The 72,089-nt window shown below is 36.7% G+C and overlaps 1 protein-coding gene across 1 annotated transcript; it reads left to right on the forward strand.

The window, feature by feature from the left end:
• The first annotated feature begins 14,209 nt into the window (after window positions 1–14,209).
• Window positions 14,210–16,116, forward strand: LOC142554841 (uncharacterized). The gene is made up of 4 exons (XM_075665509.1): window positions 14,210–14,361; window positions 14,576–15,300; window positions 15,378–15,548; window positions 15,636–16,116. Exons 2-4 carry the CDS (start codon window positions 15,112–15,114, stop codon window positions 16,071–16,073), a joined length of 798 nt encoding a protein of 265 aa, XP_075521624.1. The 5' UTR covers window positions 14,210–14,361; window positions 14,576–15,111; the 3' UTR covers window positions 16,074–16,116.
• The last annotated feature ends 55,973 nt before the right edge of the window (window positions 16,117–72,089 follow it).

Consider the following 72,089-nt stretch of genomic DNA (forward strand, 5'->3'; position numbering starts at 1 on the left):
CACTGGCAGACGCTCCGCCAGCTGCATCAGAACCACCTGTATAACCTGTTAGAGTAGATGCCCTGCAAGCTAACTGTTGGCTAGGGATTTTATTGACTCAGTTGTAATTAACAATCTTTATTTTAATATAATTCATTATTTCATGGTTTGTTATTTTCTTTATCTGTATACACATGTTATCAAATATAGATTAAGAGCCTTGATTATACTTTAATACAAATGAATCGTAATTCGATGTTGAAACTCGTTTTTAAACACTGTATAATCTAAATTCGTTCCTAGTCGATTCAGTCGCCTAAAACATGGATAAAGGTCGCTTGAGCTTGAGACTAGCATATGTGATGTTGTGTACTGCTTTCTTGGTAAGGGCATAGAGATGTCCAAACATGCAGATGGGTAGTCATATGATGATTATACCGAAAAAACCTCCCTCGAACTTTCCAAGTGGTTATCATTCCTCGAGAGGATAAGTCTGTGGTTATGATTGTACACCATTAGTCCTTACGACCCTGGACAACACTGAGGCTCTATGTGCTAGGGCTGTGCTTTGACTCGTTTACCGGCTCCAGGAGAGTCATCAGGTGGCGAGGTTGGGTACAATTGCGACACATATAGGAGCCAGTGCATTGTAGTCGGGGATTCACCGCTCACCTGCGGGTGTGGATATCCTATGTGATCTGATGAAATAATAGTACATGAAATCTCTGGCCAGAGTATGAGATGTACGTTAGAGAAGGAGTTCTCAAATAGTACACGCGATGCCACTATTATAGTTATCACATAGTTATCGAATTATTATGCAACCCTCGATGAACCAATGGTTGCAGATTCGATCGGGATATATGAGACGAAGGGACCGTACTGCACGTTAATCATAATCGACTGGTTCTTGCAGGCACTATCAGTGATACCTAGGGGATCATGGGGCGATGCTACTAGACGCTCTTACAATGATCCGATGGGTGCATTCAGAAATGAGTTCTGACATTCTTGATCAATGTGTTGATGAAAAGAATGGGGCTAACTAGGGTAAGCTCAAATAAAGGACTATGTCCTGAATCACAAAGAGTTGTGAACCCACGGCTAGCTGTATCCCTGAACCATTGAGGGTCACACAAGCACTGGATTGTTTGTTCCCGTTGATAGAATAAATTCAAGAAGTTGAATTTATCATATAGTAAATTCAAGGAGTTGAATTTATGATAATTAAATTTTGAGAGAATAAATTCAAGGACTTGAATTTATAAAATTTGAGAATTTAATTTATTAAAATCAAATGTTGGGTTTATTAAATATTAAATTTTGGAGGTGATGAAAATTCAAGTAGTTGAATTTATAATTTAAATAATAAATTCAAATGTTGAATTTATAATGTATTTAATTTATTAAGCTCAAAAGTTGAGTTGATTAATTAATAAAATAAATAAGGTGGGCAATATGTTTAATGGGCTTGTAGGAGTACAAGTCCAACATAATAATTAATTAAAGTTTTAATGGGCTTTGATTAAATTAATTAAATTAGTTGGACTAGCCCAATTAATTAAATCTAGCCCATTAATGTTAATTATGTAATTAGGCTATGACTTAATTATAAATAGGGGATGCAAGTCAAAACCCTAGCCTACCAAGACAACCAATTTCGAAAATCACTATCTCAAACCCTAAGAATTTTGGCCACCTCTTGTAGGGAAAGGGTTTGAGTCGTCACTCAATTATTTTCTCTACTACGCAAAATATCTTCCATATTTTCTAGTGCAAATTGGAAGAGTAATAAATCCATCCAGTCGTGGACCTAATTAGAAGGAAAGAAAGGAGTCTCTTGAAGAAAGTTCGTAGGGATTCATCAAAAGATAGATCCGTAATACCGGATCAGTTGGTGCCATGTGATTTATTCACAAAAAGTATAACTTTTAAACTCCCTATGTTTGTTTATGTTAAAATCATACGAGTGGCCAAAGCAAAACACATCTTGAATGTCAAGATCTAAAATTTTTTAAAACTTCCGCTGCGTTTGGGCGTGTAGAAAACCGAGATCCAACATAACCTACTATGGAATCACAAAACAAACCACAGCATCCCCGAGGGACATGGGTCAAACCCCAGTACGAAGATCAAATAAATTACAACATAAATAAATGACATGTAATGAAATCAATGCAATGCAATGCATGTAGGAATAATCTCGGGTATCAAACTGGATCCAAAGAAAGGATAGCAACAACTGTGGCCACATGTGCTAGGGGTTTGACGTGTCAAATACGCCCTTGGCCCTGCACATCTGCGTCAGGGGTGTCAGTCTGCAGAACTGCTCGGTCCTTCCTGAAACGTACCATACTTTTACTATTCAAAATTTGCGAAAAAATTAAAAATTTTCTTAAATAATTTGTGAACCTTCAAAATTTGATAAAACAACTGTTCGTCCTCAAAAATTGTTGCAACAGAAAAATCTCAACATGATGTCTACCAAAAGTATTTGCTCGAACCTCAAACAGTAACATAAAATTAGAGTATTTAAACATTTTCATAAAAGCTTAAACTTGGACGGTCCTCGGGTTTAGCCTCCTGCTCAGTCCAAGCCTGCTCCTTGGTCCCCACCCCTTGTCTCCTCGAAAGCATCCTCACCTACATCGATCAAGTCTAGTGAGTCTAAAGACTCAACACGTATAAAATGGGAGTAACAAGTACTACATAATAAAACCGCATGCAACTTTAAAATAGGTCATACATAACTTGAAACTTGAACTTACACTTAAACTTGAACTTACATACGTACATACGTAGACGTTCCATAAACATAAAACTTTCTTAAACATGCATGCATACTTGTACATACATAAACTTCATCATTTTGCGTAGAAGTATGTTTCAAAGCAAGTGACCCATAACATAAATCGCCTGATCAGACTAAACCACAGTACTGGGCTGACAGGGATGAATCCACTGCCACATACATGAGATCCCCGTTCATGCTTTAACGGGCGGATTGGTCCCCGTTCATGATTTAATGCTTTTAAATCCTGATCTAAACCCATTCATGCTTTAGCGGGGTGGGTTGGTCCCCGTTCGTGATTTAACGCTTTCCAACCCCATACATACATTGGTCACAAGACATTTAGCATACCTCAAAAACTTGAAAATATTTTCTTGCACGTCGACATACTTATTTGGCGTTGAGGGATTCGTTGTATTTCATTTGGGGACGATGCTGCACATACTAACATGAAATTTAAATACTTAACTTGCATAGCTTAGACGTAGGCATACGTGCTCACCCCCAAATTCAATAAATAACTTACGACATTCTAGAACACTCTGGACTTGACCTCATTTAAATCATCGTACTAACCCAAGACATGAAAATCCAAAACACAAATAAAATTTCCCAAAAATATGAAGTACACGGACCCCGTGCCTGGGTCCGTGTATGGGTCCGTGTAGGTGCGCAAAAGAAATACTCGGGAAGGAGAAGGGACACGGACCCCGTGCCCAGGTCCGGCTCTGGGTCCGTGTAGGTGCGGTGAAATTTGTCGTGAAGAAAGGGAAGGCATGGACCCCGTGCCTAGGTCTGTGTAGGCTCGCAAATTTGACACCGTGAAGGAAACAAAGGCACGGACCCCGTGCCCTAGTCCGTGTGGGGGTCCGTGTACCTGCGGGAAGTGCAAACTCACGAGAATTCATTACACGCAATGCTTATCATTCTAGACTTGATTGTACGGACCATGAACTGACACCTCGAGACCCATCCTAGTATACCCTAACATTTGACCAAACTTGGACAAACACCCCAAAGCAACGACGTCCACCCTACGACACATACAATTCAAAAACACGGCAATTGACATCAATTCGTTTCCTATGAATTCTCATGAATTCAAGTGCCTATCGACACTAACCTGCAATCCAAATACCAACCCAACATCATACTAAGCATACCTATACGCAGCAACGATCACCCGTCAATCCCCAACGAAGTATGCAACATTAAAACTTCAAGACGCATCAATATCATAATTTTTGGAAAAACGCAGTTTGAGCAGTCTCACGAAAAACGCCATAACTCACTCAATTTTTATCCAAATATTTCGAATTTGCTATCACATCGAGGGTATCAAAAAGTTCTACAATTTTCATGTTAAAAGTTTTCTCAGAATCACAATAAAAAAATCGCAGTATTTAAAAAGACAGTAAAAAGGTAAATTTTAGATCTAAAAATGGTTTCAAAAGTGATCTAAACATAATTGCTCAAACTTCTACACATCACGCATGGGTTTTTTATGCATAAAACAACCCAACACATACTATGACATGATCGATGCAGAAATAACAGAATATACGTGCCTTTGATGATTAAAATACCGATATGACGACACCGACGCGGGAAAAGATGCGAGGTTGATCCGGGACGATTTTCTTGCAATAAAATTCACCAAAAACTTGTTGGAAAAATCGGATGGAAGAGGGGCGGCTGCACTTTCTTTTGAAGCCCTAGGTTTTCTATTTTTCAAAAATAATAAAACTTGAAAGAATTGTGTGCGTGTGTGTTATGTCGTGTGGTGTGTGTGTGTAAAAGTATGTTTAGTAGTGAAAACGTGTGTGTGTGTTTAATTAGGAGAATAAATTTTGGCTTAATAAAATCATTACCACTAATTAAAATGCTAACGTTCCCCTAACTAAAAATAAAAATCCTTAATTGAAAAATAAAGTGTACAAGTGCTAATTCCTTAAAAACTAAAAATCAAAATCACCTAATAATCAAATTAGGCTTTTAAAATACTAAAACTTTATAATTTATTTAAAATGGCACATCCTCAACTTAAAATAAAATACCACATTTTAAAATTGCCAAACTCGTCCCGGTCTCTATTCCTCGATCCCGCCTCGAATAATCGCCTGAGACATGAAACACAAGAAAATATTTTTAACGTGCATCACATAATCGTAAATAATTTAAGATAATGCATTTACATAAATCAAGCACTACTAAAATTCATTTTAAAATAAAATAAATGCTTTAGTAATTTAATAAATGCATGGGTTATACGTGTACTGATTTGGGCACTACAGTTCCTTCCCCACTTATAAAAATTTCGTCCTCGAAATTAAATCTTACCAAACAACTCCGGGTAGCAAATTCTCATATCCGCCTCGGCTTCCGAAGTGGCTTCCTCCACTGATTGATTTAGCCACCGGACTTTGACCAACTTGGTTACTTTGTTCCGAAGTCTGCGCTCCTGTCGGTCTAGTATTTGGACAGGTCTTTCCTCATAAGATAGGTCTGGAGCCAACTACAACGGCTCGTAGCTCAAAACATACGATGGATTAGCTAGATACTTCCTCAGCATTGAGACATGGAACACATTGTGCACCCCGGCAAGATTTGGCGGAAGGAAAACACGATAAGCTAGTGTCTCAACTCTGTAAAGAATCTCGAACGGTCCAATAAGCCTCGGGCTCAGCTTGCCTCTTTTCCCAAATCTCATAACACCCTTCATAGGTGCTATCTTAACAAAAATGTGATCTCCCACGGCAAACTCTAGATCTTTTCTCCTCTTATCTGCATAGCTCTTTTGACGACTTTGGGCGGTCTTCATTCTGTCTCGAATCTTGACCACCACATCTGCAGTCTGCTGAATTATCTCTGGACCAAGTTCTGCTCTCTCACCAACCTCATCCCAAAGAATTGATGATCTGCACTTCCTTCCATACAAAGCCTCGTAGGGAGCCATACCTATGGATGCTTGAAAACTGTTGTTGTAGGTAAACTCCACTAGAGGTAGCTTAGATTCCCAAGTCTCCTGGAAATCGATCATACAGGCTCGCAATAGATCCCCCAAAATTTGAATCACTCACTCAGACTGGCCATCTGTATGCGGGTGAAAAGCTGTACTGAATAGCAACTTCGTCCCCATGGCTGCATGTAAGCTCTTCCAAAAGGACGATGTAAACCTCGGGTCCCTGTCGGACACAATAAAAACTGGATCCCGTGCAATCGGACTATCTCCCTGATATAGAGCTCCGCATACTGCGAGTCATGGAGAAGGTCGTCTTCACTGGCAAGAAATGCGCTGACTTAGTGAGTCGATCCAATATGAACCATATGGCATTGGATCCTCTAACTGATCTCGGCAAGCCAACAACGAAGTCCATACTGATATTCTCCCATTTCCACTCTGGGATGGGGGGTGGCTTAATCATTCCTGCTGGCCTCTGATGTTCCGCTTTCACTTGTTGACAAGTGAGACATTCAGACGCGTAATGGCGGACGTCTCTCTTCATACCTAGCCACCAATACAGGATTTGCAAATCCTTGTACATTTTGGTCCCTCCTAGGTGGATGGAATACGGAGATGTATGTGTCCTTTGACAAAATATCTTCTCTGATCGAGTCAACACTAGGCACCCATATTCTACCTCTGTACCTCACAATACCATCTGACACTGTGTAGAGTACACTGCCCTTGGTTTCATCTTTCAGTCTGCATTTCTGTAACTGCTCATCTGAAGACTGACCTGCTCTGATTCGGTCAAACAACGAAGACTGGACTGTCAGATTAGACAGCCTGGGAGCTCTGCCCTTGGAATAAACCTATAGCCCAAACCTCTGAATCTCAGACTGAAGAGGACTCTGCATGTCAACTGAGTTACAACTGCAACCTTTCTGCTCAAGGCGTCTGCCACGACGCTAGCTTTTCCTGGATGGTAGATAATCTCGTAATCATAGTCTTTCACCAATTCTAACCACCGTCTCTCTCATATTCAGCTCTTTCTGCGTGAAGAAGTACTTGAGACTCTTGTGATCAGTGAATATCTGGCATTTCTCGCCGTACAAATAGTGTCTCCAAATCTTCAAAGCAAAGACAACGGCGGCTAAATCAAGATCATGAGTCGGATAATTCTTCTCATGCACCTTCAACTGTCTGGAAGCATAAGCTATCACCCGACCATGCTTCATCAACACGGCGCCTAACCCGAGCTTAGATGCATCGGTGTATAGGCAAAAATCTCCTTGCCCTGTTGGCATGGCTAACACTAGCGCTGAAATAAGAGCTTGCTTCAAAGTATCGAAGCTCTTCTGATATTCCTCACTCCACACGAATTTAGCATTCTTCTTAGTCAGTGAAGTGAGCGGTACTGCTATCGACGAAAACCCCTGGATAAACTTACGGTAGTAACCGGATAAACCCAGAAAGCTGCGGATTTCTGATGCATTCTTTGGCTCAACCCATTCCTTAACGGCTGCCACTTTTGCTGGATCCACCTCAATCCCACTGCTTGACACTATGTGCCCCAAAAAGGCTACCTTCTCCAACCAAAATTCACACTTACTGAACTTCTCGAATAACTTACGACTCTGTAGGGTCTACAACACTATCCTCAAATGCTGGTTGTGCTCCTCATGGCTCTTCGAGTACATAAGAATATCGTCAATGAATACTATGACGAATTGATCTAAGTAGGGCTAGAATACTCGGTTCATGAGGTCCATGAAAATTGCTGGAGCATTCGTCAGTCCGAACGACATCACTAAGAACTCGTAATGCCCATATCTGGTTCTGAAGGCTGTCTTGTGCAAATCTGCATCTTTCACCTTCAGTTGGTGATAACCCGATCGAAGATCTACCTTAGAGAACATTGTAGCTCCCTGCAACTGATCAAACAAGTCTTCGATTCTAGGAAGTGGGTATTTATTCTTGATCGTTACCTTGTTCAACTCTCGGTAATCGATGCACAGTCTCATGCTACCATCTTTCTTTTTAACAAAGAGCACTGGTGCGCCCCATGGTGAGAAACTAGGGTGAATGCATTCCTTGTCCAGGAGCTCCTATATCTGCTGCTTGAGCTCTAAGATCTCAGCTGGAGCCAATCGGTACGGTGCCTTAGAGATTGGCACTGTGCCTGGCATGAGATCAATTGCAAACTCCACCTCTCTCTCTGGTGGAAGATCTGTGACGTCATCTGGAAAGACGTCAGGAAATTCTCTGACTATTGGCACATATGATACTGACGGAGTGGGTATGTCAGGTGTTGAAATGATGCTGGCCAAGAAAGCCTGACACCCCTTAGAAACAAGTTTCCGTGCCCGCATGCATGAGATCATACGAGGGAAACTCCTCCACCTAGCTGACTCGAAGAGAAACTGTTCCATAACCAAAGGTCTTACCAACACTGACCTTTTCTGGAAATCAATTAGAACTCTATTCTTCGTCAGTCAGTCCATACCCAAGATAATATCGAATTCCGGCATTGGCAACACTATCAAGTCTGCATACACTAGGTGGCCTTGCAGCTCGAGATCGATGTCTCTTACCACGCTAGTAGCTGATATTTCTTCCCCTGATGGGACTGTTACTGAATAATTCGCATCGAGTCCAATGGTCTTGATATCCAAGTGACTAGCGAACGTCTCCGAGATAAATGAATAAGTGGCTCCTGAATCTATCAAGGCCTGAGTAGCTATTCTCTTGATGAAAATATTTCCTGGGGGACGTTAGCACCACACAACTTATATCACAAAGTTCTAATAATAGTCTTAAGCAGCAAAAGACACCAAAATTTCCATCTAACATCCTAATAATCCCAATTCAAATAAACATGCAAGGCGAAAATTTAATACTGTACGGAATTAAATAAGTTACCCGTCAGCAGTGTAGTGTCTGTGTTCGCCTCCTGTGCATGCATGGCGAACACTCTTCTCTGTGTTGGCTGCCTCCACTGTGGGCACTCTCCCACCATAGTCTGGCGTCCACTGTCAGAAGGAACATGGCACACCTGACCCTATCTGCATCGGTCAGTTCCATAAAATCGAAGATTACCTCGATGGACATAATCCATCCTTCAGCTATCATCGGGTCAGTGGTACCCTAAAACTCCTTCGGATTCATCCTCCTAAATCTTTCATACACAGCCTCAGGTCGGGGCCTTGCCTCTGCATCTACTGGGGCTTGGTTCCCCAGTAAACTGCGAAGAACTGAGTCATCCTAGCAAGCATCTGAGCTTGCATGTCCGGCGGTGGAGGAGGAGGAGCGTCTCTCCTCTCCTCTCGAGCCTCTCTATCCTCATCCCTGGCTTCACGGTCAATCAAACATCTAGGAGGCATACTGTTCCAACAATTTACCCAACACGTATGCCCCACAAGCATGAACATGATATCAATAATGTAAGATGCACGTAAATTGAACTCAAAACATGGACATGCTGAAATCATGACTTAATGCTTAATAAATAACATAATTCAAAAGTTTAAAACTTACAGACTTGAGGTATGACTTTGTGAGCTTCTTGCGACTGGCAGTAGGCATAAGCCTTTACAAGAACACTGCTCTGATACCAACTGAAACGTACCGTACATTTACTACTCAAAATTTGCGGAAAAATTAAAAATTTTCTTAAATAATTCGTGAACCTTCAAAATTTGATAAAACAACTGTTCGTCCTCAAAAATTGTTGCAACAGAAAAATCTCAAAATGATGTCTACCAAAAGTGTTTGCTCGAACCTCATACAGTAACATGAAATCAAAGTATTTAAACATTTTCATAAAAGCTTAAACTTGGGCGGTCCTCGGGTTTAGCCTCCTGCTCAGTCCAAGCAAGCTCCTTGGTCCCCATCCATTGTCTCCTCGAAAACATCCTCACCTGCATCGATCAAGTCTAGTGAGTCTAAAGACTCAACACGTATAAACTGGGAGTAACAAGTACTACATAATAAAACCGCATGCAACTTTAAAATAGGTCATACATAACTTGAAACTTGAACTTACAATTAAACTTGAACTTACATACATACAACGTAGACGTGCCATAAACATAAAACTTTTCCTAAATATGCTTGCATACTTGGGCTGACAGAGACGAATCCACTGTCACATACATGAGATCCCCATTCATGCTTTAACGGGCGGATTGGTTCCCGTTCATGATTTAACGCTTTCCAATCCCAATCTAAACCCGTTCATGCTTTAACGGGGTGGGTTGGTCCCCGTTCATGATTTAACGCTTTCCAATCCCATACATACATTGGTCACAAGATATTTAGCATACCTCAAAAATTTGAAAATATTTTCTTGCACGTCGACATACTTACTTGGCGTTGAGGGATTCGTTGGATTTTATTTGGGGCCGCTGCTGCACATACTAACATGAAATTTAAATACTTAAGTTGCATAGCATAGACGTAGGCATACGTGCTCACCCCCAAATTCAATAAATAACTTAAGACATTCTAGAAGACTCGGGACTTGACCTCATTTAAATAATCGTACTAACCCAAGACATGAAACTCCAAAACACAAATAAAATTTCCCAAAAATATGAAGTAAATAGACCCCGTGCCTGGGTCCGTGTATGGGTCCGTGTAGGTGCGCAAAAGAAATACTTGGGAAGGAGAAGGGACACGACCTCTTGCCCAGGTCCGGCTCTGGGTCCGTGTAGGTGCGGTGAAATTTATCGTGAAGAAAGGGAAGGCACGGAGCCCGTGCCTATGTCCGTGTAGGGGTCCATGTAGGCTCGCAAATTTGACACCGTGAAGGAAACAAAGGCACGGACCCCGTGCCCTGGTCCTTGTGGGGGTCCGTGTACCTGCGGGAAGTGCAAACTCACGAGAATTCATTACACGCGATGCTTATCATTCTAGACTAGATTGTACGGACCATGAACCGACACCTCGAGACCCATCCTAGTATACCCTAACATTTGACCAAACTCGTACAAACACCCCAAAGCAACCTTGTCCTCCCTACGACATATACAATTCAAAAACACGGCAATTGACATCAATTCGTTTCCTATGACTTCTCATGAATTCAAGTGCCTATCGACACTAACCTACAATCCAAATACCAACCCAACATCATACTAACCATACCTATACGCAGAAACGATCACCCGTCGATCCCCATCGAAGCCTGCAACATTAAAACTTCAAGACGCATCAGTATCATAATTTTCGGAAAAACGCAGTTTGAGCAGTCTCACGAAAAATGCCATAACTCACTAAATTTTTATCTAAATATTTCGAATTTACTGTCAGATCGAAGGTATCAAAATTTCTACACTTTTAATGTTGAAAGCTTCTCAGAATCACAATCGAAAAATCGTAGTATTTAAAAAGACAGTAAAAACGAAAATTTTAGATCTAAAAATGGTTTCAAAAGTGATCTAAACATAATTGCTCAAACTTCTACACATCACGCATGTGTTTTTTACGCATAAAACAACGCAACACATACTGTGACATGATCGATGCAGAAATAACAGAATATACATGCCTTTGATGATTAAAATACCGATACGACGACACCGACGCGGGAAAAGATGCGAGGTTGATCCGGGACGCTTGTGGGGCGGTTTTCTTGCAATAAAATTCACCAAAAACTTGTTGGAAAAATCGGATAGAAGAGGGGCGGCTGCTCTTTCTTTTGAAGCCCTAGGTTTTCTCTTTTTCAAAAATAATAAAACCTGAAAGAATTGTGTGTGTGTGTTATGTCGTGTGATGTGTGTGTGTAAAAGTGTGTTTAGTAGTGAAAACTTGTGTGTATGTTTAATTAGGAGAATAAATTTTGGCTTAATAAAATCATTACCACTTATTAAAATGCTAACATTCCCCTAACTAAAAATAAAAATCCTTAATTGAAAAATAAAGTGTACAAGTGTTAATTCATTAAAAACTAAAAATCAAAATCAACTAATAATTAAATTAGGCTTTTAAAATACTAAAACTTTATAATTTATTTAAAATGCCCCATCCTCAACTTAAAATAAAATACCACATTCTAAAATTGCCAAACTCATCCCGGTCTCTATTCCTCCATCCCGCCTCGAATAATCGCCTGAGAAATGAAATTCAAGAAAATATTTTTAACGTGCATCACATAATCGTAAATAATTTAAAATAATGCATTTACATAAATCAAGCACCACTAAGAATCATTTAAAATAAAATAAATGCTTTAATAATTTAATAAATTCATGGGTTATACGTGTACTGATTTTGAACAATAAACTTCCGCTAGTCATTAGAGGTGTGACGCTTAAACGCCCTCAGCTCTGATGTCTAAATAACTCATCCAAGAGTAAACAGAAATCTTAGAAACAACGGAGTCATGGCTCGATATGAATGCGTGCTCAAAAATGCATATAAATCCACAGATTATTCCAATATATTTAAAAACTCACATTTATTTTAAAAAATGTGAAATAATCTTAAAATACACCCAAACAGCACAAAGAGAACATAAATACATAATTATCATAAAATCACATCAATTCAATTACACGTCGTTATAGACGCTGTAAGGAATCGATCAATTCGTACCTTAACCTTCAAATTAAATTACCACTAGTTTATGAAATCCTTGGAGCTTTCTGTCTATTAAAACTTATGGCAAATAATTTATTTCCATCAAATAAATATTCAACTCTTAGCCAAAAAAATAGTTATTAATTCCAGCTTGGACCTAAGCTCGGTTTTAAGGTCATAACTCAACCAAAACTTAACAAAAACACTTATCATACATGGATGGAATTCTAACTCAAAATCCCATATTTCATCAGCAGATATCAGAAAGAAATTCAATCATCTCGACACTGAAAAACACCCAAAGTCAGAAACCATGGGAAATGAGTTATGTGATAGATCCCGGTTTGACACTTATGAGTATAAAATTCATATCTAACTCATCATTGAATCAAATCAATATCCGTCAATTGAAAATGAAAGAAAACTTAGATATCTAATTTTCCTAGAAGAAACTAATTCCAGAATCCTAATAGATAAATCCTAGAATTATCAAGAAGACGCTACTACATGCGCACTTCGCCGACAGAAGTCTGTACCTGAGCAGTTTGGGAAAAATGAGTATAACGATTTCAATGCTTAATGGAATTTAACGATTCTTATATCAATACAAAGACAACACATAGCTCTACAACTCTTATTTGAATCATAAGTCCAGAATCTGAGCACATAAATGTCATAAACTAGAATTACAGTAGCTAATCTACGCAGCTCCAAAATAGAATTCCATTTTGACACATTTTGTAGAAAAATCATATCAAATCCGTTTTTAATTGAAATTCCATTTCGTCAGCGGCTAAAGAAAAAATACATACAGAGCTATAAGTTCTATTTGAACCATAAGTCAAGATTCTTAGTGCAGACCACACAAAAAACCCAAAATTAGAAACCAAAACCTGCAACTCGAAAACAGAAACCAACATCTTCTTCCATGGACAAAATTAAACCCTAGCTTAGAGATTACCTTCAAAAACTTCCCTTGAACTGAAATGGAGCTAGAATCGACCTCTTCACACTCTCATGAACCAAGAAAAATGACAAGCAAGAAGCTGGAAAAAAATGAAGCAACAGCTCGACAACTTGAGGAGATGAGAAAGAAAGAGAAGGAGATGGAGGGAAGTTTAGGCAGATAACACTCAACAACATCATATTTAAAAAACTAACACCCACTTCTGAAACGTCCATTCTACCCTCATTTTAAATATTTTCAAATCTTTTTTTTTCTTTTAACCCTAAACTAACGTTTTCTTCCGTTGGGCTGCTCATTTGTTCTTTTTCTTTTGCCTGCGGTTGCTGCTCTAAGCTTTGCCAGAGACAAAGAGAACAGGCTCAGGAGTTTTTCCGCAGTTGAAAGCTGTCGGATTGCGGTGGAAGGGATGGTCACCGGAATCAACTAAGTATTTTGGAGCTTGGGATAATGTGAATCACAAGGTGAAAATCGATCGAAAAAACTATTAAAATCTATTATGATTTTTAGTCTTCTTCATTGAAAAACATCCACCTTTTCTTTCATTTCACATGTTATGCAGAATCAATCAAAATAGGTATCTCTTTTCTCCACTCTTTGTAAAATCCTTCACAATGAGCAAATACTGGGTTCAGTTCGGTGGAGTAAATGAATTTTTTCAGGTAAAATAATAAATAAAATATTGGAATCCATTTCATACGATTTATTTTTCTTTTCTGTTCATGTATATGTAACCTTCATTCAGCTGCCCTCATTGTCATCAAAGATCCATAATTTAGTAAAAAATTATTTTCAACTAAACGATTTATTATTAATAAATTATTTGTGTTTGAGGTTAATTTATTTCTTTTTAGTAAATCATTTATAAAATTTTTTTTGCATGAGTTCAATTCTTAGTTTTGAATATTTCTTTGATATAAGTATTTGACGAGTGACGATAAACTAACAATATCATTCCTTCTTCTCCTTAGGTGACCGACCGTTCTTCTCTTAGCTCCATTGAAATTTTCCATCAATCAATAGTCTAATTCACTAATCAAGGACCATTTAAACAACAATAGATTTAACATTTATAATTAAATGGCAGAAGAAGAAGTTTGGGTAAGTTTATCATTTTATATAATTTTTATAGAGTTTTTACTTTTAGTTAGATTTGTGGAATTGAGTTTTTGCCTAAACTTTCTTACATATCTGTAACTGATAAATGAATAAATTATTTGTGTTTTTGTTGAGAAATTGTGTTCAACATTGTATTTGTTGTTTATGTTTGAAAAATATTTATATTTTTTATATTATTTATGTTTTTTGGGTGTAGGTAAAATTGAAACCTCAGTTATTGAGAAAGAATCACTTTGAATGCAAGTTAAGTTTAAACTCTCATTTCAAAAGTGTATCAGAGACTATCAAGGAATGCCTTATTGATGCAGAGATGCAGAATATGATTGATGGAACTCAATTTGGTAATTTAATTAGTATGTAAGAGATTACAATTTATCCAGTCAGATTATATGGTTCTTGATGGCTAGACAGTCATGTAAGATTACTAGTGATGAGTTGTGGATGGTTGTGAATCAACGACCGTTGAGATTTTCAAAAATGGAGTATGCAATTATAACTGGGCTTGATTGTTCAGAAGATTTTCATGAAGTTGGAGAGACAATGAAATTTTGGGATAGACATTTTTGTGGAAATGAAAAAGTATATATTGAGGAGGTGGCGACAAAGCTAATGGAAATGAGAAAAACACATGAACGCACTATAAATTTGGAAAAATTGAAATTAGCATGTTTGTACTTTGGTGCTGCTGTTCTTTGACCAGTTCGACAAAAGACGGTTCCTCAAGTTGACAACATGCTTTTGAGTTTAGTGGAGGATTTGAAATTGTTTAACAAATATCCTTGGGGTACGATAGCTTATAACGAAGTTCTTAAAAGTATAAAGCGAGATTTAACTTCAATCAAATTGAAGAAAAAGAAGAAGAACGAAAAGATTGTCGAATATGGAGCGTTTATTTTGAACGGATTTGTTCATCCATTTCAAGTAAGATATTTATTTGTTTTGTATTTATTTAGTTAATTTATTTAATATTAAGTTGGCTATAATTTTTTTTAATGCAGATTCTTGCATATGAATATATTCCTGGCATTGCAAAGAAGTTTTCTAAGCGAAACGATAGATATAACATGATACTTCCGCGTATGTGTGGATGGATTTCAAATGATTGGCATGTGAAATCATCTCCAAAGTACAATGAAGTTGTTCAAGCATCACACGAGTGTTTAAATAGGGTTAGTATTTTGCCAAAAATTTATTTAATATTTCAAAGATATATAATTGTAATTAAGTATTGAAATTTTATAATTTGAAATATACAGATGGTTATTGGCGTGTTGACACCTACAGAGTTGGAACTACAAGCCTCATACATCGCAAATGGTCAATTTTCTGATTCTGATCATAATTTATCGCATGTTCTGCCATTGTTGTCGGAGAGACAAAATGTATACTGCTATGCAGATAGCAGCCCCGAAAACGTTGATCAACCCTTAAAAGAGCAAAAATCTTTTGAAGATATGCAAAGCCAGAGAGCAGATGCACATGACAAACAATCACCTCCATTTCGTCAAGAAGAAGATCGACCACACACCTCCACACATATTGATCCGAGTGCTTTTGTTGGAGAGGTACCCAGTGTCCCAAATTATTTTGTCCAACTTCGAAATTATATAGATGAGAAGTTCACAAAATTGCAAGCATACGTGGATGAAAGATTTACTAAGATTGAGGAGAAGCTTGAAGAGGTATCTGTCTAGGTAAAAAAAAAGGAAAAAAATCCAGCAGAGACATCATGTCGACCAACTAGTATACTTCCAGAAATAAAGAGACAAAAAATTCATGTTTTATATGCTACTTAATATATTATGATATATTTTTATGGATAAAAGATTATAAAATGAAAAATAGTGTGACATAAGCTATAAAGCGATTGAGGGCGATCGAATGACGATTGAGTGAAATGATAAAAACAAAGTGAGCAAATTAATGTTTTATATCCTATTTACTATATTATTGTACGTTTTCATGGTTAAGAAATTACGAAATTAAACATAGTGTGAAATAAGTCAAAAATGAGTGAGGGCGACCGAATGGCGACTGGGAGCGACCGAATGGCGACTGCGTTATATAGTAAAAAATAGTGAGCAAGTTCATGTTTTATATGCTACTTAATATATTATGATATATTTTTATGGATAAGAGATTATAAAATGAAAAATAGTGTGAAATAAGCTAAAAAGTGATTGAGAGCGACCGAATGATGATTGAGTGATATGGTAAAAACAAAGTGAGATAATTCGTGTTTTATATCCTATTTACTATATTTTGGTATGTTTTCATGTATAAAAAATCACGAAATTAAACATAGTATCAAATAAGGCAAAAATGACTGAGGACGACCGAATGGCGACTAGGAGTGATCGCATGGCGACTGAGTTATATAGTAAAAAATATTGAGCAAATTCATATTTTATATGCTACTTAATATATTATGATATATTTTTATAGATAAGAGATTATAAAATTAAAAATAGTGTGAAATAAACTACAGAGCGATGGAGGGCGACCAAACGACGATTGAGTGATATGGTAAAAACAAAGTGACCAAATTCGTGTTTTATATCCTATTTATTATATTATGGTATGTTTTCATGTTTAAGAAATTATGAAATTAAACATTGTGTGAAATAAAGCAAAAATGACTGAGGGCGACCGAATGGCGACTGGGAACGACCGAATGGCTACTGAGTTATATAGTCAAAAATAGTGAGCAAGTTCATGTTTTATATGCTACTTAATATATTATGAAATATTTTTATGGATAAGAGATTATAAAATGAAAAATAGTGTGAAATAAGCTAAAATCAATATTTTTTAGTACATCAAGTGGTTCTATTAGATCACTCATATATCACTCAGTCGCTCTTTGTATTATGACTTTTTTTTTTTATATTTTACACTATCACTCCATTATACTATACTAAAATAAAGTAAATAGACCCCAAACGTGAAGTTGCTCGTATTTTCTATTTTAGGAATCATATATCACTCAGTAGCTCTCTGAACTATTTTATGCCACTTTTACATTTTATAATTACACGATTATAATATACTAAAGAGTCCACAAAACATTAATTTGATCACTTTTTATAAATTGAATAGTACAAAATATCTTCGATTCATTCATACTAAATCATGAATGTTCAATTACATTAAAAAAAACATCTAACCATCCACTTTCAAAAAACAATATTTTCTAGTACATCAAGTGGTTTTACGAGTACATTTCGACTTATAATGTCCAACATCATTGCATAAGCTGCATTTTTTTTTCGTTGTCATTCAAACTCTTCAATAGATGGTTTTCTTTGTTTATTTGGTCGCCCCCGTTTTGGCTTGAAGTTAGGAGGTAGCATTTCCAAATTAGAAATATAGTCGGGAATCTTCCAATCTCTTGAATAAGGCACGGGGTAAATGATACCCGAGTAGGCTTGACGCCACATATTCACAAGGTAATAAGGTGAGCACAACTCATAGATACCAAAATTTGCTAGATGACAAGCTGCTAATGCGTGTTTACATGAAATTTTATCACATTGAAACACACAACAACTGCAGTGTAGATGGAGAAATCAACTATTTCATTTGTATCATCACCAACTACATGATATTCAGAATAATTCAAATGAGTTACCTTTAGACATTGTGATTAAGTAAACCTAGTTCGCAAAATCAACTCTATAGATGGAGTAAACTTCGTTATGCTTGAAGCTAACTCTGCTGCTTTGCGGAGTTTGTTGAACCAAACTGAAACCATATTTTGAATTGCATTCAACAGTGCTATGATTGGTAACTCTCTTTCTCAGACAATCTAGAATATATCGACTCAGCACCATTAGTTGTCATAATATCATATCGGTTACCTCAGCAGAAAGCTCTAGACCATTTATTTGGTGAACTGCTTTTCTCAAGATATGAAGCCACACTTGGGTATTGATTTTTCAACTTCTCATACAACATGTTAAAGTCGGACATTTTGCAAGCATATGCAGTTTTCATGAACAACTCAACCCAACCACCCTTTTTACCACAATGGGTATCGATATTTTGCGAAAGGTGCCATGTGCAATGTAGATGATGTGAGTGCTTGTACACAACGGCCACTGAGTTGATAATGGCAGCATGTCTGTCAGAGATAATTACCAAATCAGGGTAATCTCGAATCAGTTCATGCAATTTATGCAAAAACCAAGTCCATGACATTTCATTCTCTGAGTCAACAACAGCCCATGCAATGGGGTATTGATGTAAATCTCCATCTTGGGCTATTGCAAGAAGCAAAACACCTCTATATTTTACCTTCAAAAAAGTCTCATCCATTGCTATAACGCATCCTACGAAATCCAGAGATGCATACCCCATAAGCTAGGAACATGTATTTAAATCTTCCACTAGAGTCAGTCTCCAAATGAGTTATAGTATATATGCTCACTTGCTTAACAACAAATAATAAACTGGCAATGTTCTATAACTCTCTTCTGGATCTCTCCTCAAATGATTAAGAGCAAGTTGATTGCCCTTCCAAGCTTTGTAGTAGCTAAAACCAAGCCCTTTATTTTGCTTCATCTTCATTATTGTTTTTGGTGCGGCGGTGATTTGTTGCCCTCTAAAATTTTCTAGCAATACATCTGCAACTACAATAGAACTTGCTTGTCGGTGCCTTCGTCTTCTGTCAGAAAGGTCACATGTGTGTATGTTACAATAAATTCGAATTTCAAACTGAGTTGAATTAGCCTTTTGTGTTGCTCGCACTCTCCAACTGCATTTTCTGTAATGCATCCCACCACATAAAGTGTCTTTGTCGACCTTTCAACATTCATTTCAAATGAAGCATTCAAAGAAATCTTAGTCAATTCTTTTTAAGTTCATTTGTACTGTTGAACTTTTGACCAACTGATAAATTCGATCCATCGGTGAATGAAAATGCAACATCACCATCGTTAATCGCCAACAAATTTTGTGTATTCGCTTCCACTAAATCAGAATGATAGAAATCAACATGTGGACTTTGTGTTCTTGGTATATCGAAGACATCATTTTGGTTCAAGTGTTTATTGGCATTATCTTCTTCAACAACGACTTCTTTTGTTGCTGCAGTCAATTCAAAACCATCTTGGAAAAAAGTACAACCAAAATATTCATCATGAAGACCTTGATTAAAAGCATCCATTTCCAAATCAATTTCCTTTCTTCCACATTCTACATTTACATCGAAATCACATTTTCTTTTTCTATCTTCTACATTAATATTATAATTCACAGCACTATCCTCCACATCTCCAAAATGTACATCATTGTCGTTAAATTTTTCTTTATCAACTCCAATATCACAAATCTCAATTACTTCCACATTCAAAACAGGTCTAGTACCGAATTACCAAATGATAGTTATGTTCTCAAGGATCGTTAATTTCGTATATAGATTGGGAATGGTTTGCAAGAATTTACTTCTTGTAAATAACTCAATGTCAATTCAACATCTGATTTAGCCAGACCAAGTGTCTCGTATATTTCATTCATGACACATTCTATGGTCAAATTACTACCATCAATAGAAATAGCTGTCCATTCTTTAGATTCAGATAACCATGTATAAGTTCCTTGTTCATCATTCTTCCACTCTCCATTAGAATAAATCAAAATCTAAATGATCGTCATTCCTATACAAAATAAGCAATAAAGATGCCATAAAAACTAAATGATTTAACATATAATCGGATGACATAACATATCAAAGTGGGCGAGTGAAAAACAGAATTGAGCGAATGAAAACAGAATAATGTTTGGGCGACCGAACAATTAAGAATGAAATATATGAAAAATTATATTTACAATATATACATTGTAATAAAAACCAGTAAATCGATAAAAAAAATTGAGATGACATTAGAACTTACACCTGATTTTAAATATTTGACAATGTTGAGAAAAATTGAAACTTTTTTTAGGAAAACAAATGACTACAATATTCTCTTGCTTAATGTAGAGGAAGAAAAAAATTGAAGAGAAGAACAATGAGTGAAATATGAAGAAAAGAAGAATCGTTGTGAGAAGGATGAGAAGAATGGAGGGAACAAGAACCCTATTTCCTTTCTCCCCTTTCTGTTTTATATTGTACGCTTCTTTTGTTTTTTAATTAATTAATTATTTTTTAAAGTGGATGTTATTTATCAAAATTTGAATTCTAAAAGGCTAATATTTAAAATTAAAATTTGCTTAAGGTTAGATTTTAAAGTGCCCCGCAGATGGATGCTAGTGGAAGAAACAAGAAGATTTTAAAAGGAAATTGGATTGGGCTTGGGGAAAATGGGCTTCCTTCTTACACAAAACACACATTTATAAATTTACATGAATCCAATGATTTAGTTAGCCCAAAAACTAGAATGTGACCCGATCCAAAAATTACAACTCCCGTGTGCTTAAAATAAACTCTGATATGTATTTTAATATCGTCTATAATTCCGATATTTTTTAATACATATTTTTAACACACAAGTATAATTATTTGGCTTAATTATTTTAAATTTAGCACTTTAAAGTAATTATTTCTAATTCTTGCCAAATATTTAGTAATTAAATTCGAGTTCTCACAAGCCTTTTATCCTCTGGTCAACAAATCAGTCTTAGCTCACCACATTGGGACATGCACTAGGCAGCGACGTAAAAAAATAGAAATACGATAGCCGGACTCCCTCTAGGCCTTTTTCCCGTAAACGGGCTCGCTCTATAGCCTTTTCCCTCACAATATTCCCAATCATATATCATATCCTAATTGTCCCAGTCAATTCACATCTTTCAAAACATTTTTCTTTTCTTTTTAATTTATAAAATATAATGACTTTCCAAAAATAGCATTTTAGCTAGTAAAAATTGCACGGCTTTTTCATAAATTATAAAATATCATATTTTCATTAAAATAATCATAATATAACATTTAACATGCGTTATGACCCTTCGGGACGCTGCCAACCCTTTTTCGTACTACCCAGGTGTAAAATGACCGTTTTGCTCCTGGACGTAAAATTTCTTGATTTTGACTTTTCTTACTTTTATTGGCTCTAGACCATCCCAAATAATTATTTATGCTTCAATTAAATTTTTAATATATTTATTTGGGTTAAATTAAAGGATTTTGATTTAATTTCCTATTTACTAATTTGTAAAGCTTTTTAATTCTCCGATTAATTCAACTTTAATATTTTAATCCCAAACTTTTATAATGAACTTTTCATACATAAATTACCCTCGTGAACCATGAACCTACCCCCGTGGACCATGGTTCGAACCCGTTATTTTTTTCCTAGCTTAGAACGAACCCTAGCCTAACCATATTGAGCCACAGCTCAAACCCCGCGAGCCACCACCGAGCCATCATCGACCAGACCCTTTATAGCGCCTCCTGGACCCTAACCGACCTAGCCTAGACCAGCACGAACCTTCCCAAGCTCCTGGCCACAAGCGTGCAACTATTCCCTTATTTTTCCAAAGTCGCGGCCCTCCATCAAACCGAGACACCACGAACCTTGCTGCACCAGCCTGAGCCTTGACCCCATGCCATCCTCCCTAAACCCTACTAGACCATCCTAAACCACCCTAACCAAGCCACAAACCATCACCATCGAGATGCACCTATGCGCGCATGGGAAGAGTCCATGCGGTTGTGGACTCTTCTCTTCGGCAGCCCTCACGTTCTAGCCCTGCTAGGACTCTTCCACACTCTGAACCACGTCTAGCATGGGCCATGACCAAGCCCCACCCCAGCCCAGCTGCACGCGAGTTCCTCCTCTTCTCGTAGCCTTGCCCGAGTGAAAATCCTAGGAACCCTAGGATTCTTCCACCCCTATTCAAGCTCGACTCCAGCCCCCATTTCCACCTTATTTGTCCAGGTTCCACTCATTAAACATCATATGTTGGCAGCATACTTGTTGGAAATCATAACACGTTCATATATAAGTAAAAACTTTCAAAACTTTAAAAATAATCATCAAAACGTTAAGCAATTTGAACTCCAATATTTTTCATATAAAAATAAACAAAAAATGCATATTATGGATTGAATGATGTGTCAATGGAGTGTGGAAATGTGCCTTTGTATTTTAGAACGCTCGAATATGCGATCGTTGGCATGGGGGGGGGGGGGGGGGGGGGCGAAGAAGATTGAACGGGCGACGAAGACTCCTGGTTTTCTTTCCCTTGGAAATTTCGAAAATATGTGTGTGTGGTGTGTGTAAATTTTGGTTGGTATGTGTGATAGAAGACTTGTGTTTCTATTTTATAGTTTATAATTTTCATGATAATGTGCTTGGATTTTTGGCTTTCAAATTTAGGGGCAATTGGGCCTATCATCCTAGGTAAATTAGGCTCAATAACACCTATTTAGTTGAAAATAAAAGTTTATAAAAATTAGTTTCCAAAAATAATGCATTTGATATTTAAAAGTACCTCGTTTGCCCAAAATCGGCTTCACGGATAAAATCGATCTCGTCTCGTAAAATAAATTGAATTCTATTATTTTTAGAAAATTTTAATTATTTTTAAGCATATTAAGAAGACTTAAATTATTTATTGAAGAATATTTATTTTGTCTTGGTCGTCCACGATCTTTTTTCCCCAGCCTATTATCAAATATTCAGATAAAATCTACAATTCTCATGAAATCATGTAATTAGACCCTTAATCATATAATATGAATCATGTAGGAATTTAAAATCAATTAAATAAAACAATTTTGTAATTTAATTCATTTGCATGCATGTGGTTTACGTAGGTCGGCTTTTGGACGTTACACATATTGTATTGCATAACATATATTTATAGATAGAAAAGAATTGCAATGGGGAGTTGTGTCATTTCCTGAATGAATGTGTCTTTTCGTGTATTATGCATCCATTAACATTGTATTTTTTAGTAAATAACTAATATAGATGCATTTTGGAATAAAATGATACAATCAAGAGGCACAATGTTACAACCCAAAAGTTGTAAAAGTTTGTTTGACACTTTTATGCTTTAGTGTTTCTTCCATTACAATATCTTACAATCTAGTGCCCCAACTAGATTGTAATATTTTCTCCATATTAATTCTGATAGATTCACAAATACAAGAAGGTTCTTTCAATTTTACCCTTCAATTAGTGAAGCACTTCAAAGTATTTTGCAAGACGATAGTGAGCATTTTGATTTTGAACTTCTTATCTTGAGCAAATACCGGAAATACACCACATATGAACTATCTCAGATTTCAAGTATGTTCATAACATTTAGTACTATTATGGCCTTGGATTCATGAAATTTACAATACTAAACCACGGTCTTGTTAGAAACGACACCATTTCTTATGTTCAATCGGTGAATTTTCAAATTATGTCTCTAGATAATTAAGACTTGAACTTCATTAAGAGTACCGTGTACTCAACCTCAACCACATAGCTGTTTACACCAAGCATTCTAGAAGGGACTAATAAATTTCTCATTGTCAATCGATCACATACATTGACTTTTTCTTACCCATTTAACTATGGAATAGCAGTATAACTATTACATAGTTGGGTTACCATCACTGGTGATTCTTTCGAAAGGTTTCAGTCCCATTCCACTAGATGTTTCCTTGACTAAGTCTCTCAAAAGACCTTTTGTCAAGGGATCTGCTAGATTCTTATTGGTCCTAACAAAAACCACATTGATAACACCATCTGCTATCAATTGTTTCACATATTCATGTATCAATCTAATAGGTCTAGACTTTACATTATGGACTTTGATATAATCTCTAGACAATGTAGCTTCACTATCACAATATAAAGAAATAGATAGCGTCAGTTGTGGCCACAACTCAATATCATATAACAAATTTCTTCTTCTTCTGTTCTTGCAGCAACTAGTGTCATAAACACACTTTCCATTGTTGAGTGAGTTATACATGTTTGTTTCTTGGAAGCCTAAGATACCGCACCTCCTGAAATTGTGAAAATTCAGCCAGTTGTGGATTGATTTTCGCCAACATTAGTTATCCAACTGGCATCCGAGTATCCTTCTAGTACCGTAGGATAATCATTATAATGCAAACTCATATTTATAGTTCTTTTAGATAACCAAGTATTTTGACAATTGCATTCCAATGGTCAACACTTGGGTTACTCGTGAATCTTGACATTTTTCATACTAAAATTCTATATCTGGTCTTGTACAATCTTTAGCGTACATCAAGCTACAAATCACACTAGCATATTCTAGTTGTGCTACTGCTCGGCCTGAATTCTCTAGTAATTTCATACTGGTATCGTACGGGGTATTAGCTTCTTTAAATTTTAAATGATTGAATTTAAGAAGCATCTTCTCAACATAATGAGATTGACATAACAAGTAACCCCACTATTTTTTTTCACTTTTATACCTAAGATAGTATATACCTCACCAATATTTTTCATCTTGAAATTTGAGATCAGATACTTCGCAGTATCTTTTACGCATATTAGTCCCAAAGATAAGCAAGTCATGGAAATACAAACTGTTAAAATTAAATGTTTCGGAGTTTGACATAAATAGTATCGAAGTTTGCAGAACTGATTGGCTCGACTGAAACCACTGAATTGAAGCTATTCAAACTGGAGTTGTTCAAACTGAGGTCATCCTAACTGAAGATTGATAACTTAAATAATCGGATGCAATCGAACTGAACAAAGTTAAGTGAGCCTGTAAGTCAACTGAACTATCAGTCAGAACTGAACTAGAACTGAACTAGCAGTTAAAACTGAACCAGAATGCCTTAAGTCAGTTCAATCGATAAGTCGAGTAGTCAGTTTGACACGTCATTAGTTAGCTCAGCTATCAACCGGAAAATCGTATGCAGCAGACTGCAACTAACAGAGGGAGCGCCGCGTTAGCAGACTGCAACATCGTACTATTGTCAGAAGAATGTTGATACATTCAGAAGGGACAAATCAACGGATAAATATTAATTAATGCATTCAATATTAACGTTGGAAGCAAAGCCTATAAATTAGTTGAGAAGTTCAGTGAGATGAATGTTGTTGATTTCCAAATTTGAGAACATTTGAAATATTAAGTTATACACGATCAGTTGCAATATTTTTACAGAAAATCTCACACTTCATAGATATATTCATAACATTCATGCTATCATTCAAGCTAAGATACTAGCACATTAAATCATTGTATTCGATCTTTTGAGATCAGTTGTGCTACAAAGGAAAATTAGTTTGTGACTAATAAATTGTAAGAAACTAAGAGTTTCAGTTTGACGGTGTTTAAGTCCAAACTGAAGAGGGTTATTACAGTTTTTGAAATCAATCAAAGTATTTTAGTGAAAATCTATCCTTGTGATAGAAGGGTAACGTAGAAGCGATTGAAGTCTCTGAACATCTATAAAACTTGTTGTGTTCAGCATTTTAGTGATTCTTTAAGTACTCAATATATCAGTTAGTTTATTTCCGCACTACCAGTTAAATGAATGATATCGACAACAAGGTTCTTGAATTAAGTTTATTAATAAACTGATTCATCATTTCGAAAAGAGCAAAAAATCTTTAAGTGTACAAGGTCTAGGAAATTCGATCTACGCAACCAGACTGCATGCAATCAAGGGTTTTATTTTAAATTATGTGTTTAAAGATTTTTATGCATTTAATGCATGATTATTGCATGGTTAGAGTTTATTTTACGATTATTTTATATTTTCATGCTTTAGAGTTTTATGTTGCATTTCGCGCTCAAACGAGGATCGGAGACTGGGAATTATTAGGCAAAATGTCTTTATGAAATTATTAATTTTAATTATTTAATTTGAAGTGTTTTAAGGGTGATTTTTGAAAATGTGCCTTGGTTGGGTATTTGTACTCGCCGAGTTATATTTTTACTGGTACGCAAATTTTAACAATTCAGATGACTTTCTGAGGGCTCGGGCAATATTTTCAAAAACGTAACTAAATGAAATATTTTTTAGGAGTGTTATTAGGCTTGTTGGGTTTGTTTTATTGCATAATGGACTCAAAATTCTTTTTATTTTTAATTGAGGCCCATTAGTGCATATTTTAATTAACCTAAACTACACTTAAAAAAACCCTAACCATACTTAACACCTAGCAGCCGCCCCTCCCCTCCTTTCAGCAGCTTCCTCTCGGTTTTCAGCAGCAAATTCTCAGACATAACTCCTTTTCAAGAAAAGCTTCTCCCTGCATCTCCGTTTCACGTCCCAAGCGCGTATCTTCAACCTTTTGATTGTTTAAACGCTAAGTCATGCATGTATCTCCTTTTTCCTCTTCATTCAGGCCCATACTATGCTGTTATATATGTTATTGCATGAGGGAAACAATGGTTTATCTTGTAGCTTCATTTTTGCAAGGTTTACACGAAAATAATGCATTCAAATGTTTGTAATTCACGTATTTTGTGATCTTCATGCAAGGGGACTGCCGAGGGGGTTGCGGAGGGTCTGTTAACATCGAGGTTTATGCTGTCTAAGGACTGGAGTCGAGTGGGGCTCGAGTGATAGCTTAAGTCGAGGGGTTTCACTTGGTCGCGTGGGTTATTGTTGGCTAGATCGGAGGATTTGAGTGAGCCGTCGGTGTGAGAGCCATTCATAGCCTTGTACCAGACCATGGTGGGGGTGAGTCATGGCCTGAGATGGCTCGGACACAGCTGGACTTGACCCTGAATCTGATCGAGCAAGTGGGATGGATTTTGATTGCGTTTGGTGGCATCTCGAGTGTGCGTGTGTTGTGCCATTCATGGGGCTGAGTCCTTGAGATGGTCTAGTCCATGAGGGTCCTAGGGTGTTCTAGGAGGGCCTGATCTTTAGAGGGTCCTAACCGGTAAGGTGTTGGGTCGATGGTTTGGGTCTACGGTTGCGACTAGGGTTTTGATTGTTGGTGCAATAAATTCCAGCAGCCTTTGGTCTTGTTTTCGTGGGTCGTAGGTGGGCTGGAATGTGTGGTTTAAGGGCTGGTTGGGTAGATCTAAGACATGAGTTGAGTTGGGAAAAATTTGATTCGGGTTGAAATTGAGTTGGGAAAAATTTGATTCGGGTTGAAACCAGGACCCCGGTCCAAGTTTTAAAACGAATTGTTTAAGTTTTGAATCGAGCTCAAGTTTACATATAATAAATGATTATAATTATGTTTTGGGATGTTTTATGGAGTTTGGTAAGCTTCGGGTCGAAATTTTGAGGTCCAGAGGTAAAATAGTCATTTTGGTTTCCAGGGGAAAAATGGTTATTTTGCACCTGAGTCGAGATTTTAGTCCTGGCAGCGCACTAAACACAATTTTGCATGTTTTATTTAAATGTTTGTATCACGAGCATGATTTTTATGAAATTATGAAAAATATGTTGCATGCTTGATTTTAAGGAAAAATTACGTGTATGCATGATTTTGATAAGTGATGAAAATGATGATGTTTTGGAAGAATGAGAATTGGTTGTGACTAACGATATATGTATACGATGATGATAAGGCCTAGGCTCAGTGGATGGGTAATATTGTCATTGATGTCCGACAACTGCCGGGTACCACGGTTATACGTAGATGGATCCATTGAATAAAGCTGACACGATAGAGCTGATACGATTATAGCTGATACGAAAGTCAAAACTAATGAACTGAATTTGTAAGGACCGTGTATCTCATTATCGTAAATCTTATGTGGATTATCGATAATTCATGAAATTATCACGTGATTACGTATATGATGTATAACATGACAATGAAAGTGAGAAAATAGGTGGTGAGGATGAAAGATTGTATTAGAAATTGAGTTGTGCTTGAAAAGTATGTTGAACCGCAACGAAAAAGTGATACATGTTACGGTTTTTAGCATAATTATCTGAGTATTAGTCCAAATTAAATGATACTAATTTCATTAGCAAGCTAATACATAGTACTAAAACTTTCATGATTTGAGTTTTGTCCAAATCCATTTGGAAATAGGGGCAAAATCATCCCGAAGTGTATCGTGTGCGTTGTAGTTCCTGCACTGACATATTTTGGGAGAATGAGCATAACTCTCTTATCCAAAATCAAAATTGAGTGAGGTTGGTGGAAAATGAAAGCTAAGACATAGATCTACAAATTTCATGTTTTCCACTTTTGCTAATTTGAAACCTAAAATAGCGTTTCGGACAGAACAAACCGCGCACCTGGGTAGGACCGTGCGCGCGGGCAGAACCAGGTGCGCTGCCATGCGAGTTCTGGTGCCACCACGCGTGTACCCCTGTTGTGCACAATTTAAGAATGATAAGGACGAGTTTTTGTATAGATTTCTTCATTTCCTTTGCTGAAGCTTCGAGAGAAACCAAGGAAACTGAAATTCCATCGTTCGAATCTACCTAGAAACTTAGTCCAAACTTGAAACAATTTATATATTCGGAATCCTCACGTCGAGAGCTTTCTTTTGAGGTTAAATTCTTCTAGTTTCAGTACCTTTAAATATCGAAGTGCTGGAATAGCATGTATTTGAAAATGATATTCTTATATGTGATAGAATAACCGACAAGAAACTAAGTTCTCAAAGTCGGAATTGAATTATGTTCTGATTTCTATTTGATATGAATTTTCAAAGTTTCAAAAGATTTTTGAAACTTATATTATTGATTTTGAATGATGTTATTGATTGAAATGAATATGTTATTGATGTAGATAGATTATTATACTGATATCTTCAAGCTACATCGACTGGAACAAAGAATTGAGGTATGTTGAGACCGAGTAATATACGACATGTATCTTTATCATATGATATATACTTGATTGATTTGATTGATAATATATGTCTATATGCCTTATTTTTTGAGTTGATGTGGCATACATGACATACACATTGAGCTATGATCCTTGGATACCTATTATGATTGGATTTGATTATGAGGTTTGTGAACACGATGCTATGTTTGGCATTATGTGGCGCTTAAAGAATAATCATTAGTGGCCCCAATGATTGATTGAGATTTGGGATTTGATGGCGCTTTGTCGACGCTATCATACGAGTATCCCTAATTGAGGCCGGTGTGCCAGCTCGAGCATTGATTTGATAGCGATTCGATTGATTCAGATATATGCTCATTGGATGGGCATTTGACCTGATACCTCCACGACATATATGCATTGCATACCATATATCATTGTTTAGATACTTGTGGTATATATTGTGGTTGTTTCACACTGAGCTTTGCTCACCCCAAAGGAGCCTGTTGTTGTCTTTGTATGTGGATAATGATAGGTACTCCAGAATATCAGGAGACCAGAGAGGGTACTTCTTGAGAGAGTCACAGTTTGAGCTGAGGTTTTATGTTTTCCCAGTATATACATGTATCTATATACCGGGGCATGTCCCGAGGATATGAGTTTGTTTGTTTGTAGTTAGTTTTGATTACGTGTGGGCATATTTTATGATGTGAGATGAAATACTATTTTTAGTATTCAAATAATATATCTTGGGCTCATTGTAAAGAAAATTTAAACTTGTTTTCCGCTGTAATTAATTAACTCTAATCAAATTACATTGTAATAACGATTAAGAGTTAAGGGCCACCACAGAATTCAATTAAAAGAAAATGTATACATATATGATGATATGATGAGACTTGTTTTGACACATTATGCTATTTTACATCACGTTTACGTTTTTCCTTTTAAGTTCATGAAATGTATTTTATCACATTATTTTTCACTGCGGTGTGCTATGTATATGTAGTTGTTATAACGATACAGGTGTGTTGAGTCTTTAGACTCACTAGGCGTGAGTGATGCAGGTGAGCATGTTGACGAGGAGGCTGGAGGTGCCGAATCCTGAGTAGGCAGGGCTGGACGTGCTCAAATGAACCTGAGGACCACATTTTTTCCGCACATCATGTTTTTGAAGTTAGGAGTGGATATGAATATTTACGTTTTCTTTTACATGTTGAGGATTTTGTCAAGATTTTTACTTGTCTCTTATTTGCATGATTTTGAATCGTAAGTCTAGGTTTGTTGACTGTCTTTTATTTAAACTGCAGTATTTATTGATTACGATTATTTTTATAAGATATTTCTTTTAGTCTTGCATTCATGCCTAGAAGGTGATTTTCGAGTATTATCTTTCAAAAAAAAAATATTCTAGTAACATTTTAAGTAGTAGATGTTTTAAAGTATTTATTCAACCACCTTTCTAAACAATTTGACCCATCAAACCGATCCTCACAAGTGGTATCAGAGCGGTTCCAATCTTGTCTCTGTATACTTTCTAATATATTCTGTCTACACACCTGATCATCATGTCTTCATTCAACAAAATTCCTATGTTCTCGGGAGAGGAATTTGATGACTAGAAAATCAGAATGCAGGCTCATTTAGCTGCACAAGATGATGATATGTGGTACGTTATAACTGACGAATCTATGAATATCATGAAAGCTAACACGGCTATTACTATAACTGATGGAGCACTTCACCGCATTGAAAAACGACAAGAAGATGGACAATTGAATACAAGAGGAAAGAAAATTTGGACAATGTAGGAAAGATATTTTGTACAAAACATCGGAAAAAATTACATTCAGCAAAATCATGAATGTGCAAAACAACCAAAGAAATTTTGTAAAAACTGATTCATTTGTGCAAGGGCAATGAGCAAAAAAACGAAAACAAACTCTCAGTTGCAGTACAAAAGTTTGATAATATAAAGATGAAGACTGGAGAATCAATGAATGAGTTTGATGAACAAGTGAGCAGCATTATCAATGAATTGAATGCAGTTGAGAAAGTGTATACAATTAAAGAAATTGATTTGAAGAATACAAATAAAGAAATTGATTTGAAGGTTGTTCGTGGTCTTCCCAAAGAATGGGACGTTAAGACAATGGCAATGCTTGAATCCAAAGACCTGAACAAAGTAGAACTACATGATTTATTTGTTGATCTGAAAGATTACGAGTTTGAACTACAACGTGAGAGAGAGAACCGTCAACTCATTCAGTTACAACTGCTTTCAGCGCCTTAAAACTTGAACCAACTGGTTCAACTGAAAAATCTGTAGAGCAGCTGAGCAATGATTCCATGTCATTGTTCATCAAGATATTTGGTATATTTATGAGAAAAAACCAGGGATCCTTCCAAAGACACTCTCATAAGAATATCTCCAAGGAAGAACCAAATGCTTGCTAAACCTATGGCAAGACTGGACACATTATTTCTGACTGTCCTAAGCCAAAGAAGGATAGTGGACGATCAACTAAAAAAGAAAAGAAATCATTTGAACGAAGAAGAAGAGCTAAGGATGATAAGAGATCATTCAAAAAGAAACATGAAGTTCTATTAGCCAAAGAAAGCAAGTCCAAGTGGGTAGAAACTGATAGTGATGAATCAGAATCTGAAAGCTTGAGTAGCTCCAGCGATGAAGAAGAAGTAAAGAGCCTAATGGCTGATGATACAAAACTGGAATCAAGCAGCGAGCATGTATTTGATTTTAGTTCAACTAACTTTACACGAGAAGAACTCATTTCCACATTACATGACATGGTCAATGAGTATCACAAACTTGTTCTCTCATTTGAGAAGTCCAAAGTAAAGCAAACTGACCCCCAAGACAATAAAACTGAAAATGATGAATTAGTTGAACTGTTGAGTCTAAAAAAGAATATTGCTGAACTAAAAGCCGAAATGAGTGAGAACAAATCTGTGATTCAGAAGCTGAAACTTGATGATTCAAGACAAACTGATCTGCTTCAAGGTTGGAATAAGTCATCAGTCACATTGACTGAAATGCAAGATTTACAAAAATCATATACTGATGAAACTGGTTTAGGCTTTAATAGCCAAGATGAATATGCAATCAGTTTTTTACCAAACCAGAACTAAACATGTGCAAAAGGAAATATATTCACTTTGTAAAATCAGTTATGGTACACGAACAATCAGAATCAAGTAAACCAGTTGAAAAAGCGATTGACAATAAAAAAAGGCTAAGAGGTATGGAATCGGATATAGTCATTCAAGTTCAAATGATTCACGAAGCTGGTCAACTAAACGATGCAGCTTTGAAAATCAGAACTATAGGAATGCTCAGTATAATAGTAAGCCTGTTCACAAAAGATATCGGATGAACAACTAGGTGAACAAGGCTAAAACACATATTGTCTCATCTGCACACAACACATCAAGTACACACAAACCAAGAAAAAACTATTTGGAACACAACAACTGGAAAGTCAGTCAGACTTGTCCAAGTATGGATTCCTAAAAAACTAATCAGTTTAGGACCCAAACAGATGTGGGTACCAAAATTATTCATTGTCTGCGATTTCAGCTGACAGGTACATCAACTAAATACTCAATCTGGTACCTGGATAGCGGATGCTAAAAACACATGACAGGGGATGCTGATTTTTTATCCCAACTTGCCAAATATTCTAGTCCAAAAATCAATTTTTGAGATGAATCAAAAGGTAGAACCATGGGTAAGAGTAAGGTTATCCTTGATAACATTATTATTGATGATGTTCTACTCGTTGATAATTTAAAATATAATCTGATTAACATCAGTCAGTTGTGTGATAATAATTTTTTAGTTCAGTTGAACAAGCACACCTGCACAATTAAGAACTCAACTGATAATATCATCATGATAGGAAATCGATGTGGTAATACTTACAAAGTAAGTTTGTCTGATCAACCTAATGAACCAGTTTGTTTTGTAACTTCTAATTCATCCAAGAACTTGTTATGGCATAAAATGTTGAACCCCTTGAATTTCAAATCTATCGCTCATCTGAGCAATCATGATATTGTAACTTGTCTGTCTAAGATTGTATTTCAAAAGATAAAATATGTTCAGCATGTCAATTTGGTAAACAAGTAAGATCTTCATTCAAAAACAAAGGGATTAAATCTCTCTCCAGATGCTTAGAACTGATGCATATGGATCTGTATGGTCCTATACCAATAATGAGTTTAGGGGGAATGAAATACACCCTAGTGATTGTCGATGATTTTTCAAGATTTACTTGGGTTATTTTTCTCAAATCAATAGACCAAACTGCTGCACAACTGATTAAACGTTTCGAAAAACTTTCAAATGAAAAATCAGTTGGGATTGACATAATAAGGTTTGATCGATGGACTGAATTTGTCAATAAAAATCTTTATCTATTTTTTGAAAATTCTGGAATCAAGCATGAGTTCTCATCTTCAAGAACACCTCAGCAAAATGGTGTAGCTGAAAGAAGAAATCGAACCCTTAAAGAAGCAGCTAGAACAATGCTTGCTGATTCGAGTATTTCTCAAAGATTTTTGGCAGAAGTAGTAAACACTGTATGTTATACTCAGAATAGATCAATAATTAATAAAAATCATTTGAAACGTTGTATGAGATCTGGCTTGCAAAAAAAACGTGGTGTCTTACTTCAAAATATTTGGTTGCTGATGTTTTATTCATAACAATGGAAAAAAACCATTTATCAACATTTGATGCTAAATCAGATGAGGAAATTTTTCTGGGATATTCATCAGTCAGCAAGGCTAACAGAGTGTTCAATAAGCGTACTTTAAATATAGAAGAATCAATGCATATTGTATTTGATGAATCTGCCCTAACTGATAAGCCAATTGATTGAGTTGAGCCGACTGATTCTGTCAACTGATTCAGTTGAGCCGACTGATTTCTTAACATAAGTCAGCCTGTAGGATGATAGTGAAGAAGAAGTTCACATCAATCAAAACATTCTTCAAACACCAGAACCTGAAGTGGTGGGTCAAACAGCTGAATAGGAAGCTGTTCCTAACAATAATTTGTGGAACAACGCGCTTATATTCAAATACTAACTGAACTTGTTGCAACTGATGCTGAAGAAAATGTCCTGTTACAAACTGAAACAGTGACGCAAACTAATCAGACCAGTTCCAACTACAGATGGAGTAAATAACATTCACAAGATTTGGTGATAGGTAATCCATGTGATTCAGTAAAAACTAGAAATCAAACGTTTAATTTATTTGTATACTATGCATTTGTTTCTCAATTTGATCCTAAGAAAACTGATGAAGCTCTAGCTGATCCAAACTGGATAAATGCTATGCAAGAGGAGCTAAATCAATTTACCCATAACAATGTCTGGACTATTGTAACGTCCAAAAAATTTGAAGGTCCACGTGAACCACATGCATGTAAATTATCAAATTTTTTATTTATTTTAATTAAATTGTTTTAATTACATAAATTGATTATGGTAGGCATGTTTACATGTTTTAAATGTAGTTTCTACTAGAATGTATAAAAACTATGTTTTAAAGGTTATTCGAGATGCGATCGAGGAACGTAGATCGGGAACTGTAAAGGAAAAATATTTTTATTAAATGATTGTTTTTAATTATTTAATATGTGGTATGTTTTAAAGTATATTTTTGAAAATGAAAAATTTTAAGGTGTTTTTATGCGCCGAGTCGTATTTTAAACCGGTATTCGATTTTTGAAGAAAATAAGGACTTTTTGGGAACTCGGCTAACATTTTCGCAAACTTTCCTTAACAAAATATTTTAACTATGATTTAATGGGCCTAATGGACTTATTATACTATGTTAATGGGACTAAATTTGTGCCATGTATTTTATTTTATATATCAAATAAGCCCTAAAACCCTATATATTTACAACTAAAACTCACGCCCACTCTTCATAGGAGTCCAAGGGTTCTTCCATCAGCACAAAAACACACACACACATGAAATTTTGAGAAGAACATCACGTGAAATGCGAAGAATTTCAGCAAAGTCCCCCCCACGTCGACGTCCCTCACATCGCAAATCGTTTTCGTCCGTAATAAACGCAAAGGCTCGCCTTAATCTTTCTTCGCTCATCTTTCACACATTATTATATGTTTTGATACATGATTTCATGAAAAAGATGATACACTTTGTATATTTTCCATTTAATTGCTATAAACATGATAAAACTAGAATTTTCATCTTTTAAAACTCTTGCTTATGATTTACAAAGAGGCTGCCATGGTAGGGTTACTAGATGGGACATTTTTTCACATGTTTAAGGGTCATGCGGTGCATGTTTAAGGGGTAGACAAGATAGGGTAGCAATATGAACGAAAATTTGAGTTTCTATAACCCTGGGGTTTTCGGCTAGGGTTCCTAGAAGTACATGGTTCTTAGTTGCTGTCAGGGGCATGTTCAAGGGTCTTAAGAGAGGCTAGTCAAGGTCCTAGGCTGTTCATATGAGGTCTGGTTTGAAGGCTAGGGATGAACCCTTGTCATGGGGGAGTCGCGCATGGCTTCTTGCGAACAGGTGAGGCTGGGCTTGCATGGGTCATTAGGTCTGGTCCAGTAGCTTTTATAGGGTTCAATCATGGTCCTAGGAAGGGTTTATAGGGGCTGGTCGTGTTGGTTGAGAGCAAGGGCCGAAGGGGTTAATTGTTTGGTGCAAACTAAGACTTGGTTCAAATGAGCTGAATTTTCACCATCTTCCTAGGCTTGTTCAAGGGTCTTAGCAGGCTTTATTTGGGTTGTATAGGGTATGGTTAGATGTTATTAAGTTATGGCTCAAGTTTGGTAAGATTTTGTCAAGTTTCGAGTCCATTCAGGTTAAAATCGGGATGTACGTCTAAGTTTTAAATGCGAATAGGGAAATTAGGTGAAGAGTGTAAGTTTACATCTGAGAAATCTTTATGGGTTTATTTTAAGGTGTCATGCTAAGTTTGGATGGATTTTGATAGTCGTTTTAAGGTCTAAGGATAAATTGGAAAAGTTATGGTTTCAGGGGCAAAACAATCATTTTACACATGAAAAATATTAGATATCATGGCAGTGCCCTGAATGCTGTAATAAATGTTAAAATATTTATTTCAAATGTTTATGGAATTTTATGATGAAACATTAATACTAAAGACATGTTGCATGCTTGGTTTTAAAAGAAAAATGATATATATGCATGAATTTTTATAAGTGATAGGGATCCCGACAATTGTATTTCCATCGAAATGATATGATGATATGATGATGTGTAAGGCCATGGCTCAATTGACCGCTGAGAGTGTCGTTGATGTCCCCGCCGCTTAGTACGATAGTTATACGTAAACGGATCCATCGACCTAAAACTGAAACAAATTCAAAAATGATGATCTAAATTCAATAAAAAGAAAAATGTATACGTATATAATGAATGGAAATGTTTATGATGAAAGGAAAAAGTTTTAAAGCTTATACATGTTCATGAAAAGCTATTTTGATTTAAAAAAAATTCACTGTTGCTTATGAATGTATATGTACTACTTGCTATCATAATTAAAGTTAGCTGAGTCAATAGACTCACTAGGTGTGATCGATGTAGGTGAGCATGATTTTGATGGACGACTTGATGGTTGAACCAGCTGGACTGAATGTGCACAAAACCCGAGGACCGTCGCTAGTTTTTCGCAAAATTACGTTTATGATTAAAGGTTATTTTAATAATTTTATGACTTATGATGCTTTGAGTGGTTTTGAGATGATTTAAATAGTTTATAATTTATTTTGGGAAAATGTTAAATTTAGGTTTGGTTGACGATTTACGATTTCATGTTTTGAATGCTTTTTTTTGGATTTTCAAATAATTATTTGGTGAGTTTATTTTTAAATGGTGTCTAATATATATATATACATTTCGATCGAATAGATGGAAAAGAAAAGTGAAATTTTTCTAGTACATTCCAAATAAAAACAAGTAGTGGACGTTTCAGTTGGAATCAGAGCAATGTTCGTTCAAATGATTGTGTCACCGTCAGTTTCGGAAAGCTCAGTCATCAAGTCTCAAGTCTATAAGTTTAAATATTTTTAAAGTTATCACATGTATGTTTACATGGTATATACATTTAAGTTACATGTTTAAACACTTTTTGAAGTTAAATTACAATTATGTTTAAGTTTGCATGATAAATGATTTTTTATGATCATGGGTGCATGATTTTTTTATGCTAAAAGATTATATGCTTTAGAATTTTTGTGCATCATACGATATGAAATAAGAAATTATATGATTTTTATGCATGCTGGCTTTGTAGTTGAAGTAGACATGTTTAAGAATTTGGTTAATGGACGTTAGGAAATGTTGAAGTGTATTACCCAGAATAGAAATCATTTAGTAAATTTTGGTGCTAAGATCTCTTAAGTTGAACTGCATAAATGCTAATATTTTGATTTAAAGCCTTAATTAACGTACCTTGAGTTCAATAAATTTAAGAAATGATGCTTTTGGGATTTTAATGTTGAAATATAAAAGGTTGATGAACATCTTGGGTATAATATAAGTAAAGTAAGATACGATAAGTTCGGACCTCCATTTCTAATACTGAGAATTGTGAAAAAGTCGAAATTCGAGGTTATAGTAAAATAGAACTAAGTTATCATAGGTCGTTTTAGGTCGAAATTCGCAAACAAGGATCTTGAAGGCAAATTTAATTAGGATTGAGGAGACATAAGGATATCCTAAAACTTATTTTATCAGAGTGGCGCAACGAAAGCGTGGATTACCGGGATATTATAATTAAGAGTCTAAACCTTTGAATTTTGAGGATAAGCGAATTTCGCAGACGAAATTCAATTTAAGGGAGGTAGATTGTAACGTCTCGAAAATTTGAAAGTTCAAGTGAATCACATGATTGAAAGTTATCAAATTTCTTGTGTATTTTAATTAAATTGTTTTAATTGCATAAATTTATTATGGTAGGCATGTTTACATGTTTAAAATGAAGTTTCTTTTAGAATGCATAAAAAATGTGTTTTAAAAGTTATTCGAGATGCGATCGAGGAACGGAGACTAGGGACCATAAAGGAAAAATATTTTTTATTAAATGAATGTTTTTAATTATTTAATATGTGGTCTGTTTTAATGTATATTTTCGAAAATGGCAATTTTTAAAGTGTTTTTTCGCGTCGAGTCTTATTTTAAGACATGTGGTATGTTTTAATGTATATTCCACGTGAACCACATGCAAGCAAATTATCAAACTTCTTATGCGTTTTAAGTAATTTATCTTAAATGCATGGTTTTAACATGAATATGTTGTTTTAATTCATGGTTTATTAAAGTTTCACGCATTATGGTTTTAAGTTACATTTCGGGCTAGAACGAGGAACGGAGACCGAGGATAACTAACGAAAAATATTTTTATTAAATAATTATTTTTAATTATTTAATATATAGTATATTTAAGTATAATTTTTGAAAATGGGCCTTGGTTGGATATTTTTACTCCTTGTGTTATATATTTTTATCAGTACGCTAATTTTAACGAATCAGGGAACATTTTGAAGGTTCAGACAATATTTTAAAAACGTACCCAAATGAAATATTTTTCAGGAGTGATATTGGGTTTGTTTTAATGTTTATCGGGCTCAAAATATTTTCATCCTTTTAAAATATTATTAAGGGTCCATTAGTAGGTTATTATATTAACCTAAACCTAGATTATGTAACCCTAATCATCCCCTATCCCTCACCAGCCACCCACCCCATTTCCAGCAGCCTCCCCTCGGCTCTTGCAAAGAAAAATCAGTAGCCATCGATTTACTCTCTTTTCTTTCAAGCAAGCTTCCTCTCCGCTCCTCTGGTGCTTCTTCGACGCGCGTATCTTCAAGTTTGTGAGCATATAAATGATAATATGCGCCACATATTTTCTTTTACACATAATTTACGTCATATATCTGCTGAAATGCGTGCCATGTATGTAGGTTTTATAGATATTGCATGCTTTAACATTTTTGGCATTCATTTGATTAAGATTTCACATGTTCTTGCCTATTCTCACGTTTTTCTTGAACTTTAGTTTTAGGGGGCTGCTGCTCTACATTTTTGGAGACCATTATGTCGAGCTCTTTGATTGGTTAAGATTGAGTGCGCTGCGGTTTAGGTGAAGGCCGAAGGGATGAACCTGGAGGCTAGGGTTTCGAACCATTTTGGTAAAGTGTAGAGTAGGTTCGGCTGTGAGAGCGCTGAATCCTGCCAGGTTAGTCCAGGAGTTCTTAGATGTGGGCTAGGAAGAGTTGGTTCGAGTGAGGTTTGGCTCGGTCCATGGTGAGGTGACTTGTAGCTTCGTAGGAAGAAGAAAAGAAAAATGGAATTCTGGCCGCGGGCTTAGCGCTCTGGCGTTGCTCGTGGAGCGCCGCAGCATTGGGATGCAGCTCCTAGGCGCTTAACCAGAGCTGCAGCCTGTGCTACTGGCGCCTAGGCGCTGGTGCGGGTGGGGGCGCATTAAACTTTAGTTTTTGCATGATAGTCTTGATTGAGCTGGTTTCGTGGGTTATAATAGGGCCGAAATAAGTGGTTTAGAGGCTGATCATGTAGATTGAGTCGTGGTTTGAGTCGGAAAAAATTGGTTAAGCTTACGGGTTGGTTCGGGTAAAAACCGGGACCCTGGTCCAAGTTTTAAAACGAATCGTGTCAGTTTTGAATCTGGATTGAGTGTACGTCTAAGAAATGTTTATAATATGTTTTGGGATGTTTTAAGGAGTTTGGTAAGCTTCGGGTCGAAATGTTGAGGTCCAGGAATAAAATGGTCATTTTGCACCTGAGTCAAGATTTTTGTCCTGGCAGTGCCCTGAGCACAAATTTATCATGTTTTTAAAAGTTTATGTATCACATATATGACTTTTTACGTAATTATGAAAAATAAGTTGCATGCTTGGTTTTAAGGAAAAATTTCGTACATGCATGATTTTGACAAGTGGTGATGCTTTTGAAGGATGAGAGCTGGTTGTGACTGACGATATATGTATACGATGATGATAAGGCCTAGACACAGTGGATGGGTAATATTGCCGCTGATATCCGACAGCCGTCGGGTACCACGGTTATACCTAGATGGATCCATCAAATAGAACTGATACGATGGAGCTGATATGATTATAGCTGATAGGAAAGTCACAACTAATGAATTGAATTCAATTAAAAGTAAATGTATAAGTTTATGATGTTATGATGAGCGGTTTTGACACGAATGCTTTTATGACATGTTTACGTTTACGCTTTAAAGATCATGAAATATATGTTATTACAGTACTTTTCAATGTTGCTTGCTATTTATTGTATTTTCTATTAACAGTACAGGTGTATTGAGTTTTTAGATTCACTAGGTGTGAATGATGCAGGTGAGCATGTCGATGAGAAGGCTGGAGGTGCCGAATTCTGAGGAGGCAGGGCTGGATGTGTTCACATGACCCGATGACCATATTTTCCACACATCACGTTGTGGGGACCCGAACCTAATTCGTTTTCTTAATCATCATTAGGATCAATTAATTAATTTGGGTCTAAATTTTTTTTAAAAAATACATAAGTGCGGAACATATGATAATCAATCTGATATACATATCAACAGTAAAGTACAAGTCTTGTACAAAGTACATTTAACTCAAACTAAGGTTCAACAACTAAACATCAAGTGTTGTAAACCAAATCTACTTCTAAGTCTGGATCTCCATGCTAATCTTGATCTCTCATCCTCTTCTTGACCCTGATCATGTCCCACCTGTTGTCATGCACACATACAAACACAACAACAGCCGGATAACTACGGTGAGAAATATATTCCCAGTATAAACCATGTATACATGCAATCATATAAGCAGATATAAAAGCATGAAACAGATATCAATAACATGTATCATAATCTGAAAGACATGAATCGATATAAAACTGTAAATAAACTCTGAACTCATCATCTCAGACTCGACTCATCTCTAATCTAGGGATCCCGGTTCCTGGACATTGGCAGACTATATCGAACTCAGCAATAGAAGTCGATCTGCTCCTAAGCAACATCGATATAAACCAAACATCAAGTGTCTTGGCACATCCGCCAAAGACTTGGCACCTCCGCCAATGACTAGGCACATCCGCTCATGACTAAAAACATGCTTTGCTATAAATCAATAGACTAAGCATATCAATCTCATGAATTGCAAACATCAATGCAATAAAATAAAGTATGTGGTTTTGGGAAACTCAAGTCAAATCAAATTCGAGTCGTATCTTCCCGGTTCAACATTGATTTATACCTTTCTCTGTTGATCTGCCGAAGTCGAAGTCTCGAATTCGAATCTGTGAATACTCAATCTGGCAATGACAATATTGAGGAGTACAATATCAATATACAACACAATCAATACTGGATACAATCAGAACTCAATCTAATTCTGTTTCAACGATATAACGGCACAATCTCGATATACCCAGCAATACATATCAACAGATATCAATCTCAATACTCATAATCGATAACAACTCAATCTGATATCAAATCTATTTAATCTCAGTCAAATCAATTCTGTAAAATCATAACAATTTCATACGGTGTTTGTTCTTCAATCTGGTTTCAATTATACAATGACAACCATCTTCGGAACAGATAATTATAGTCATATCATGATTTTCTCCATATCATATTTTCAAATCATATCAAAAAGTGGTAAAACTTACGTCCTGTCGAAGCTCTTGACAAGAGAAGTGCAGTACTGAAGTCGGATTGAAATTTTTACGGACGAATCTTTCGCAAAACGAATTCTAGTAACAAAAACTTGAAAATCTCATGGAGTCTCTCGTTCTTTTCTTTGCTGAATTCTATTCCATTTGAGGGAAATTGATATATATACAATGCATGTCAAGGATAGGTGGCTCCCTCTTGGTGCAGCACGTCTCGCGCATATGCGCGACCTTCCTAGGCGCATATGCGCGAGACCTACTGGTCTCGGCAAACTTTCTTTCCTCAGCTCGCGCATATGCGCGTCCCCTTCCGGCGCATATGCGCGAGGTTCTCTGTCATTACTCGCGCATATGCGCGGGTCCTGGTCGTACATATGCGCGATGTACTCTGCCTACCTCGCGCATATGCGCCCTTCTCGGTCGCGCATATGCGCGAGGGGTTCAGTCCTCGCACATAATTCACGTCTTCTTTCGTCTTTTCCCGGTCTGATCCTTTCTGTCTATAATCACATCAAATATCAATAAATCATTTCAAATTACAGCAATAAAATTCTCGGGCGTTACATTTCTCCCCCTCTAAGATCTGATTTCGTCCTCGAAATCACAGGTAATCAAATCAGATATCAATCAGATACAAGAAGGAGATATACAGAAGATAAATAAAGAGACTCACATCAATGAAATAACTCTGGGAACTTCTGTCTCATGTATGACTCAGTCTCCCAGGTAGCTTCTTCAATGCCATGACGACTCCACTGAACTTTCACAAGCGGAATAATCTTCGTTCTGAGCAGCTTTTCTTTACGATCAAGAATCTGAATCGGCTTCTCAAAATAGCTCAGTGTCTCATCAAGTTCTGCCTCGTCTGGCTGAAGAATATTAGATGCATCTGGAAAATATTTCTGCAATAAAGATACATGAAAGACATCATGTATTCCAGATAGAGAAGGCGGTAAAGAAAGTCGATAGGCACGATCTCCTATCTTCTCGAGAATCTCATACGGACCGATATATCATGGAGACAACTTCCCTTTCTTGCCAAATCTGACATCTCTGGAAGGAGAAATCTTCAGGAATACTCTGTCTCCTGCCTCAAATACCAACGGTCGACGACGAACATTAGCATATTTGGCCTGTCTGTTTTGAGCTGTTCTCATTCTCTTCTGAATCAGCTTCACTTTCTCTGTCATATCTCGGATCATATCAGGCCCAATCTAAGGTACCTCGGAGATATCATCCCAATAAAGAGGGGGTCTGCACTTCTTGCCATACAATGCTTCAAATGGATCCATCTCTATACTCTTCTGATAGCTGTTGTTGTACGAAAACTCACAAAGTGGCAAAGAATCTTGCCAACTAGTGCCAAAATCTAGCACTACAGCTCTCAGCATATCTTCCAATGTCTGGATATTCCACTCTAACTGTACGTCAGTCTGTGGATGGTATGCGGTACTCAAGTGTAATTTCGTACCTAGAGCTTGGTGCAAACTGTGCCAAAAGTGCGAAGTAAACCGAGGATCACGGTCTGATACAATCGACTTCGGCACTCCATGCAATCTGACCACTTTTCTGACATAAATCTCTGCCATCTGATCATGTATGTACGTCATCTTGTAGGGAATAAAACATGCTGATTTGGTCAATCTGTCAATCACAACCCAAATCGCATCACAACCTCGGGAGGATCGCGGTAGCTTCGTCACAAAATCCATAGAAAGGTGATTCCATTTCCATTCAGGAATAGATAAGCTATGCAACAAACCTCCTGGTTTCTTTCTTTCGGCTTTCACCTGTTGGCAATTCAGACATTTTGATACAAACTCTGAAATATCTGCTTTCATCTTTTTCCACCAAAACTGTCTTTTCAAATCATTATACATCTTTCTGCCACCAGGATGAATAATGAATCGACTACTGTGCGCTTCTGACAATATCCGTCGTTTCAAATCCGAAACATCTGGCACAACTAGACGATTATTCACATATAGTACATCATCACGTACCTTTATTCTGATCGATGCCCTGCTCTAACCATCGAATCCGAATTCTGAACATTCTGATCAACTTTCTGTGCTTCTTTAATTCGAACAATCAACTCTGGTTCGACTTGAACAGTATACAATCTCAGCGGTTTACAATCTGTTTCAAATGCTAATCCAGACAAACAGAAGTCTTCAATCAAATTCGGAACACCAATCGTCGATAAGGACAAAGAACATACCTTTCAACTTAGGGTATCAGCTGCTGCATTAGACTTCCCTGGATAGTATTTGATTTCACAATCAAAGTATTTTAATAAATCAAGCCATCTTCGTTGCCTCATATTCAATTCTGACTGTGAAAACAGATATTTCAGACTCTTGTGATCAGAATAAATTTCAAACTTCTCACCGTATAGATAGTGTCGCCATATCTTCAGTGCAAATACGATGGCTGCCAATTCAAGATCATGAATTGGATAGGGAGACTCATGTGGCTTCAATTGTCTCGAGGCATAGGCAATAACATGTCCTCGCTGCATCAAAACACAACCCAATCCTCTGTGAGAAGCATCACAATAAATAACAAAATCACCAGTACCTGATGGAATAGTAAATACAGGAGCACTGGTCAATCTCTTCTTTAACTCGAGAAAACTGGATTCACATTCTTCAGACCAAACGAATGGTGCATTATTCTGAGTCAACTGAGTAATAGGCTTAGCAATACTCGAGAAATCTTTAATAAATCGGCGGTAATAGCCTGCTAGACCCATAAAACTGCGTATCTCTGGCACATATGTCGGTCTAGCCTAGTTAATCACTGCCTCAACCTTACTAGGATCAACTGAAATACCATTTCCAGATATAATATGACTCAGAAATACAACTTGTCTCAGCCAGAATTCACATTTCGACAGTTTGGCATACAATTTCTCAGTTCTCTGAATTCTCAACACAGTTCTCAAATGCTCAGCATGCTCAATCATATTCTTGGAATAAATCAGAATATCGTCGATAAATATAATCACAAAATCATCAAGATATCTCTGAAATACACGGTTCATCAACCATATAAATACAGGTGGAGCATTCGTTAAACAAAACGGCATAACAATAAACTCATAATGGCCATACCTGGTTCTGAAAGCAGTCTTCAAAATATCAGAATCTCTGAATCTTAGCTGATGATATCCAGATCTCAGATCGATCTTGGAATAAACAGAAGAACCCTGCAACTGGTCAAATAAATCATCGATACGAGGCAAAGGGCATTTGTTCTTTACCGTAGCCTTGTTCAGTTTCCGATAGTCAATGCAGAGTCTCATTGAACCATCCTTCTTTCTGACAAACAATACTGGAGCACCTCAAGGAGAAAAATTCGGTCTGATGTAAATATTCTAACAGCTCTTTTAATTCTTTCAATTCAATTGGTGCCATTCTGTACGGAGCTCTAGAAATCGGAAGTGTACCTGGTACCAATTCAATGCTGAAGTCTATCTCTCGAACTGGAGGCAAACCTGGAATCTCATCTGGGAAGACATCAGCAAACTCACAAACCACTGGCAAATCAGCCAATGATGGGCTCGATTTCAGTACCTCTACTGAATACGCAAGGAATCCCTCTACTTCTTTTGTAATAATCGAGTCATAGATAATGCAGATATCAAAGGAATTCTAGATCTAGAACCCTTACCGTAAAATTTTCATTCATCAGCCATATCAGGTCTGAATCTCACGATCTTCTGAAAACAATCTACGGTAGCTCTGTACTTGGTCAGCATATCGATACCAATAATGCAATCAAAATAGAAAACCCAAGTATAATACAATCTAACTCAATCTCATGCCCATCATACTGTAGCATACAATGTCTAACAGACGTCACTGATACAAGACCTCTCCCCAAAGGTGAAGAGACAGATACTACAGCAGATAATGACTCAACAGGAAATGCATGAATCAATGCAAATCGCTCAGAAATAAATGTATGGGATGCACCCGTATCAATCAATACGTAAGCAGGATAACCACATAAAGAACAATTACCTGCAACAACATCATCTGGTGCTTCCTGAGCCTGTTCTTCAGTCAAAGCGAATACTCTGGCCTGCTATCTAGGAGGCTGGCTAACAGTCTGGCTTCCTCCTGGCCTCTGCTGTGACTGAGTAGTAATCGGTGGTGGCTGGAAAGAGTGAACAGCTGATGATATTCTATCAATCTGAGCCACTGATCCAGATGATTCTGCTCCCTGGGATCTTTGGGAACCTCTTTGTGGACAGACTCTGGCAAAATGTCCCTGCTGTCTGCAGATGTGGCAACTACCAAACACTCCTTGGCATTGCTCTGTGTGATGTATCCCTCCGCAGGTTCTACAATAGACCCCTGTACTATTCTGGCTCTGTCGAGAACCACTGGAGCTAGAGGAACTACTACCAGGCCTCTTGAACTGTTTTCCTCTGGCTTTCAAATAGTCTTTCTTCCCACCACTGCTACTGCCACTCTCAAATCAGTGAGGGGGTTGCTGAAATTGAGTAGGAGGTGGTTGTTGTGGTCTCGGTGCTGGAGGAACATACGAAGCTCCTTTCTGCCTAATTAGGCCAGCTTCAGCTTCTTTTGCTCTGTTCAGGGCATCGGCAAAATTATTCGGTCTCCCTGTGTTTACCAATGTAAAGATCTCAGGATTCAGTCCATTGATAAACTGATCAGCAACAGCTTCATCATTCTCAGCAACATGTGGAGCAAATCGCAACAAGTAGAGAACTTGGCCACATACTATTCAATATTCAACTGACCCTTGTCTCAAATTGGAAAACTTTGTACCCTTGTCTATCCTGTATGATACTGGGAAAAATCATTGATAAAACTCAGTCTTAAAGATTTTCCAAGTAATCACTGTACCTCGATGCTCCAAATCTCTCTTCGTCGTGAGCCACCAATTCTTCGTAACAACATGCAACTGGTGCCCAATCAGTCGGACTCTACGCTCATCTGTATAGTCCAATGAATCAAACAGCATCTCAATGTCATCTAGCCAACTCTCGCACTCAACAGAATTCTCTGTGCCCTTCACAGTCGGCGTTTTGAACGACTGAAACCTCTTCAGTAAGGTTTCCATCGGAGTTGATGTGACATCCATCGGATTAGTCGAAGTACTACCCTGTTCTGGGATTTTTCGAGGAGGCATATCTGATTATCAAAAAGATTAGTAACCAAATACAACAATTCTATTTCAGTTCTCCTCTGAGCATCTTACTGGTGATCAAGAATCGGTTCTGATTCATTCTCAAGTCATACATGTTTCCAATCAAGTCAGTTAATCAGGTAAACATGCATTTCAAAGCAATAAAACATGCAGTAGTGCTAACATGTAAAAGCGGGAAAGAAAACTCAATCTACCCCGCTCACTAGCTTCTATCTCAGTCTAAGGAACCTACTGCTCTGATACAACCTGCTGTGGGGACCCAAACCTAATTCATCTTCTTAATTATCATTAGGATCAATTAATTAATCTGGGTCTAAATTTTTTTAAAAAAATACATAAGTGCGGAACATATGATAATCAATCTGATATACATATCAACAGTAAAGTACAAGTCTTGTACAAAGTACATTTAACTCAAACTAAGGTTCAACAACTAAACATAAAGTGTTGTAAACCAAATCTACTTCTAAGTCCGGATCTCCATGCTAATCTTGATCTCTCATCCTCTTCTTGACCCTGATCATGTCGCACCTGTTGTCATGCACACATACAAACACAACAACAGCCGGATAACTCCGGTGAGAAATATATTCCCAGTATAAACCATGTATACATGCAATCATATAAGCAGATATAAAAGCATGAAACAGATATCAATAACATGTATCATAATCTGAAAGACATGAATCAATATAAAACTGTAAATAAACTCTGAACTCATCATCTCAGACTCGACTCATCTCTAATCTAGGGATCCCGGTTCCTGGACATTGGCAGACTATATCGAACTCAGCAATAGAAGTCGATCTGCTCCTAAGCAACATCGATATAAACCAAACATCAAGTGTCTTGGCACATCCGCCAAAGACTTGGCACCTCCGCCAATGACTAGGCACATCCGCTCATGACTAAAAACATGCTTTGCTATAAATCAATATACTAAGCATATCAATCTCATGAATTGCAAACATCAATGCAATAAAATAAAGTATGTGGTTTTGGGAAACTCAAGTCAAATCAAACTCGAGTCGTATCTTCCCGGTTCAACATTGATTTATACCTTTCTCTGTCGATCTGCCGAAGTCGAAGTCTCGAATTCGAATCTGTCAATACTCAATCTGGCAATGACAATATTGAGGAGTACAATATCAATATACAACCCAATCAATACTGGATACAATCAGAACTCAATCTAATTCTGTTTCAATGATATAACGGCACAATCTCGATATACCCAGCAATACAAATCAACAGATATCAATCTCAATACTCATAATCGATAACAACTCAATCTGATATCAAATCTATTTAATCTCAGTCAAATCAATTCTGTAAAATCATAACAATTTCATACGGTGTTTGTTCTTCAATCTGGTTTCAATTATACAATGACAACCATCTTCGGAACAGATAATTATAGTCATATCATGATTTCCTCCATATCATATTTTCAAATCATATCAAAAAGTGGTAAAACTTACGTCCTGTCGAAGCTCTTGACAAGAGAAGTGCAGTATTGAAGTCGGATTGAAATTTTTACGGACGAATCTTTCGCAAAACGAATTCTAGTAACAAAAACTTGAAAATCTCATGGAGTCTCTCGTTCTTTTCTTTGCTGAATTCTATTCCATTTGAGGGAAATTGATATATATACAATGCATGTCAAGGATAGGTGGCTCCCTCTTGGTGCAGCACGTCTCGCGCATATGCGCGACCTTCCTCGGCGCATATGCGCGAGACCTACTGGTCTCGGCAAACTTTCTTTCCTCAGCTCGCGCATATGCGCGTCCCCTTCTGGCGCATATTCGCGAGGTTCTCTGCCATACTCGCGCATATGCGTGAGGTTCTCTGCCTACCTCGCGCATATGCGCCCTGCTCGGTCGCGCATATGCGCCGCGTGAGGGGTTCAGTCCTCGCACATAATTCACGTCTTCTTTCATCTTTCCCGGTCTGATCCTTTCCGTCTATAATCACATCAAATATCAATAAATCATTTTAGATTACAGCAATAAAATTCTCGGTCATTACACACGTTTTATGAGTTTTGAATAGTTTTGATCAGTTTTATACGTGTGTTATGATATGTCGAGGATTTCCAGGATTTTTATTTGTTTTATTTTACGCACATTATTGATGGCCGTTTTGGAAATTTTTAAACTGCAACATTTATCGGGCAATAGTTTACAATTATTATTAAAATACATATTTTTTCAGCAGTCCTGCATGCATGCATTTAAATAGGATTTTCGTGTATTAAATTTTTTTTAAAAAAAATCTGGTAATATTTTTAAGCACTAGATGTTTCACGGCTAACATTTTCACAAACTTTCCTTAATAAATTATTTTAACTATGATTTGATGGGTCTATTATACTAGGTTAATTGGCTTAAAGTTGTGCCATGTATTTTATATATGAAATAAACCCTAAAACCCTATACCTTTTCAACTAAAACTCACGCCCACTCCTCTTAGGGGTCTAGGGTTCTTCCATCAGCACACAACCACACACACACACAGATGAAATTTTGAGATAAAACATCACGTAAAAAGTGAAGAATTTCAGAAAGGTCCTCCCAACGTCGACATCCCTTGCATCGCAAATCGTTTTCATGAGTAATAAATGCAAAGACACTCCTTAATCTTCCTTTGCTCATCTTTAACACCATATTTTATGTTTTGATACATGATTGCATGAAAAAATGATACACTTTGTATATTTTCGTTTTTATGCCACAAACATGATAAAACTAGAGTTTTCAAATTTTAAAACTCTTGCTTATGATGCACAAAGGGGCTTCCATGGTAGGGTTACTAGATGGGACGTTTTTCCACGTGTTTAAGGGTCATGAGGTGCATGTTTAAGAGCTGGAAAAGATAGGATAACAATATGAACGAAAATTTGAATTTCTATGGGCTAGGGTTTTCGGATAGGGTTCCTAGAAGAACATGTCTCCTGGATGGATTTGGGTCGTCGTTTTAAGGTCTTAAGGATAAATTGAGAAAATAGGGTTTCAGGGGCAAAACGGTCATTTTACACCTGAAAATTATTAGACGTACTGGCGGTGTACTGAATGCTGTAATAAATGTTAAAATGTTTATTTCAATGTTTAAGAAATTTTATGATGAAACGTTGCTAAAAGACATGTTGCATGCTTGGTTTTAAAAGAAAAATGATATATATATATGCTAGAATTTTTGTAAGTGATGAAGATAATGAAAAGTTGAAGGAGGTGACTTCATTGTGACATGAGGATATGATTGGGGATATCGTGATGGAAAAGGCTCCAGAGGGAGTCTGTCTGTAAGAGAAGGCCATAGAGGGAGTCCATTTACAGGAGAAGGCCCAGAGGGAGCCCGACAATGGTATTTCCATCAAAATGATATGACAATATGTAAGACAAAGGCTCAGTTGACAGGTGAGAGTGTCGCTGTTGTTCCCACCGCCTGGTACCATGGTTATACGTAGATGGTCCATTGACCTACAACTGAAACGAAGTCACAATTGATGATCTGAATTCAATAAAAAGGAAAACGTATACGTATATGATGAATGAAAAGGTTTATGATGAAAGGAAAAATATTTAAAGCTTATGCATGTTCATGAAAATATATTTTTATTAAAAGTATTTTCACCTTTGCTTTAGTAGGTATATGTATTACTTGCTGTCATGGTTATGGTTTGATGAGTCAATAGACTCACTAGGTCTAATCGATGTAGGTAAGCATGATTTTGATGGAGGACTTGATGGTTGAACTAGCTGGACTGAAGGTACACACAACCCGAGGACCATCGCTAGTTTTCAGAAAAATTATGTTTATGATTTAAGGTTACTTTAAAGATTTTATGACTTATGATGCTTTGAGTGGTTTTGAGAGGATTTAAAGAGTTTATGTTTTATTTTGGGAAAATTTTAAATTTAGGTTTGGTTGACGATTTACGGTTTTATGTTTTGAATGATTTCTTTTGGATTTTCAAATAATTAGTTGGTCAGTTTATTTTTAAATAGTGTGAAAAAATATATATGTATAGTTACATTTCGGCCGAATAGATAGAAAAGAAAAAAAAATTCTAGTACATTTAAAAGAAAAACGAGTAGTGCACGTTTACTTTAGTTCCAAGTGAAAGGGGATCGTTTAAGATGCTTGCTTGCGCAACGGAAGTTTCAAAAAATTATTTTCATAATAGAACCGAGCACCCTAAACACTATAGTTTGTAGCAAATACAATAAAACATAAAATCACATTCATAGGGTGTTTTATAAATTCTTACCTATCAATCTCTTAAGATTGATTATGGCTCGAACTAAGATGTAAACACCTTAGCTCTTGAATGGTAGACTAATCTACAAGCTTCCAATGAGCACTCCTTGCTCAAAAATTAACCCCACAACCAACAAGGAAGATCCCCTCTAATTTTGCACTAGAAAAATTAGAGAATTTTTCTTTGAGAAGTGTATAATTTCTTCAACAATTCAAGAACAAAAATTGGGGAGAAATGAAGTTCAAATTTCGGCCAAGAGGTGAGGAGAGAAAGCAGGAGGAGTTTTCTTGGTTGTGGAAAAAGTTGTTGTGTATTCCAAAGGCATCTCATGCCTTGGATATTGAAAAAGTAACCTCCAACCTTTCACCTCTCATGCATGCTTTCTACTTGTTACAAGGCCCATTGATTTTTTTTTTAAATGTCTCAAACACATTTGAGACCATTTAAACTTTACTTGATTTTACTCAAGCCCACTAGTTTAATAATTATCTCTAATTGGGCTCTATAAGGCCCAATGGTATTTAATTAATTCAACATTTGAATTAATTTAATTATTTGGACACTACTAGGTCCACTAGTGTTTAATTAATTCAACACTTGAACTAATTTAATTTAGTCCATAATAATGTTTATGAAAATCACAATTTTCAAATACATTATTTATTTGTCCAACTTTTAATTTAGGAACACTTCCTCAAATTAAAAGTTATATTCTTCTTATAGAAGTCATACTTCTATTTTTATTTACGCTATAAACTCCTTTATAAGCCGTTCAACACATTGAACTATATTAATTCTCAACGGGATCTAGAAAGTTAGCACTTGTGTGGCCCTCAATGGTTCATTGATACAACTAGCCGTGGTCTCACATCTCCATGTGATTCGGGACTAAACATGTCCTTATATGAGCATACCCCAATTGGTCCATTCTTACTTATCAACTCCTTAATAATAAGAACGTCAGAACTCAAGTCTGATAGTACCCAACCAATCATGTTAAACGACTAGCAGCATCGCTTATATGATTCCCTAGGTATCAAATGATAGTGCCTGCAAGAACCATTCAATTATGGTTAGTGTACAGTACTGTCCCTTCAACTCATATATCCCGACCGATTCGACAAATATTGGTATAACGAGAGCTGTCAAAGAATCGATACTATGTGTCATGTCGTTGTTGCATCGATAGTGTAATATATGAAACCCCTTTCATAATTACCACCATAATCTGATTAGAGATTTCAAACAACATACACATAGGATATCCATATCCGAAGGTAAGCGGTGAATCCCCGACTACAATGCATCGACTAATATATGTTTCGACAAAACACCCCATCTTGCCACCTGATGACCCCATATGAGTCGGTAAACAAGTCAAAGTGCAATGCTAGCATATAGAGTCTCAATGTTGTCCCGGATCATATGGATTAATGGTGTACAACCATAAACTAGGACGTTTTCACTCGATAAGTGAGAACCACTTGGAAAGTCCTTTATGGAGGGTTGTTCAGTGCACTCTACCAGGAGCACCTATCTGTATGCTCGGACATCACAATGTCCCCTACAAATGAAACATGGTACTCACATCGCAGATACTAGTCTTAAAATCGAGCGGCCTATATCCCTCTTTACGGCGGCTGAATCGACTAGGAACTGTTTAGAATATACAGTATTGCAAATATGAGTTTCATAATACTCATCATATGAGCATCTCATATTCTTTCTACTATTTGTATATTCAAAGATTTTATCTATGCAACTAGCATGGGTATACAGATAAAGATGTGCCAAAACAATAATTTCAAATATTATTAAAATAAAGATTGTTTATACATAGAGTTTCACTGTGAACACTCGGCCAACACTTGGCTCGACGGGCACCTACTCTAACAATCTCCCACTTGTACTAGAGCCAACTACCCATATGCTTCAAACCCATCGATTCGCGATGCTTCTCGAATAATGATCCAGGTAAAGGCTTAGTTAGTGGATCAGCAACATTATCCGCGGAGCCGACTTTGTCAATCGACACTTCTCCTCTTTCCACAATCTCTCGGAGGATGTGGTACTTTCTCAATACGTGTTTGGATTTCTGATGAGACCTCGCCTCCTTTGCTTGAGCTATAGCTCCCGTGTTGTCACAAAACACCGGGACAGGAGAACTCTATTAGGAATGACGCCCAACTCTTGGACAAAATTCCTTATCCAAACAGCCTCATTTGTTGCAGCTGATGCAGCAATGTATTCGGCCTCAGTGGTGGAATCCGCTGTACTGTCTTGCTTGAAACTCTTCCAAGAGACAGCAGCACCATTGAGCATGAATACGAACCCAGAGTTGACTTCGAGTCATCGATATCGCTTTGGAAGCTAGAGTCGGTATAGCCTTCCAATTTCAGTTCTCCACCCCATAAACCAAGAACAACTTATTAGTCCTTCTCAAATACTTGAGGATGTCTTTCACAGCTTTCCAGTGTGGAAGACCAGGGTTCGATTGATATCTACTCACTATACTTAGTGCGAAATCCACGTCAGGACGTGTATATATCATCTCATACATGATGCTACAAATTGAAGATTCATAAGGAATGCTTGTCATCGCCGCTATCTCTGCATCAGTCTTGGGAGACATAGACTTGGATAGGGACATGCCATGACACATTTGTAGATGTCCTCTCTTGGACCCATCCATAGAGAACCGTTTCACGATGGTATCAATGTATGTGGACTGGGTGAGACCAAGCAATCTTCTTGATCTATCTCTATTGATCTGTATTCCCAATACAAAAGATGCTTCACCCAAGTCCTGCATCGAGAACTGACTCGCTAACCATATTTTAGTTGATTGCAACATTCCTACATCATTCCCAATGAGTAGAATGTCATCAACATAAAGCACCAGGAATGTCACAGCACTCCCACTGACCTTCTTATACACATAGGGTTCCTCAGAATTCTTAGTAAAACCAAACTCTTTGATTATACTATCGAATATGAGGTTCCAACTCTTAGATGTCTGCTTTCGACCATAAATAGATCTCTGAAGTTTGCATACCATATGCTCACTTCCGATAGATGTAAACCCTTCAGGTTGAGACATGTAAATCTCTTCCTTAATATTCCCATTAAGAAAGGCTGTCTTGACATCCATCTGCCATATCTCATAGTCATACCATGCAACTATAGCTAGCAATATCCTTATAGACTTTAACATTGAAACTAGAGAAAAGGTTTCCTCAAAGTCAACTCCTTGTCTTTGAGTATATCCTTTTGCCACCAATCGCGCCTTGAAGGTCAATACCTTCCCATCCGCCCCAAGTTTTCTCTTGTAAATCCATTTACACCCTATGGGAACAGTTACCTCAGGTGGATCCACAAGATTCCACACTTGGTTCGAATGCAATGGAATTCATCTCAGATTCCATAGCTTCAAGCCACTTGAATGAATTGGCATCAGATAACGCTTCCTTGAAGGTCCTTGGATCACATCCATGGTTAGGCTCATCATGGTTCTCTTCAAGAAGCAGACCCTACCTCATAGGTGGTCTCGAGACTCTCTCGGATCTTCTAGGAGCTTGTATCTCCTCTCTTGGCCCTTCGGGTGTGGGTTCTCCAATTGTGGGTGTCTCTCGAAACTCTTCGAGTTCTATCATCTCCCCTTTTCTATTCAATAGAAATTCTTTTTTCAAAAATGTTGCATTCCTAGAAACAAATACGTTTGTTTCTTGGGAATGATAGAAATAATATCCAACTGAATTCCTTGGATATCCCACAAAGTAACATAAAATGGATCGACTATCCAATTTATCTCCCACTACCTGCTTCACATAAGCAGAACATCCTCATATTCTAAGATAAGAATATTTGAGAGGCTTACCCATCCATATCTCATATGGTGTCTTATCAACTGTCTTTGAAAGGACATTGTTCAACAGAAGTTCCGCTGTCTCAAGCGCATATCCCCAAAAAGATGGCGGCAAGCTCCGTGAACCCCATCATAGACCGAACCATGTCCATCAAAGTCCGGTTACGATGCTCCGAAACACCATTCAACTGTCGTGTAGCAGGCGGAGTCCACTGCGAGAAAATCCGATTCTCCCTAAGATATTCTTGGAACTCGGCACTCAAGTATTCACCACCTCGATCCGATCGAAGTGACTTGATGCTTCATCCCAACTGTTTCTCCACTTCACTTCTGAATTTTTTGAACCTTTCAAAGGCTTCAAACTTGTATTTCATCAAATACACATACACATACCTCGAAAAGTCATCGGTAAAGGTGATGAAGTAGGCATGTCCATGCGTAGTGGTGATGCTAAGCGGACCGCACACATCGGTAAGGATCAAATCCAATAACCCTTTGGCTCGCTCCACATGGCCATTAAAGGGAATTTTGGTCATCTTTCCTTTCAGACAGGATTCACAAGTTGGGAGAGAATTAATATCAAACATATCACATATGTCCACTCCCACTAGATTGTTCATCCTTCTTAGGAAAATATGTCCTAATCGAGCATGCCATAATTGTGCTGTATTAAGAGTATCTTTTTTTCGATTGTTTGTTGTTGTTATTACTTGGACATTGTTTAGTGGATTATCTTTCAATTTTAAGTTATAGAGATCGTTTTCAAGTTCTCCAGTACCAATCAAACATTCATTCTTGTAAATGTTGCAAACAACTTTGCCAAATAAAAAAGAATATCCATCTTTATCAAGCAAAGAAATGAAAACAATGTTTTTAACCAAATCTGGTACAAAAAAAACATCTCTTAAAATTAACTTAAAATCATTGTTCAAAAGCAAGTAAACATCTTCTACGGCCTTGGCAGCAACTCTTGCTCCATTGCCCATCCTCAAGAAGGTCTTACCTTCCCTAAATCTCCTATTTCTTCCCATCACCTGCAAATCATTACAGAGATGTGAGCCACAGCCGTTATCCAATATCCAAGAAGTAGAGTTAATTGAAATTTTTACTTCAATATAGAACATAACGTTTCCAGAACTCTTCCGGACAAGATATTCTCTGCAGTTAAGCCTCCAATGTCCAGGCTTCTTGCAGTGATGACAAACATCAGCAGTCTTGTCAGCCTTTAGTGGTGTGGCTACCACAACACGATTCAGAACTTGCCTCTTCAAGGGCATGTTCTTCTTCGGACATTGGAAAGAACGCTTCTTTCCCTTCCCAGGTGGACCAGTCTTCGTACCAGATTAAGAGCCCACATAAAGAACAGACTTCTTTTCCTTGATGGTGGCTTCAAACGTAACAAGCATATTCACCAACTCCTCAAGGGTAGGCTCCAGCTTGTTCATGTTGAAATTCACCACAAAAGGATCAAATGAGCTAGGCAGTGACAAGAGCAACACGTCGGTGGTCAACTCCGAAGGCAAGGTAAGATCCATGCCAACGAGCTTCTCCACGAGCCCACTCATCTTTAGGCCATGCTCATGTACCGAAGCCCCATCTTGCATGCATAAAGTGATTAGCTCCTTGACGGTAGCATGCCTAAGAGGCCGTGTTTGCTCACCAAAGAGCTCCTTGAGATGCAAATGAATGTCAGCCGCACTCTTTGCATCCTCAAAACGCCTCTGCAGCTCATCATTCATAGAAGCCTGCATATAACACTTAGCTCGCAAGTCATGGTCACACCATTCCCTGTAAGTCTGCAATTCCTCAGGAGTGCAGCTAGTCGGAGCCTCAACAGGTGGCGACTCAGTAAGTGTATACGCTATCCTTTCCGAATTCAACACGATTTTCATATTTCTTAGCCAATTGAGGTAATTAGGTCCGGTTAATACGTGTTTGTCGAGTATTATAGATAGCGGATTGCGAATCGAAGATATTGTCAAATTTGTACTGAAAAGTAAAACAGATAAATGTTAATAACTATTTTAAAATATTAAGTAAGATATAAAGTATGGACTTTTACTTCATAAATTTTCGTTCCCATTGTTTTGACATTTTTCACTACCCTCTAGTGAAAACGGGAAACTCATTTCCTCAGTAGGTATGTAAGGTCCAATTTACAAATTATGATCCCGAATAATATCAGCAAATCATAATTCTTAAAAGGCAGTTTCCAATTGCATCTCCATGCAACCCTTTACATAAACTTTTGTCTCACGTTTGATTAGGACCCAATAATATGACGTCGTTCATCTTTACTTGTCAAGCCTTACCCATCGATATTGAGCCTTAATGGACGGTCGCCATGAGTTCCCTCAATAATATGAGCCGAAATCATGGGAGTTCCACGTAGTTCACATCACCATGTCAATGGATGTCATAGCTTTCCGGCGTCCAAGGCCTCCCCAATAATATGAGCTGAGCCCGGAACACGGGTAGCGTTCATCATGCACCCATTGTCGATGGAAGACATGGAAATTATAAACACCTTTATAATTCCCTTTTTCGGGCTTGATATTAATTTTGAATCTTATTCAAAATGAGGGTTTTTAATTTTGAAAGGTCTCATCATTAATTTTGTTTAAAAGCTCGCCATGTTTGATCGTATGTTTGCCGGATTCATGCAACTTTTTTATTATTATAATAATAACGCACATACTCATTATTTATAACATATAATGCATATATTATAAACAGTAAACAATACAAGGATGATGAATCACCCCAAAACTAATGTCCCGTGCGAGCTAAACACGGACCTAGGTCCAATCCTAGGGAAATGCATGGGATACAAATGCAACTTTTACATATGCTTCCAATATTTACATGTCTTCGATGTTCATAATCATCAAGGCCACCATCTTCCAATCTTGATCTTTAACTATACTAATATTTACAAATAAATATCCATGGCAAATAGGGATACATCTCATGGAGTGGGAACGGGCCATAAACCAATCACACTTGAAATTTGATAATTATTACAATCATTCAACACAAAATATCATAGGATACACCTAGCAAATTGGGCTTAGGGTTTTGATCATCCTTCATGCATAATATCACATATCATACACCATCAATTAATTATCACAATAATCAATTGATCCAATATTATATATCTTGATCCAATCACTAACCGCCACGATTATAAACTAAATTAAAAAAGTATACAAACACATTTGTCTACTTTCTAATTAATTTATTTATAACCGAATTTCTTGTAAATCACCATTTACTATAAATATATAAATTCCAACTTCAATTATTTATTTTATGAGAAAATATGTACAACTTTTGTAAATTTAAACTTAAGGGCCCAAAAAATCAGTTTTCACCAAAAACATTTTGGCCCATTTAAATTCACAAATTGTATTAGCCATCTAATGGCCCAATAACTTCAAGGCCCATGACACTTTGATATTCCAAAACACTTTTGAAAACCCTAGTCATCATCGCCGTCGCCGGATTTCGGCCAACATGCACAATTTTTTTTAAAGTGAAGGGGCTGTTCGGGCAGCCCCTGGGGCTGCCCTTGCTGCCCGTTTCGGGCAGCCCTCGGGCTGTCCAAAATGGGCAGCAACATGCGGCCCAAAAATTGCCCAAAAATCGGCCTTCGATTTGTCGTTTTGATTGTCTCATGCGGTTAGAAATTGACCTCAATATAATATCATGTATATGCTACACAAAATAGTAACCATAGCTCTTAATACCACTTGAAAGGGGATTGTTTAAGGTGCTTGCTTGCGCAACGGAAGTTTCAAAAATTATTTTTATACAAGAACCGAGCACCCTAAACACTATAGTGTGTAGCAAATACAATAAAACACAAAATGACATTCATAGGGTGTTTTAGAAATTCTTACCTATCAATCTCTTAAGATTGATTATGGCTCCATCTAAGATGTAAACACCTTAACTCTTGAATGGTAGACTAATCTACAAGCTTCCAATGAGCACTTTCTGCTCAAAAATTAAGCCCACCACCAACAAGGAAGATCCCCTCTAATTTTGCACTAGAAAAATTAGAGGATTTTTCTTTGAGAAGTGTATATTTTTTTCAACAATTGAAGAACAAAAATTGGGGAGAAATGAAGCTCAAATTTCGGCCAAGAGGTTAGGAGAGAAGGGAGGAGGAGTTTTCTTGGTTGTGGAAAAAGTTGTTGTGTATTCCAAAGGCATGCCATGCCTTGGATATTGAAAAAGTAGCCTCGAACCTTTCACCTCCCATGCATGCTTTCTATTTGGGCTTGTAACAATTACAAGGCCCGTGGACTTTTTATTTAAATGTCTCAAACACATATGAGACCATTTAAACTTTACTTGATTTTACTCAAACCCAGTAGTTTAATAATTATCTCTAATTGGACTCTACAAGGCCCAATGGTATTTAATTAATTCAACACTTGAATTAATTTAATTATTTGGACACTACTAGGTCCACTAGTGTTTAATTAATTCAACACTTGAACTAATTTAATTTAGTCCATAATAATGTTTACGAAAATCACAAATTTAAAATACATTATTTATTTGGCCAACTTTTAATTTAGGAACACTTCCTCAAATTAAAAGTTACATTCTCCTTACAGAAGTCATACTTTTATTTTTATTTACGCTATAAACTCTTTTATAAGCCGTTCAACACATTGAACTATTTTACTTCTCAACGGGATCTAGAAAGTTAGCATTTTTGTGGCCCTCAATGATTCATTGATACAACTAGCCGTGGATTCACATCTTCATGTGATTCGGGACTAAACATGTCCTTATATGAGCATACCCCAATTGCTCTATTCTTAATTATCAACTCTTTGATAATAAGAACGTCAGAACTCAAGTTTGATAGTACCCAACCAATTATGTTAAACGCCTAGCAGCATCGCTTACATGATTCCCTAGGTGTCAAATAATAGTGCCTGCAAGAACCATTCAATTATGGTTAGTGTACAGTAAGGTCCCTTCAACTCATATATCCCGACCGATTCGACAACTATTGGTATATCGAGAGCTGTCCAAGAATGGATACTATGTGTCATGTCGTAGTTGCATCGAGTGTAATCTATGAAACCCCTTTCATAATTACCACCATACTCTGATAAGAGATTTCAAACTACATACACATAGGATATCCATACCCTGAAGTTAGGCGGTGAATCATAGACTACAATGCATCGACTCCTATACGTTTCGAGAAAACACCCAACCTTGCCACCTGATGACCCCATATCAGTCGGTAAACAAGTCAAAGTGCAATGCTAGCATATAGAGTCTCAATGTTGTCCCGGGTCATAATGACTAATGGTGTACAACAATAAACTAGGACGTTTCCACTCGATAAGTGAGAACCACTTGGAAAGTCCTTTATGGAGGGTTGTTCAGTGCACTCTACCAGGAGCACCTATCTGTATGATCGGACATCACAATGTCCCCTACCAATGAAACATGGTACTCCCATCGCAGATACTAGTCTCAAACTCGAGCAGCCTATATCCTTCTTTACGGCGGCTGAATCGACTAGGAACTGTTTAGAATATACAGTATTGCAAATATGAGTTTCATTATACTCATCATATGAGCATCTCATATTCTTTCTACTATTTTTATATTCAAGGACTTTATCTATGTAACTAGCATGGGTATACAGATAAAGATGTGCCAAAACAATAAATTCAAATATTATTAAAATAAAGATTGTTTAAACGTAGATTTTCATTGTGAACACTCGGCCAACACTTGGCTCGACGGGTACCTGCTCTAACACCAAGACCACTTTCAAAATCAATTATAGGCACAAAATGGGTATAGAGAAACAAACTGAACGAAGATGGTTCAGTTGTGCGTGACAAAGCTTGGTTGGTTGCACAAGGGTACAGACAAGAGAATTGAATTGATTAAGACAAAACTTATTCACCAGTTGCTCGTTTGGAAGCAATTAGAATATTCCTAGCCTACGCCTCTTTCATGAACTTCAAATTTTACCAGATGGATGTCAAAAGCGCATTTCTCAATTGTCAGTTACAGGATGAGGTTTATGTTGAACAACCACAAGGTTTTATAAATCATTCACTTCCTAATCATGTTTATCATCTGAACAAAGCATTATATGGCCTCTAACAAGCTCCCCAAGCTTGGTATGAGACATTATCAAAATTTTTAACTGATCATGATTTTACTTTTAGAACAGTTGATAAAACACTAATAAAATTTTCAATGAAATATCATACTTTACTCGTAAAATTTATGTTGATTATATTATTTTTGGGTCAACTAACCCAAAATTATGCGAGAAATTTGCTAAGTTGATTCTGGATAAATTCGAGATGAGTATGATGAGTGAACTGACATTCTATCTTGGTCTGAAAATGAAGCAAATGGAAACTGGTACATTTATCAGTCAAACTAAATATACAAAGGAACTGCTTAAAAACTTTGGCGAGGAAACATGTTCAACTTCAAATACTCCCATGAGTTCATCAATTAAATTAGATAAAAATGAAAGGGGAATATCAGTCGAGATGACAATCTACAGAGATTTAATAGGTTCTTTATTTTACCTAACTGCTAGCCTTCCTGATATTGTGTTTGATGTCTTCATGTGTGCTAGATTTGAAGCAAATCCTAAATAATCACATTTTTCAGTTGCCAAACGTATATTGAAATATTTTAAAGGCACAAAAAATGTTGGCTTATGGTATGCAAAAGACTCATCTTTCAATCTAGTTGGCTATTCAGATGCAGATTATGCAGGATGTAAACTTAATCGGCAAAGTACTAGTGGATCATATTAGTTTCAGGGAGACATGCTGATTTCCTGGTTCAGCAAGAAGCAAACATCATCTTAACTTCCACAACCGAAGCAAAATATCTAGCTGCTGGAAGTTGTTGCGCTCAACTGCTCTGGATTCAGTAACAACTGGAGATTATGATTTCATCGCAGAGGATTCACCAATCTTTTGTGACAAAACTAGAACAATTGCGATTACATATAATCCAGTTCTTCACTCCAGGACAAAGAATATAGATGTTAGACATCACATAATTAGAGATCATGCTCTCAAGAAGGACGTCAGACTGGAATACGTTTCAACTGAACAACAAGCAGCGGATATATTCACAAAGACACTACCAGAGACTAAGTTTTCTTACTTCAGAAATATTTTAGGGCTTATTGATTTATCTTAATGCTTAATTTAGGGAGAAAGTCAAATTATAGTTAGTTAACTGATAAGAAAATTATCAGTTAGTCCTGAACTGAACTGACTTAGGTTCTAACTGATCAGTCAGTTCTCGATAAAACTGATCTTATCATATATGTTAGCTGATTATCGATTCAGTTAAGATTCCACAATAAGTTCTGTGACTTTTAAGCTTACTTCTCTAATTACACCATTCATTGAATATTATTGAAAATCTGATTACAAGTAAATCAATCGATTTACTTTGTTTATTTACATGTTAAACCATTTATTCGAATTATTCTTGGACTTCCACGTGTCTAAATTTGAAAAGTCACAAACATATATTTATTCATTGCCGCATGTCCTCAGTTCATTTCATTCAAATTCTAATCTGTGAAGCACTCAAAACTCAGATCAATATTCTTCGCAGAAAATCTAAGCAAATGGCAATCCAAACCCCAAATTTCATTCTCAACGATATGGAAATTGATTTCGACTACGTTCTATCTGTTCTGGATGAATCTGTTCGAAGTGTATTTCTGAAGATAGAAGCTGTTGGTCATAAGAAATTCTTGGGAATGGCAACCCAAGTTATTTATCTGAAGGAGATTCAAGAAGTTTATGCTAATAGGACAGTTTCCGATGACATCATGATCTCCATGACTTTCAACAACCAGACACTGACTATCGATGAAGGATTCTTCAGAAATCATTTTCAACTTCCAACTGAAGGTCTATCACACTTCTTTGAAGTCACAATAGCTGACATTGAAGAAATACACACTTTGTTATCTGCTGATGGGAAGAAGATCAAGGTGTCTGATCCAAAGAAGGAACCGAAGCCAAAAATTTAGTTGCTGGCTGATATTGTTGCCAAACGCGTTCTTGCAGAGGCAGGTTCCTTTGCTGCCCTTACTCTGGAAAAATTTCAAATCATGACTGCAATCATGAAATGCACAAGCTTGAACTTGTCAAAAATCATTTTCAATATTCTAAAGAATATGGTCCAATCTTCAACGCAGTCAAATGGCTTCACTCTGCAGCTCAGTTACTTGTCGAAGAGCTCTGGTCTCATCAGTGATTCTGCAGAAAAAATATGTCCAAATTCAAGGTGTTCAACACCAAGAATGTACAACCAGCTAGAACAAAGCTGGACATCTCCACATCTAAATTTGTAATCAAGACAGAATCGGGATGATGGCAGCTCTGAAGTCTGTAAAGATTGCAAAGGCCAAGGATGTGGCTCGCTAACTGACAACCAAGAGCAAACTGGTTGTCCATGAAAGTGATTCGGAGAAAACACCATCTACGAAAACCATGAAGAAACCAAGGTCTCAAAAGACCAAACCAGCTGTTCCCAAAACCATTCCAGCTATCAGAATATTCTCTACTGGAGCTGAGGCACCCAAAGTTGCTAAACCAATTCAGTCAGTTCCAGTTGAACAATTAGCTGAAGTACCTCAAATGAAGAGACAATTTGATTGCCTCCAAAAGTATCACAAAATCTGGTGAAAAATTGAAGCTTGTAGGTCTCCGCGCACCTCCCACAACAGTGATTCGACCTAGTTTTCTTCTAATCGCACGACCCAAGGGCGTTACAATTCACAATAAAGTGGATGAAACTACTTTAGGGCTTATTATTACTCATGCTCTGACTGATCCTAAAGGTAAGGGCAAGTTGATTGAAGAGCACAGGCCAACCAACTCTGTTCAGATTCACATCAATCTCATCTAAAGTGACATTAAAGAGTTTGGTGAATCAGAGTTAGAAAATTTTGATGAATGATTTAGATTCAGAACTGTAGTCTTCGCCAAACGCCTGAAGAAGAAGTCAATTATGAAGAAATATATTTCTTTGGAAACCATGGTGCTGAAGAGAGTCAAGGCTATCACAATTGCACAGGCCTTGGAAAGGAAAATTTATTTCTTAGATTTGATGAGAATGAAAAGACTAGTTGAAGTGACTGCAGAACTAAAGCAGAACTATAACCCAACTAGTCCAACTGCTTATGCTGACAGAGCAGTATTTCCACAACTGGAAACAAATCTTATTTCTCTACAAATGAAGATAAAACTTTGGGAGATGGATCAGCAGCTGTATATACCAATTGAGACCAGCAGTCTTCAGTCGACTGAGCAGGTTCAGCCAACTGAAACTCATTCTGAACTAGTGAAGGAGCAAGCTTCTGAACAAAGTTCTGGGCAAGTGATTGATTATGTTCATGAGATGATTCAACCATCCACCTTATCCGCACCTCCAAGATCTTCACATGTTGGACAACCTCTGTACACAGATGTTGAGTTGTCATTTTCCAACGTGGACGAAGTGGTCAGATCAGTTGCAACTGACATCCAACTGAGTTTTGAATTTGCTCAACCAACTGAGGAGGATGCAGATCCAAGTACAACAGAACAAATAACATTGGAGGCTATGTTCAAAAGTATTGAAGATGAAGTTCAGTCAGTTGTCATGACTGAAAAACGATCTGACGCGGCTCAGTTGCAATCTGAACAAATACTTGATATGCAAAAGCCAACTGATGCGCCGTCCAATTCAATTGCTCTTCAGCACTATACTTCATTCTCCAACTTACAACCGGATGCAGTTGAAGAATTCATTGCTGAATTGGAACACCAAACTGAGACTGGATCACAAGCCTTCGCAATGGTGACTTTCAGTGAGAAAAACAAAGGCAAAGCACCAGCAATAACTGAAGTCTTATCTCCTGAGGTACCAATTTCTACTGATATCATGATCGAAAATATTCAGTCAGATTTGTACAATCTGATAACAACAGTTTCGGAAGTCAAATCTACTCAACTTATGCATAAGTTGAGATTTGATTAAATCAAGGAACATACCATGAAGGATTTGAAGAAGATCACCAAATGCATAAATGATCTATTCTTTGTCGTTGACAAACTGAAGAAATACAGAGTCACGACACCAGCTTTGTTACAAACCCAGGATATGCTCATCAACATAATCGACTTTGTGCATACAAGCTCTCCAAGAGAATGGACATAACGAAAGCACAAATTCTTGATGCAGTATCCCAAGTCACCACAGAACTCTGCCATTTTTCTAGCATGGCAGGTGTTGAAAAAAGGGGAAGAGGAACAACAAAAGCGAGGTCAACAACGTACTTCGAAGAAAAGAAATGAATATCCAACTGATCAAGGACCGGATGAGAGGAAGCTAAGAAATGATACACATTCCAATTAGTTAGATAGTTTAGTAGTTCAGTCGATCCTTATTTTTATTATTTACGAATCTGTACATTTCTATTGAAGAATATTTTATCTACCATCGTTTTATCAATTCTCAAAATCTAAGTTTTGTCAAACACCTAAAAGGGGTAAATTGTTAGAATTAAAGGTTTTGTAGTTTGAAAAATAGAGTATCGAAGTTTGCAGAACTGATTAGCTCAACTTAAACCATTTGAACTGAAGCTATTCAAACTGAAGTTGTTCAAACTGAGGTCATCCTAATTGAAGATTGATAAGTAAAATAATAAGATGCAATCGAACTGAACAAAGTTAAGTGAATCTGTAAAGTCAATTGAACTATCAGTTAAAACTAAACAGAATGCCTTAAGTCAGTTCAACTGATCAGTGGAATAGTCTGTTTGACACGTTATCAGTTAGCTCAAATATCAACCTACAAATCGTATGCAGCAGATTGAAACTAACAGAAGGAGAGCCGCATTAGCAGACATGAACATCGTACTATTGTCAGAAAAATGTTGACACATTCAGAAAGGACAAATCAACAGATAAGTATTAATTAATGCATTCAATGTTACCGTTGGAAGAAAAGTTTATAAATAGTTCAGAAGTTCAATGAAAAGAATGTTGTCGATTTCCGAATTTGAGAACATTTGATAGATTCAGTTATACACGATCATTGGCGATATTCATAAAAAAAGCTCACACTTCATAAATATATTCATAGCATTCAGGCTATCATTCGAGCTAAGATACTAGCACATTAAATAATTTTATGAGATAAGTTATGCTACGAAGGAAAATCAGTTTGTGTACTGATAAATTGTAAGAAACTAAGAGTTTCAGTTTGACAGTGTTTTAGTCCAAACTGAAGTGGGTTGTTACAGCTTTAGTAATCAATCAAAGTCTTTTAATGAAAACATATCCTTGTGATAGAAAAGGTGATGTAGGAACGATTGAAGTATCTGAACATCCATAAAACTTGTTGTGTTCAGCATTTTAGTTATTCTTTAAGTATTCAATCTACCAGTTAGTTTATTTCCACACTAACAGTTAACTGACTGATATCGACAACAATATTCTTGAATTCAGTTTATCAATAAATTGATTCATCATTTCGAAAAGAGCCAAAAATTTTAAGCTTTTATTCAACCCCCCTTCTAAACACTTTTCCCTAACAAACTGATCCTAACATAAACATAAAATAACACCAAAATTGAGACGTCTGCTTATTCGTTTTCTTAAAAAGTACTAGAATTTTTTTTTAAACCTCACTTAGCATCGGTCGAACCATAAAATATTTTTGACATCATTTTAAAAATAAACATCCAACTGCCATTTAAAAATCCAAAGGAAAATATTTTAAAGCATAAAATCGTCAAACATTTTACCAACCTAAAAACATTATTTGAAAAGTATAGCCCATACTATAACCTCTAAAAAAAATCTCTCATAACATAAATACAAGACGTAAAAATATTTTTAACATAACTTAAAATCATAACTCATAACTAGTGCGGAAAACTAGCGTTGGTCCTCGGGTTATGTGCACCTCCAGTCCAGTCAGATCAACCATCAACACCTCCATTAACATTATCATAATCACCTGCATCAATCACACCTAGTGAGTCTAAAGACTCAACACGTCATATCCTTGATAACAAGTAATATGTAATACAGTTAACATCTAACAGTGAAAAATACTTGTACTTAAAATATCATTTTCATGAAGATGCATAAACTTAAACTTAAATATTTTCGTAAACATTTTCATGATGCATAAAAATATTTTCATAAAAACATAAACATATTTATATTTATTCGTATTCATATTCATATGCATATCCATATTTGTATCCATATTCATATTCGTATTCATGTTCATGTTCGTGTTTGTTGAATTCAGATCGTGATTGTGACTCGTATTCTTAAACGTATTGGGCGATGGATCCATCTAAAGAAACCACAGTACTGGGCGGCGGGGGACACCAGCAACACTCTCACCGGTCAACTGGGCCCTGGCCTACGTATTATCATATCATGGCATTGGAAATACGATCGTCGGGGCTCCCTCTGGGGCCTTTTCCCATAAATGGGCTCCCTCTGAGGCCTTCTCCCCTCATGACATCTCCAATCATATTCGTATTCGTATTCGTATCCATATCCAAGGAAACACGATCGTCGGGCTCCCACTGGGACCATAACCCTCACGATATTTCCAACATATTCAGTAGTCACAATCCCTTCACATCCTTCAACATGTCGTATTTCCATCACTTATAAAAATATGCATATAATATTATTTTTATTTTGAAACCAAGCATGCAACATATTTTTTAAATGTCCAATTTAAATCATAAAAAAAATCATAGACATTTAAAAATCATAACTTAACATATTAAAAATCATAAACATCCATGAACATTTTAAAAATCATATATCAACGTATAAAAATTCATAAACATGTGAAATAATCATATTAGCATATTCAACAGCAAATAGGGCACTGCCATGACGTTTACTAATTTCTAGGTGTAAAATGACATTATTACCCCTAGACGTAAAATTTCTCGTTTTTGACATTTTCTTAATTTCATTGATTCTAACATGTCCCAAATAATTATTTAAGACTACATGAATTTTCTCATATTTTTATTTAGCTTAAAACGGGACTTTTAAATAAATCTTTAAATGTGACGTATTAATGCATTTTAATCTCGAATTAAACCAAACCTTAATATAAAATTCCCAAATTAAAAACTTAGGCTTCTAATAATTATTTAAGCTTAACTCTAATTTTTCATAATTTTATAAAACTTAAAACTAGGTTTTTCAATTAACTCGTTAATTGACGTTTCGTGCGTCAATTAAATTCCGAATAAATCCAAAACTCGTTATTTTGATCCCAAATTTTAAACATAGCATTTTTAAGATTTATTCTACCCTTCCAAGACATGAGCCACCCCCGTGGACCCATGGATTCAATTTTACTTCTTTAATTTTTGTTCTGACACCTTATCGAACGCACAGAGCCATCTCCTAATTTACTCGAGCCACGCCCGAGCCACCTTGAGCCAAAACTTAGCCAACCCATCTAGGGACCCTACTGTGCAAGCCCAGCCCAAATAACATGACTCTAACTCACGAACAAACCTCCTGGAAACCAACCCAATTGCATGTGCTGTGTGTGCGTGAATCCCCTTCCCCTCACCAAGACTCCTAGCCACCTTAGGACTCTACCAGCCCTTAAACATTGAGCACCCATGACCATTACTGACCCTAGACCAGTCCCAGACCCGAGCCAACCCTAGCCCGAGCCCCTGAACCACGCACCAGCCTCCTGAAGAATCCAGCAGCCTGCGCGCGTCTATGGCCTCCTTCACGTTCTCAAGCTTTTGCTCGGCCCTCCCTGAACCAAACCATAACAGCCCTATCCGAACCATGGACCACCCTCTCTAGACCCTAAAGGACCAGCCTGGATCGCCCAAGCCAGCCGCGAGCCCCCTAATCTCAGCCATCTCAGAACCTGCGCGTGAAGAGTCCCTCCACGCAGGGACTCTTCCAGCCTACTAGCGCGAGCCCTAGCCCCCTAGGACTCTACCAGGCCCTCACCCCTGACCCTCTTCGAGCCCCCAGCCAGCCCTGGCCAAGCCCAAGGCCCCATGCAAACCACCGAGCCCTCCCCTTAATATCAAGCATGAGAATTGCACTCAAACTCACGGCTCTTGTTCTTACTTTCCCCTTCGGTACCAGATTTGTTCTTTTTTTTTTTTTAATTTGCAACGTTTTTGGTGTGTTTAGGACTCTTAAAAACATGTAAAAATATTGCTCAAACACAACCTAATCATGGCAGCCCCTTTAGATCCTATTAAACATGATTTTTGGATTCAATTACAAGCTTTAAAAATAACCTTTGATGCATGAACGTAAATAAAACAAAGTGTCCCTTAATTTTCATGAAATTTAAGATATAAATGCATAATATGGTGTGATGATGAGTAAAGGGAGAATATGGCGTGCCTTTGCGTATTTAACGCACTAAAATACGTTGACGATTGCGAAGAACGGGGCAAGAACCTTGGCTTGAATTCCTTGAGCTTTTCTCGATTTTTCTCCAAATTGTGATGGTGTGTGTGTGTCGTGTATTTGAGAGAATTTTGGTGTGCAACAATTCTGAAAAGTGAGGCGTGAGTTTGTGTGAAGGGTTTGGGGTGGTTTATCATATTTAAACACTAATTAAATCACTAATTAAGGCTTAGGCCCATTAAGCATAAATTTAGGCCCATTAGCGCTTGATTAGGATTTAATTAAAATATTAAAATAGTTTTGCTAAAATAAGTTTGTGAATTTATTAGCCGGGTTGTCAAAACGTTCGTATTTTTGTTGAAAATCCAACACCGATAAAATTTACGTCCCGGCGTATAAATTCACCTCAAAACCCCTTATTTTCAAAAATAATAAAAAGCATCACTCTTAATTTAAATAATTTAAAAACAATTAACCAATAAAAATTATTTTCTATTTTTCAGCCCTCGGTCTCCGTTCCTCGATCGCAACTCGAATATACTTTAAAAATACATTTTAATGCAACCATGTAGAAAAATATATTTTAAACATGTAAAAATGCACCACATAATTAATTAATGCAATTAAATCATTTAATTAAAATACAAGAGAATTTAATAATTGCTTGCATATGGTTTGCGGGGACCTTAAAATTTTCGGGGCGTTACAAAAATCACTTGTAAATTTTGAATATATGCATTTATAGGCATTATTGTGTCTAAATCCATGAGATAAAATAACGGAATCAAACTTCTCATGCCACTGTTTTGGAGCTTGTTTTAATTCATAAAGCAACTTGACTAACTTTCAAACTTTCTTTTCATTTTCGGATAATATAAACCCTTCAGGTTGGTCCATATATATTTTTTCATTTAAATTACCATTTAGAAAATTGTCTTCACATCAATTTGGTGTATGTACAAATTATAAATAGAAGCTATGCCAAACAACACTCTTATGGATGTTAATCTAGCTACAAGATCATATGTATCAAAATAGTATATACCACGTATTTGTTTAAAACCCTTAGCAAACAATCTAGCCTTGAAGATTTGTATAGACCCGTCATAATTGTACTTTCTCCTAAATACCATTTATTGCGTATTGTTTTCGATCCCAAATGAAGGTCAACCAAAATCCAAGTTTGGTTATACATTGTTGAATCCATTTAATCATTTATTGCTTCTCTCCTCCAAAAGGAGACTTCTCTTGATGACATGGCTTCAGTAAATGTCTTTAAATCTTCTTTGATATTAAGAAATAAAGTAAGTTTATTAAATATATTATTTCTATCTCCTTCAATTAAAGTTGAGATGAAATAAATTCTGACCCTAGATTCTTTTTTTCCTTCCATGTTGAATTCTTTAACTTTTGAAAGATGTCATAGACTCGTTTTACTTAAAAATCTACTAGAAATTATTATTTTTTCCTCCTACAATTGATCTCGTCCGAATACATATACATATACTTAAAATATTTTTAATACCATTTTAAAAATAAATCAATTAGCTATATTTGAAATTTCAAAAGAAAGAGTTTAAAACATCAAAATCGTCAAATGTTTGCCAACCTTAACTTAGCAATATTTCAAAATAAAGCTAACTCTAATAACCTCTCAAAAACCACTCAAAATCATAATAAAAGTCGTAAAATTCTTTAACATAAACTTAAAATCATAACTGCGGAAAAACTAGCGTGAGTTCTCGGGTTATGTGCTCCTTAAGTCCAGCAAGATCAACCATCAAGACCTCCCTCTACATTAATATCATGCTCACCGACATCCATCATACCTAATGAGTCTAATGACTCAGCAAACCATAATCTTGATAGGAAGCAATATGTATACACTCACATGCAAAAGTGAAAATAATTTTACTTAAAATAACATTTCATAACATGCATAAATTTAAACATTTTTCATATCATCATAAACATATTCATTTTCATATACATATACGTTTTCCTTTCGTTGAATTCAGATCGTTAATTGTGACTTTCGTAATAGCTGAAGGTCGATGGATCCATCTATGTATTACCACAGTATTGGGCGGCGGGGACATCAGCGACACTCTCACCCGTCAACTGAGTATTGGCCTTACATATCATCGTATCATCATAATTGTATCATCGTATTAGTCACAATTACTTCACTTCCTTCAACTTTTCATATTTTCATCACTTTATAAAAATTAAGCATACAATAATCATTTTCCTTTTAAACCACGCAAGCAACACATCTTTTGGCGCTAACGTTTCATCATAAAATTCATAAACATTTAAAATAAGCATATTAGTTATATATCACAGCATTCGGGGTACTGCCATGACGTTTACTAATTTTTCAGGTGTAAAATTACCGTTTTATCCCTAGACATAAAATTTCTCGATTTTTGATTTTTTCTTATTTTTATCGACTCTAGACAATCCCATATAATTATTTAAGC

The sequence above is a fragment of the Primulina tabacum genome, chromosome 8 (assembly GCF_025594145.1).
Source record: "Primulina tabacum isolate GXHZ01 chromosome 8, ASM2559414v2, whole genome shotgun sequence".
NCBI lineage: Eukaryota > Viridiplantae > Streptophyta > Magnoliopsida > Lamiales > Gesneriaceae > Primulina > Primulina tabacum.

Bases quoted from the DNA above. Each gene is read 5' to 3' on its own strand.
- LOC142554841 (XM_075665509.1), top strand. From the start codon at position 15,112: ATGCTTTTGAGTTTAGTGGAGGATTTGAAATTGTTTAACAAATATCCT. The intron at 15,301-15,377 runs GTAAGATATTTA...TTTTTAATGCAG, and splicing joins GATTTGTTCATCCATTTCAA to ATTCTTGCATATGAATATAT. The intron at 15,549-15,635 runs GTTAGTATTTTG...TGAAATATACAG, and splicing joins CACACGAGTGTTTAAATAGG to ATGGTTATTGGCGTGTTGAC.